Below are 72,089 nucleotides of genomic sequence, written 5' to 3' on the forward strand. Positions count from 1 at the left end.
ACTGTTACATTCCATTAGACTGCTATAGTTTGCTTAATTCACTTTTAAGGCATCTATGACAAAAATTGGCATTCTTTTCTTGTATATTTCTTTATTATGAAGATACTTAGTTTCCCAAAATGTGTTTTGGTTGAGTTTGACGATGAAGTAAATGGGGCATTGCATCCACAACTGATGATAAACTAAAACTATGACATGATGTTGGTGAGCTATATCAGGCATCCATCTCTTGTTCTAATATTAAAGGAATGGGCCGAAAGAGGGAAGCAATGATTGACTGAGGATAGCCAGCATCCCCATGATGGAGTATGATTGTAGAAAGATCTTTCCACATTGAAGAAAGCTCTCTTGACTTGCATTGGGTAACGATTGCATTCTCTCTTCACCTTTTTCTCCTATTCTCATATTCCATGCTTCGTTTCAGTAGGAGCATTAATACCAGGAACTTCCATTCGAATTGCATTTTTTAACGACATATGTAAGTTCTCTTATATGTATCTAATATTGAACTGACTCACTATGTTGTTCAAGTGTTGATATATCATCATACAGGAACCGGACCCTTAGAATGCCTTAGATGAGAAGCAACGATAGCTGGTGATTGCCAACACTAAGGATAGAAGCATCTATGAACAAGTAAGAAAGCTTACTTTTTGGTAAAATGTCTATTGATGAAATATCACGCTCTCTCCCAAAAAAAAAAAAAAACACTATGCACGCCAATGTGGCGATAACTGTGGATGTCTATCAGCTTGTGTTTTTATTAGGCTATGTATTCTTGGTTCCAAATTAACCTTCTATGAGCTATTTCTAATAAGACAAACTTTCATATGTCATTATACATCTGTCCAGACGTGTGAGTGGTGGGTTTTCCAGGACCTTGTTTCTACTTATTTCCTTGTCCAAAAAAAAAAAAAAAAAAACACACACACACTGCTGTCAATGTCCAAAATAGGTATACATATCTGTGTCAACGTTGCATTGTCGCAACATTGTTTTTTGGTTACATTGACTGCCCCTCTTTAAATCCTGGATTGTTTAAAATGTGTAAGATTTGTTCTAATGGAATGCTTAACTCTTTTTACTCTTTTAGGCTTGACTTCTTTCAGTGATTCAAGTAGTCCTTAAAATATATACGGGGATTAAGTACCTGAGAAAGTGCAAAAAGGTGACATGTTTATCTTATTTCCAACAAGCAACATAATTTCTTATCATTTATTTGTCCAATGAAATGCATTCATGAATCTCTTTATTCACATCGAGAACACTAGGTAATTCTTCTTTCTTTGTTTTCAAGATCTGTATGCCATATAGCTCGCATTGGGACAAAGACTAAAAAGATGATGATGATAATATATTTGTGAGCCTTTGCATGTCCATGTATTAGATTTTCTATATTCAAAATGGCACCTCGCATCATTCCTTCCCATCAAGGCTATATAGGATTTGGTTTTGATTTTATAGTACCTCAAACGGTAATATTAGTAGAAATATTTCTGAAATGTTTTGCAACATCTACAGTGACATCACTGGTAAAACAGCATTGGCTGTATCCTAAAATGAACTGGTAAAACAGATGGACAGCATGGAAAAAACATATACATCGCAGTGGGCCCCACAGAGTAAACTCTGTATGCTATAGTGACCATGAAATATGAGCAGTCAAAAGTATCTGGCATTGTCAAGGAAGGTGGACCACCATGTTGATGTTATGAAAGCAACAGCATTGGCTGCTTCTTTATGTTTTCCATGAGCTTTTTTTTATCCTTCTTTGTTGACTCCTTTTTCTGCCACTTGATTGAAAATAGCATATAGGCCATAATTTCATTACCTTCCATTACAGATTATCACTATTTTCAGTTGTAGGGCATTTCCAATGACAGAAGCATTTCTCCCTGCTTTTGTTAAAACAATGTTGGGGAAGTTGAATTCTCTACTTCAGCAGGAGTTTGAATTAGAATGTTAAAACAATGATACTTCTCCAAAATAACAGGTTTCAAGAATTATGGGTATTGGGAAGGGAAATATCAAATTGAAATAAATACTTTGGGGGCTTGATACTTTTAGTTCCAACTTGTATTGAGATCTTCATTGTCATCATCTTCCAATCATTTATATACATCTATGTCAGCACATCATATTTGAAGATCACATTGCCTTCTATTGTCAATTGTCCAACTGTTAAAGTGTCTTCTTGTTGGCAACACTGGGTTGATCTCATTCATTTCACTGAGCCTGTGTGGAAATTAGAACTTTTTAGGGTCCACTTAGGGACCATCCTCAGCCAGCTTTGAGTTTATTTAGCCTTGGATTTCAGATGAGCATGAATATACATCTTTTGATTCCTTGAAGGATATATCAATTTTATGCATCATTTTATTGGTTTTTGGTTCTTTATTTGCAATATTGAAGGATAATTTGTTTTTCACTTCATTCTGATGTAAGCTGCACACTCTTGCTGCGTTAGGACCCGAATTTGGTTCACCTCCTTCCTTCATGAGGAAGAAACTGGTCTCAATTTTGAGTGAGAGTGGCAGAACCTGTTCATTTATTGATGATGTTTCAATAGTGAGGCGATATGCTGCTAGATCATGCCATGCGTTCCCAGTTTCTTCTGGTGATGAAGCTCTTTCAAAGGCCAGAAAGGAGGTTGAGAATGAACTATGGCTGTCCTCTAAAAATAGAAATAAAAAATCTCCTCATATTAGTTTTGCATCGTAAGTAAAGGTTTTGATGTATTTATTTGCACTGTAGGTAAAGAATGACAAAGTAAGCTTCATTTGGACCCAATACTCAGAGTTGTACTCTTATTTCAAGAAGCAAGCAGGAGGACAGTGACAGATTGAATGGTCAAGTTGCTGAGATGATCTCATTGCTTACATGTCGTGAGAAGTGTGCAACAAAGAACCATGTACCGGTCATGGAGATACAGCTATCGTCCGAAGGTACATAACTTATGCCTACTCTATGGATTTACTAATCCAGGTTTCTTCTATATTATTTTTCAATTCTCTTTCTTTGGTTATTATTGATGCCATTCAGGTCCAAAAGTACAGCATCTTTTTTTATTCTTTGGTTTTCTCTTTTGTATCTATATATGCATATATGACTGTTTTCATGAAACCTGATTGCTGGACGTTTGAATCATGAAAGTTTCTGACTCTTTGTCATGCAGTCAAACATTAAGGTACTCTCATCACTTTCATTGTTTTTCGAATGTTATGATTTGAAGTTACATACAAGGGAAGTTTGGTGAGTATTGCCGAGATACTGATCACTGGTGATGATGCATCTTGACGTAGGGATGAACGTGATGAGGATAACTACTCCGAATCCACGGAGCTTCTCTGGACTCCTCATAGAGACTTCTCGAATCCACGAGGAAAGAAAGCAGAAAATAGAAATCAATTCTAATAAATTCGAAATTGATTAATTGATGAATAAAAACGAGTTCACAACCCTTTAAAGAGGGGTACCAAGCAATGAGAAAGAAATTAGAATCAAACTACAACTCAAACTCTTAGAATCCGCGACTTACTATAAATAGTAAACTTACTATTTATAGACGGTCGTGATATCTACTAGTGCGCAAGGTTTTCGGTCAAAAATAGTAAGTGTCCTATTTGGCTTCACCAAACTGTTCTCCTAATTATTCTAAGCTCTTTTCACGTTGGGCGCAACTCCTAAAGCCCGACGGATGAAGAGTTATAATCAAACTAAAACTTACTATTTATAGTAAAAACGAAATTAAAACAGGGAAACAACAGTCAATCCAGGGGTTTTTCGCAATTTCGGGCTGCGCAACTTGGCGTAGCGGGGTTGGTTGGCTTCAGTAGCTCGTTCTACCCCAAAATCATATATTTTACGTCAGATAACTCATTCCGGATTGCAAGATACGCCCGATTTAAGGTTCAATGGTCTGGATCACTTCTGTCGTCGACCGGGCCTTTTCTGATCCATCTTGGCCATGTAACTGTCCGTGACCCGCTCTACATCAGTCTCCTCCACTTCAAAAGAACTCGTCCTTGAGTTCTCGTCATGCTCTGGTTCATGATACTCGGTCAGGTCCACGACATTGAAAGTCTATGAGATTGCCATGTCATCTGGAAGATCAACAATATAAGCGTTGTCATTGATCTTTCGGATGATTGGGACGGGTCCAATCTTCTTATTTTTCAACTTATTATACGTCCTGGTCAGAAATCTCTCTTTGCGCAGATGGACCATAACGCGGTCGCCCACGAACACTTTTTGTTACCGATGCTTGTCCGCTTGTTCCTTGTACTTCTCGTTCGAGGCATGTAGCTTGGTCTGCACTTCTGCATGGATGCCCATGATCTTGTCTGCCATATGTTCTGCTGCAATGTTCGTGCCTGAATGCTTGGGTAGAGGGACCAAGTCAAGTGTGTGGCGAGACACTCGTCCGTAGATAATCTGGAACGGTGATCTCCTTGTCGAGCAGTTCATCATGTTGTTGAATGCAAACTCTGCTTGGGATAAGGACAAATCCTACTGCTTCGGTTTTTCTCCTAAAATACAACAAAGGAGGTTTCCCAATGTGCGATTCACAACTTCGGTGTGTCCATCAGTCTGTGGGTGGTAAGCACTGCTGAATTGAAGTCGTGTATCGAATCGATTCCATAAAGTTTACCAAAAGTGGCTTATAAACTTCGTATCACGATCGGAAGTAATGGTCTTGGGGACCCCGTGTAGCCGAACGACCTCCCTGAAAAATAAATTCGCCATGTGTGTTGCATCGAGGGTCTTCTTGTATGGGATAAAATGCGCTATCTTTGAGAAATGATCTACCACCACGAACACCGAATCCATGTCGCGTTGTGTTCGTAGGAGACCAAGCACGAAGTCCATTGATAAATCCTTCCAAGGACCGTCAGGCACAGGTAACGGGGTGTAGAGGCCCGTATTATGAGATTGTCCCTCAGAGGTCTGACAAACATGACAACGTTGTACGGCTTTTCCCACATCGCGTACTAACTGCTGCCAGTAATACCGCTCTTCCACAAGAGCTCACGTCTTATCTCGCCCTAGGTGTCCACCAAGGCCACCTCCATGTAACTCCTGAATAATCTGCTCCCTCAGAGAACTTTGGGGGATGCACAATCAATTCCCTTTGAAGAGAAAATCGTCCTGTATATGAAGGTCATTGGGGTGACCTTCTTGACACTTCATCCAAGAATCTTTGAAGTCCTCATCCTCGGCATACAGCTCCTTGAGACAGTCGAAGCCGACTACCTCGTTGCTCATTGTAACTAGTAGTGATGCACGATGGCTAAGTGCATCAGCCACCTTGTTCTGCTCCCCTGACTTGTGCTTCAGAACGAACGTGAATTCCTGTAAAAACGCAACCCATGTAGCATGCACATGATTCACGTTAGTCTGACTATTAATAAACTTTAATGCTTGACAGTGTATAAAACAAACTCTCTTTGAATCAGATAATGCTGCCAATGTCGCAGCGCCTGAACAACTGCGTACAACTCAAGCTCATAAGTCGACCACTTCTTTCGGGCTTCGCTGAGCTTCTCGCTGTAGAAGGCTACTGGCTTGCCTTCCTGTGATAATACTCTTCCAATTCCGACGTATGAAGCGTCATACTCAACCTCAAACAATTTATCAAGATTAGGAAGCACTAAGACCGGTGTTGTAGACAAACGATGCTTGATCTCATGAAAGCTCTTATCAGCTTTATCGGTCTACTAGAACGGTCATTTTTTCATGCAATCTGTTATAGGCGCGACTATGGTGCTAAAATCTCGCACAAATCAACGATAGAAATTCGCCAACCTGTGAAAACTCCTCACCTCATGAATGTTTGTCGGGATCGACCATTCCCTAATAGCTCGCACCTTTTCATCGTCCACACGAATGCCTGTGGACGTTACAACAAATCCTAGAAACAATAGGCTGTTAGTTAAAAAACTACACTTCTTCAAGTTGAGGTACAACTTGTTAAGTTGTAGGACCTGTAGCACCTGCTTGAGATGTTTCCTGTGCTCCGCCTCATCCTGGCTATATATCAATATGTTATCAAAATATACTACCACAAATCGGCCAGTGAACGGTTTTAGAACTTGATTCATCAAATGCATAAAAGTACTTGGTGCGTTCGATAGGCCGAAGGGCATGATCAGCCACTTATACAACCCTTCCTTGGTCTTGAATGCCATTTTCCACTCATCACCGGGTCGAATACGAATCTGATGGTACCCGCTCCTTAGATCTAGTTTAGAGAACAGCTTGGCCCCTTCTAACATATCGAGCATGTCGTCCAACCGTGGTATTGGGAACCGATATTTGATGGTGATTTTGTTGATTGCTCAGCTGTCGACACACATGCGCCCGCTTCCGTTTTTTTTGGCGTTAATAATGCTGGTACGGCACATGGGCTCATGCTCTCTCTCAAGAGATCCTTACAGATCAATTCCTCCACTTGCCCTTGAAGTATCTCACACTCCTTCAGACTCATCCGATAATGAGGGCGATTGGGCAAGCTAGCCCCATGGATGAGGTCTATGTGATGTTAGATGTCCCTCATGGGGGGCAATCCATCAGGTAAATTCTCAGGCCAGACTTCTTTAAATTCGTTTAGCAACAGTCTTAAACTTGGAGGGATGTTTGAGGGTTCCTCTTCCTCGCCATTCACTACTACGGCGTATACCTCGCCAGTTTCCTTGGATTCCTCCATGAAATCCCGAATGGTCAAGAGGGAACTCCCCTCCACTTTAGAGGCTTCAGGGTGGTTCTCTGGTGCCATAGGGGCAAGGATTATTTTTCGACTATCCTTGACGAATACGTAGACATTATCTCGTCCCCGATGGGTCGCATCACGGTCCGACTATCAAGGTCGACCGAGTAACATATGACAAGCTTCCATATCGATCACGTCACAAAGTATTTGATCCTTATAATTTTTGCCAATTGAAAACGAGATAGTGCATTGTTCAGTTACCTTAGTCTCATTCACCTTTTTTATCCAGCCAATTGAGTATGGGGAAGGATGTTTCATCGTTGGTAGCCGCAACTTGTCCACCATTACTCTCGAGACGATGTTTTCACTACTACCACTGTCTATGATCACATCACAGACCTTTCCATTGACGGTGCACCGAGTACGAAATATATTGTGTCGCTGTGGATGTAATTCCTTTCGTGGGACATACAGTAATCGCCTCACAACTAGAAATTCGCCACGATCCTCGCCCGTCACTTCATCACCACCTGCTATTTCTTCAGTGGTTTGTTCATGTTCATTAAAGCAATGGTCTTCTTCTATGGCCTCATCTTCAGTGCCCCCTTCGTTTATAGTCAAGTGTGCTGCGGGACGTTGAGGACAAGTGTTTGATAAGTGGCCTGGTTGGCCACAGCGGTAACAATTGTTTGACCTTGGCCGAGCATAAGGATTTGGAATCCTACTCGGACCCGCTGTTGTGGGTGCTGCACGTTGAGGTCTGGATGAGCCACTCCCCATATCACAGTTTGCGGTTGTAGGAAGTTGAGGTACTGGGTCTTTTCCTCGTGGCAGCACTGGATCCTGCGTGGGACCCATCATAGGGGGTCGAGTTGAAGGATATGGACGAGCAGGAGCTCTTGCAAGTTGTGTTTCTGCCCTACCTACCAATTGAACTACTTCATCCACGGTCCCGACTGGGTACATTTGAACTTAATCCTGAATTGTCAGTCGTAACCCACCTATAAATTGTACCACCTTCTATGACTCAGATTCTGATAGATCGTTTCGTGTAGCCAACCGCTGGAATTCTTCAGTGTAATCTTTGACAGTTTGATTTTCTTGTCTACAATTTTGATATTGCTGGAATAATATCTGCTCATAATCACTGGGGAGAAATCATGATCGAAGAAGACGTCTCATCCGTGGCCATGATGAGATGGGCGCCTTGTTCTGGCGGGCTCGTGAGAGTTGTAATTGTTCCCACCACGTAGAAGCACTAGATTTTAATTTAAACGCTACCAATTTTACACTTTTATGATCTGTCACGTCCATGTAATCAAAATATCTCTCTACTTCGGCTAGCCAATCGAGAAAATCTTCTATACGTAATAAACCGTTAAAACTAGGAAGTTCAGCCTTACCTTGATAGTCTCTTTCCGCACGATCTAGATGATCACCTCCATGGATTGGTCATCAAGTAAAACCCTCATTAAGGTCCTCGTCGCTGGAACTTAAATCATCTGGTGTAGCCGTACGGTTTGCCACTGGTAGTGCTCTACGAAAATCGGAGTTGTGTCGTACAACAACCATGGGCGGTGGAGCCACTATGGGTGGTGGAGCACCGCCTAGGGCTAGGAGCGGAAGTAGCTCATCCGTAAGACGGTTGAGAGTTGCCTGCCGCCCTTGCATGGTCAACAGACTCCAAGTGGAAAGCTTCCATTCTTTCCGAAAGATAATGAATCCCTGGATCACCGTCCACAGGATTTTGATTCATACCTTCGTTGTTTGCCATCGGTCCGAGGGGAATCCTCGCTCTGATACCAATTGACGTAGGGATGAACGTGATGAGGATAACTACTCCGAATCCATGGAGCTTCTCTGGACTCCTCACAGAGACTTCTCGAATCCACGAGGAAAGAAAGCAGAAAATAGAAATAAACTCTAATAAATTTGAAATTGATTAATTGATGAATAAAAATGAGTTCACAACCCTTTAAATAGGGGTACCAAGAAATGGGAAAGAAATTAGAATCAAACTACAACTCAAACTCTTAGAATCCGCGACTTACTATAAATAGTAAACTTACTATTTATAGACGGTCGTGATGTCTACTAGTGCGCAAGGTTTTCGGCCAAAAATAGTAAGTGTCCTATTTGGCTTCACCAAACCGTTCTCCTAATTATTCTAAGCTCTTTTCACGTTGGGCGCAACTCCTAAAGCCCGACGGATGAAGAGTTATAATCAAACTAAAACTTACTATTTATAGTAAAAACGAAATTAAAACAAGGAAATGACCGTCGATCCTGGGGTTTTTCACAATTCTGGGCTGCGCAACTTGGTGTAGCAGGGTTGGTTAGCTTCAGTAGCTCGTTCTACCCCAAAATCATATATTTTACGTCAGATAACTCATTCCGGATTGCAAGATACGCCCGATTTAAGGTTCGATGGTCTAGATCACTTCTGTCGTCGACCGGGCCTTTTCTGATCCATCTTGGCCATGTAACTGTCCGCGACCCGCTCTACATCACATCTCCTGTAGTTCACTTTTCTTTATTCTTTTTTGCTTTCCGTTTAATAAGTGACAAACAGAATGCTAATGAAGCACCTTCATGATCTCCAATACGTTTTGGTGTTGAGATAGATTATTCATAATGTGGCTTATACATGTTGTCCTGGCAGATTCGTTCAACATGCCCACATACATAGAATAATATGGTGGAACGTGGATACACCAGTAACACCACAACCTTCTTTTTTCTTTTTTCTTGTAGTGTGAACACCATTAAAAGATCTCTAAAAACGGATGAACAGGGTAGATTTCTCAAAAACATCTCTGTGGGCCCCACTCACCATCCTTGCGCAGGAACTCCTCGCGGAATGCCTTCGCAGGAAATCTGTGTCCCTCTATGTGTTAAGAGAACTGACTTCTAGGTTTGCTATCTTTAGCCAATTCTTATCTGTTCGAGTGCGTTTCTATTAACTTCTGTAGTCCTCATTAAATTTATCATTAATATCACTAATTAGATGTTTGTTTCTTCCACGAGCGTGTGGAAGCATGCTCATACACGCCGTCACACGTGCCAATATGAAACATGTGTAATTGATCAGATCTTTCCATCAGGTGGGCTACATAGTTTAGATATTTTATACTTAAAACAGGGCCATTTCACACCTCTGGTAGGCCACAGATTACAAAACAAATAGGCGTCTGGGAGAAATTGTTATAGCCATCGGATTACTTTCTACACTGTGGCCCACCTTTAATGTGAAACTGGATGATTTTTTAGGTACAAGATCTAGGATATATTTCCAACCATATATAAAACTCAGAAATTATACACGTGTTCTATATCGCACGTGTGCTTGAGTGTAGATGGGAAGGGCTCTCCACGCGTGTGGGATTAATTAGCAAACCCGTGCTTATCAGTATTTAAACCAAGATTAACTCGGTGTGTGAGCTACCCAAAAAATAAATAAATAGTGTTTTCATTGCAGCTCTCTTCTCAAGTGTCTAGGTTGACTCTACTACCCTATCTTTTTTCTTTTTTTTTTCCTACAAGGGAAATGATATTTCTACCCCCTAAAAATGAGGGTTCGCACAACAAAGAGTAGCCTGATTATCACAAAAGATAGATATGGCAGGAGTAGGTTTTGACTAATACGAGATTTCCAACAGTAGGTATCTTAGCCATTTACCTTCTTTACAAGCAGCGCCAAGTGCAATAAACTCACTTTCCATTGTAGAGTGAGATATGCACGTTTGTTTCTTAGATGCCCATGATATTGCTCCTCCTCTAAGAGTGAATATCCAGCTACTTATAGATTTAGATTCTATGCTATCTGTATTTTAGCTTGCATTGCTGTACCTTTCAAGTACAACGGGATATGATTTATAATGCAGTCCATAGTCTATGGTTCCTTTTAGATACTTTAAAACTCTCGAAATCGCATTCTAGTGTACTTGTCCTGGATTATTGGTATACTTGCTTAGCATTCCTACAGTGAATGCTATATCGGGTCTAGTGCAATTTATTACATACATTAAACTCCCAATAGCACTCGCATATTCTTGTTGTGTTTTACATCTACCAGTTTTTTTAACCAATTTAATACTTGGATCAAATGGGATTGAAACCGGTTTATCATCATAATGATTAAACTTATTTAACACTTTCTCTAGGTAATGAGATTGTGTTAAGGCTATTCCATCATTAAGATTATAAATCTTAATACCTAATATTACATCGGCTTTACCCATATCCTTCATGTCGAAGTTGGTACTTAGAAACTTTTTAGTTTCTTTCACACAGTCCTCATTTGGTCCAAATATTAGCATATCATCTACGTATAAGCAGATATTTATTTGATCTTTAATATATATGCACTTATTTGCTTGGTTTACTCCAAAACCATTAGATTATACTACTTGATCAAACTTCTCATACCATTGCTTAGGAGCTTGCTTGAGCCCATAGAGAGATTTGACCAGCTTACACACTTTCTTCTCTTGCCCGGGTTGAACAAACCTTTAGATTGTTCCATATAGATTTCCTCATCTAGATCACCATTTAAGAATGCCGTTTTGACATCCATTTGATGGATTACTGGGTGGTGAATTGCTGCAAGAGCAATTAAAGTCATAATGGTAGATATTCGAGCAACAGGAGCATATGTATTGAAAAAATCGATACCTTCCTTTTGTCTAAATCCTTTGGCTACCAATCGAGCTTTAAACTTATTTATGGTTCCATCAAGATTGAACTTTCTTTTAAAAATTCACTTACATCTGATAAGCTTTAAACCTGGTCGAAGATCGGCCAAACACTAAGTATTATTTGAGACTATGGAATCCATTTCATCGTCTATGGCTTCCCTCCAAAACTATGTAGCAGGAGATGAGAGAGCTTCACTAAGTGTTGATGGATCACTTTCAATACTTAGTGGTAGAGTAATCTCCTTTTGTATTTCATTTCTATCCCCTTTTATAAGGAACATATAGAAATCTGGGCCCAAAGATGTTTCTTTTCTTACCCTTTTCGATCTCCTTGGTTCATTTCCTTCTGAATGAGTGTTAGATTTATCATGAAAGTTGTTAGACTCTTCGTTCATTGATTCTATTATATTTTCATCAACCTGCATTTTTGTATGATTATTCATATAGTTTTTGTATACTGTATTTTCAAAAAATATAGCATCCCTAGACTCCATAATCATATTTTTGTCAGCAAAAGAAGTTTGTTCTAAAACCAGGAATCTATATAGGGGACTATGAATCCCATAACCCACAAAAGCACACCTGATTCCTTTAGGACCTAACTTTACTCTCTTAGAATCAATAATCTGGACTTCTGCTATACTTTCCCACACTTTGAAGTAATGAAGATATATAGTTTCTTCTTTTTCCATAATTCATATGGAGAGATATCCAACTTTTTGTGTGGGATAACATTTAGAATACGGTTTGCTATTAACAATGCTTCCCCCCACAAATTCATTGGTAATTCAGAATTTAATATCATACAGTTAATCATCTCAACTAATGTCCCATTTTTATATTCCGTTAGGCCATTTTGTTGAGGTGTGTAAGGTGCCGTAAATTCATGGATTATACCATTTGATTCACAGAAGTCGTTGAATTCATTAGAAGAGTACTCACCCCCTCTATCACTTCTGAGGGCTTTAATCTTTACATTCAACTGATTTTCCACTTCGGCCTTATAAAGCTTAAACTTTTCAAAGGCTTCATCTTTAGATTTTATCAAGTATATATAGGAAAATCTAGTGAAGTCATCGATAAATGTGATAAAATACCTTTTTTCTCCACGAGTTAATGTATTATTTAAATCACAAATATCGGAATGAATTAACTCCAAGGGTTGTGATTTTCTCATGCCAATCCCAAATGGTTTTCTGGTTATTTTAGAATAGGTACACACATTTGATTTCCCTTCTTGTTGAATTTCATATTTTGGTATAAGTCCTAGGATCATCATTCTTTTCATTGAATGATAATTAACATGACCTAGTCTAGCATGCCATAAAGATATAAAATCCACTATATAAACAGAAACATCATTATTATTATTAATATTCAGTTTAATCATACCATTACATGAATATCTTTTGCCAACAAACATACCATTCTTAGTGATAACCAGCTTATCAGACTCATTCACTATTTTGAATCCTCTCTTATTGAGAAGATCGCTTGACACTATATTTTTAGACATGTCAGGTACATGCAATACATTTGTTAGTGTCAGTCTTTTGCCTGATGTAAACTGAAGCTCGACTGTTCTTTTTTCAACAACGTTACTCATCTTTACTTCTTGTCCAGTTGTAATACCTTCATAGCTCTTGAAGATGTTTCGGTCCTGCGATATGTGAATGGTTGCACCAGTATTTAGCCACTATTCACCATCGGATATTACTGTGTTAGCTTCAGTAACCATTACAACAAGTTGGTCTTCTGCCATGTTAGCCTGAGCTTCCAGTTGTTTCTTCCTGTGTCGACATTCCTTTATGTAGTGTTCAGACTTATTGCAGAAGTGACACTTGCCCTTTTTCTTAAACTCTGTATCTTTTTTTGGGGGAATAGATTTGGAGTTTTGAGATTTTGACTTGTCATCTTCTACTATATTTGCTTTGAAATGATTTTTCGAAACACTTTCTTTCTCGTCTTGGTTTCTGAACTCTTCTTCTATACGAAGATGTCGTTGAAGCTCTTCAAAATTGTACTTCCTCTCATCATGTTTCAGTTTCTTTTTATAATCAAACCATGATGAGGGTAATTTTGCAATTACTACATCGACCAGGAATTCTTCAGGAAGATCTATACCACCAATCTTCAATTCATCAACCAAGTTCTGAAGTTCGGTTACTTGGGAGAGAATTAGCTGATCATTTTTAAACTTGAAGTGGCCATAATTGTCGATTAGAAATTTCTGAGTACTGATTTCTTTAATTTTATATTTTTGATCCAATTTTGTCCATAGATCTTTAGGAGAGGATATTTTACGGTACGAATTATAGATAGAATTAGCGAGGGCATTTATGATATGACCTTTGCATAGAAAATCATCCTCCTTCCTTTTCTTCCGTTCTTCCTTCACTTGATCTGAGTTGTCTTCTTTTGGCTCAGGTAGAGAAGACAGATCATCATTTAAAATGTATGATAACTTGAGAGTAGTCAGAAAGAAAAGCATCTTCTGCTACCGTCTTGAGAAAAATTGACCGTCGAAACGATCCAGTCGTATAAAGTCTTGGTTCATAACTTGAATGGAATGAATTGCCTCTATTGTGAAAAGATAATAAATCTGTCTTGAATGTTAGAAATTGAAAGTGTTTTTTGTACACAACGGAGGATAGAAGAAAATGATAACGAAACGATCACATTTATCGGGTTCAAGGCTCGACTTGAACAGTCAATTTCTCAAGACAGATTTGCTCCCCTTTTTCTGGAAGTTCCAGTAAGTGCAAACGAAGGAAATCTGTAAATTGTCTTCAGGATACAATGAACTCTCAATCTGATTTTCAACACGAAATTTTGCACATTTAAGTGTTGAACAGATCACTAGTTTTGACACCGATATGCCTTAAGACGTTAAGAAAAAACACAGCAAGAGATCAGATTGAAAGTAATTGCACAGAAGATGATATAATCTTAAAGATTAAGAGTTTTTTTTACTTCTGGATTATAGTATCCAGGATTTATATCAATTGAAAAGTTATGAATTTCTTCCTGAAGAGGTGCTAAAGTGTCTCTTCAAGAAATCCATACCCATTCACAGCAAATAATTGCCTTCCATGAAAGGACATGACTCTTTGTCTTATGACAGTTATTTCTGTACCCATTCAGACAGAAGCAGTTATCCAACAGGAAAAACTGTATCCACATAAGCGACACATGGCATAGAGTACTAAAAAGACTAAGACTCTCTGAGCTCCTTACGACGATGCGCACGTGCTAAGTGCGCCTAATAAAGCGCCAAAAAGCGCCCAAGCAGCGCGCACGGACGGTGCGAAATTGTCCTTGAGGAGATTTAAACTCTGGTTGCATAAACAAAAACCCATTCTCTTACCAACTGGCTATACACACTATTTATGTAAAGTTTAAATAATTAATATATTTATTTACTTTCTAAAAATAACTTTTATTTTTGAAATTTATTTTTATTCTAAAAAACACAACAATGAATAGATAGGTGCTTCCTAGCTACCAACTGCCATGAAGCCAGTTGATGGACAAACTGATGTCTACCACGCTCTTGTGAATCACGATTGTCTAACACAATGAAGCATAGTATCTCAATGAACAAACTGTGGTCTTAATGACCATCTTGCCACGAAGCAGCTAACCAGGCATTTAGCTTTGCACCTGATGAACTTCTTGCCACAAATAGGCAGTTGATCTCAACGAGTGCCTCACCACGAATAGATTATCATTAGTTATACATTATGCTCTCCTAATGAATTCCTTATTTCCTTTCCATTTTCTTTAAAGCTGACTATAATTACAATTTAATTATTAATTTCATCGGCTTCGGCTTAGTTTGGTTTTTCAAAATTTATATATTGTTTCATTGTTGAACAGTACAAGCTACCATGTGCTTAATTGAAAGTCCTTTATCCAAAGGCAAAAAGAAAAACTCATTAAAAAGATGAACCATCCTCTTTATAAATCACATGATATTGTGCAATTCGTGGCTAAATAGTCAGGCAATCTTCTTGGATTTAGTCATAGTTCCATTACTTTGGTGCCTAGGGTCACAAGGCGTTTGTTTCAAATTAAGCTGCTATTGATTCTGGCATGCCCAGCACACACATACACCATCTTACATTGGTGCAAATCTAACAGTATAAAGGGGCATTCTAGATGGTATAGCCATTCAAAATCATGGCCACCTTCTGAATGAGCAGGATTTATTTCAGTGTAAGAACATCTAAACTATCAAATGTGAATGTTAAATAGAGGTTTGCTAGAATACATCCATGTATTAAATATGCTAAATTAAAACTTTAGCCTTTGAATTGGTGATCCAGATCATTCATATCATAATTCTATCATTGTATGTGAAAAGACAACAAATAAATGCTCTCAATTTGATTATTTCAATCTTTTGATGATTTAGCTCTTTGGCTTTGAACATACACCGCAATCATAACCTTTGAGTTATCAAAGGACCAAAATGTTAAAATATTCAAACATCGGGCCATGCCTCATCCAAAGGGAGCCTATCAAATAAATCGTTTGGGTCATTGAAAAATACCATAAAAGAGTTCTGACTTTTCTTACCGCACTACATCTAAAATGCATCGGAGATAACCTAGGTTTAAATAATACGAAATTTACAAATTACTACATCATTAATTAGGTATTCATGTCAAGGTACCTTCTTTCAAGAGGATTTCAATTAGCTGCACTATTAATTTAATTCAAGTTTTATCATATGAGTACATTTGTTAGATTTCTTTAATGGAAGTTGGGTTCCACCAAGTAAGAGGCCGTGGCCCCCATTTTGATGTTTATATGGAATCCACACATTTTCAGTTAAAAAAAAAAGAACTTTACCTCATGTCCACTGTTGATTTTTTATGGGCCCACTTACATTGGGGATGAGAGATCCACTCTTGACAAGTAGACATATAATCCGATATTAGTTCTAGGGATAACAAAAAAGGCTTACATATGATTAAGGTGGGCCACACCAAAGTAAATAGTTAATAGAGACACATCCACCCTTGATTTTATAAGGCCCACCATAATGATTGTATGAAGTCCGGTCCAACCATTAAGTTTAAAATCAAAATTTATGAATAGGGTCCAAAAGTCAGACCTATCTGTGATTCGCGTGGGCTACACCAAGGGAAACAATGTGGAGGGTGAGCATTGCACTTCACATTATTTCCTAATTGTATGGTCCACCTCAATCATGGATGGGGCTCATTTTTGTGCCCTGATCTTAACAGAAGCGGATTGCGCACTGAGTAACTTAGTATGCTTAGCGTACTGAGTAAACTTTGTGGGTCCCACAGTCATTCATGCATTTTATCCAGTCCGTTCATACATTTTAGCAGATAATTTTAGGTCGTTAGCCCAAAAATGAAGCATATTCAAACCTCAAATGGACCACACCACCTGAAACAATGTGAATTGAACATCTACCATTGAAAATTTTGTCGGGGCCACGGAAGTTTTAGATCAATCTGATATTTGTGTTTTCACTTCAACCATGTCTTTGTGATATATATTATGAACAGGTTGGATGTCAAATAAACATCACTGTAAGCCATGGAAAGGTTTCAAGGGTGGAAATCATTATTCCCATGGTTTCCTGTGGTATGGTTCACTTGAGCTTTAGATATACCTCAATTTTAGGCTAAACCAATAAAATGATATGAAAAAACGGATGGACGGAGTGGATAAGACAAATACATTCACGGTGGGGCTAACTGAGTTTGCTCAGTACAATAAGATTGTACTGAGTAACTCAGTACGCAAGCCGAGTTCGATCCTAACATGGGATGATATAAGTGGTGGTCAAAGTAGATTTCATAAAAACTTCACGGTGGGATCCACTGAGCAACCGACCTCGTTCTTGGGCAGCCAACTTTTAAAAAAAAAAAATCCAACAGAATTAATAGGGTAGTTTATCGAAACTTTTTTGAAAATGGTACCTTAATATAACTACCTAACTAATGAGGCAGTAATTTGTAAAATTGCCTTAAATAATCCGTGCAAAGCTGTACTTGCTTGTTGGGCCTTTACTAGCTACATGCCCAAGTTCAGCCCATAGCCCATTGGGCCTTTGTTCGTCTCGGGTCCATCTCAAGCCCAGGCCATCGCCACCGTACATTGCATGCCGCCTTTGCCATATCTGTGTTAAGATAACTGACTTTTAGGTTTGCCATCTTTAGCCTATTCTTATCTGCTCAAGTACGTGTCCATTTGCTTCTGTAGTCTCATTAAAATTGCTCATTAATATTAATAATTACATGTTTATTTCTTCCACACGCGTGTGGATGCATGCTCATCCATATTCACACGTGCCAATATGGAACACCTGTGATAGATCAGATCTTTCCATCAAGTGGACTACACGTTTTAGATCCTTTATCCTAAAAATAAGGCCATTGACACCTCTGGTAGGCCACAGAGTACAAAATTAATAGGCGTCTGGGAGAAATTGTAGTCATCGGATTACTTTATAAACTGTGGCCTCAAGTAATCAAATGTTCCTATTTGACTCTAACCCACCTAAAAACCTAGTTCAGAAGAACTAATAGGTGTTGAAATTTGGTTTTTGAAAAAAGTTAAAATTTTGGAATTTTTTGTTTTACAGGTAAAACGATTTTGAAAATTTCAAATGAAAAAGTGCTGGTTTTGCTTTTGTCCCATATAAAAAATGAGAAAAAAAAATTTATAATTTATATGTAGAGGTGTGTATAATATTATTACTTAGAGTTTTGGAAATTGAGATGCTCGGGTTGTGTCGTACGCTTGGGCCAGTGCGTGGCCGGTGTGACGCTAGCTATTTGGCGCACTTTGCACTGAGCCTGGGTGTGAGTGATTTGATATGAGCATAGCGTAATCTTTACATGATTCTGGTGGAACAAAAATAATTAATTTTATTATTATTATTATTTTTTTTGGTATTTCCAACATATTTCCCAACAATGGGCACCAAACTTCCTCGGATTTGGGTCTGAGTCTGACCTGGACCTAAAAGGGATCGGACTTCATAAGTCCTAATTAGCCTGGGTATGGGTATGATAGGATCAAGTCTTGGTTAGCCTGGGTCCGGTGCCCATACATGTATGGCCCGTTGGATGGCCGTCATGTGAAGTCACTCATGATGACAGAAAAATGCCCCATCTTAGGCCAGCTCCTTGGATGGACAGTGAGAGAATCAACGGCCGTACTACGGTGGCAGTTCACAACCACTTTCTAAATGGTAGTGGCTCAGCAATTATTAAAATATAGCATACTAAGTATGGAAATCCAAGCGGTTAGATCATGGGCCCCACTGTGGATGGAGCTTAGGTTAAAGATCACATGAATCAAAGAATTTTATCCATCTTATTTTGCCCATTGAACTTGAGGGGTTGAGACCTTGACTTTCTGTTGGGTTTTGGACTGCGAAATTACACAGAGATGAATTTAGGATAACAATCCAAGAACACCAAGCAAACAGAAGAAAACACGAACATTTAGCGTGGAAAACCCGTTCGGAAAAAAACCATATGGATGGGCACTTTTTTAAGGGGCATCAATGAGTATCCTATATGGATGGGCACTAATGTTGTTCGTTTAAAAAATGGTTGTGAGGCCCATCATGTACTGGCCCAAAAATCGCTCAAATCCATCCATTGATCAAATACGCTACACAGAGATAAAGAAATAGAATGAAATCAATGGTCCATATACAAGATGCACGTTTTCCCTGATGGAGGATTTGGAAATAAAACATGAGCCTTTATGTCTACGGAGTGGATGTTACATGATCCCATGCATGGTGCCTTGATCCAATCACTCATTTTCATCTTCCTGAATACCTAAGGAATAACTTCTTGGCTGTGCAAACGAAAGGGAGCTATGCTTTTGGTTTTCCCCACCAAGTCGGAAATCAATTGGATTCATCATATGGTATTCTTAGCTCTCGATAGAATAGCATAACTTATGGAAATCTCCTTCTCTTCAAGGAAGGTGCGGAGACGTGCTAGGGTGTAATATATATCTATCCTAGTGCTACCAGATCTATATAAATCTTGGTCTCTAAGCCCGTGTTTATAATCTTCTCCTCGCTTTATTAATGGCGGCAGAACAAATAGGTACGGATTCTCTAGGTATTGTTCCTCTTTGTTCAAATTCTTATTCATGATTAATTTTGTCGATTGATACAATCAGTATTTTGAAAAAGTATATAATTCTTTTTTTTTTTTAAAATAATTTATTTCTCAGATTTTCCATTCCCCAACTAAAAGCTTATGCAAGTATTTTGAGAAAAATCCAGGGGATGAAAAGTACTAAAATAATCTTGAGCTAGGTTGGGCATGGAAAATACAAGAATTTTTTATGGTTGACATGGTAACTCTACAATTCAAACTTGAATTACTAATGAATCATGATTATTGGACAACAGCTTATTTATGTGCTAAACTGTTTTGAACGAATGGGCCTAGTGACTTGGTGAATCAAATGGTTGATGAGATGGTTCTCATGGTGGACCATTAGATGGGATTGTCCAATGATTAATCTAATAGTTAGATGTTTGATTTTATGTAGAGCGGGGCATGGGACGACTTGACTCACCTGACTCGACTCTCGTTCAACTTGTTTAGACCCGACTCGATCCGGATTGAATGGGTGAGTTGGTCCAAACCGAGTAGGCTTCTTCTAAATCAAACTCAAACCGAGTTGAGTTCAAGTTACCCAATAACTCAACCCGATACTCGATCCAGTTAGACTCGACTCAATTTGGAACCCGACTTGACTCGGATTCAAGTATATATACAATAAAAAAAATCCTAATTTCTAAGTATCTCTAATCTTACCTGCCACACCCGACCTCGACCTTGACCCAAACTCTCTCTCCCCCTCTCTCATCCTCCTCTTCCAAGTCCGGTAGCTACCTACCACCATCACCACCCTCCTCCTCCTCCTCTCTCTCTCTCTCCTCTTCCAAGGTCAGCAACCACCTGCCACCATCGCCACCCTCTCTCTCTCTCTCTCTCCATCCGATTTGGTGCCAACTCGATCCGACTTGGTACTTTTGACCGGTTTGGACTCGGTCTGGATTTGTCCAGGGTAAACTCGGATTCGGATTGGGTCAGAAATGTTAGACTTAGTACTAAGTTGGGTCGAGCTCGGGTCAGGCTTTTTTCAAAATCGGATCAATTTGGGTCGGCCCTAACTCGGTCCGACTTGACTCGATGCCCAACTCTAATTTTATGTATTGGTATACTAGTTACTGCAGAAGTTAATGTAGCCCAACCTAACCCAACGTCATCTAAGAAAAAATTGCATTCATAGCTCAAAAACTAAGAAAAAAAATTCTAATTCAACTCTGTCTAGCCATATCAAGTTGATTTGAAAAGCCAACTTTTATTTGACTGGACTATTTAAATTATTAAAAGAATATCTACACTAAATATTCAAAACAGTCTATGGTTGGGCTTTCAATAGGTAGCTGGACCGTTGGTACCTGATAGACACTACCTGATTTTCATGGGTTTGGGTCCCACTTACTGGACCTGTTTAGAAATTGAGTTGGATTTAGGTATCAACTTTTGGACCAATTAAGAAATCAGGTCAAGTCCGGGTATCAACTTTTGCACTGATTAAAAATCAGATGCAATCGGGTTTAAGTTGGGTCCGTGTCATGGAGCTTGTTAAAGTTGGGCTAGCTCGGGCCTACTTGGGTCTAATTAGTTTCTATAGAAATACGGTTTCCTGAACCACATAAGAGAATCCATTTACAATCATGTGTCTAAAAGGGGCATATGGATGTGAGATTTAATCCATCCCTTGGGTGGGCTCTACCATTTAAATGCACTTATTTAAATGAGGTAGATCAAAATCTTAGGTGGACCACACAATATATGGGAAACCAATAGTGATTGAATGTCCACCATTAAAAACCTCCTAGGGCCCACTGTAATGGTTATTTGACATCTAACCTGTTGATTAGGTAATACAGACTTGGATGAAGTTAAAAAATATATATCAGCTTGATCCAAAACTTTTGTGGCCCCAAGAAGTTTTTAATGGTGAGAGTTCAATCAACACTGTGTGGCCCACTTGAGATTTGGATCAACCTCATTTTTGGCCTCATACCATAAAATGATATCTAAGAATGGGTGGACGGAAATGGATGAAACATATACATCATTGTGGGGCCCACAGAGCACCAACCACTGGCCATCGGCTAGTGGCAGGGTGAGTAGGCCAATCCCTTTCCCAGATTGAATCCATAATAACTGAGCAACTTACGTAGTCCATGCAACAGATAACAGTGTGGGTCCCTTGCACACCTTCACCATCACCGTTGGTCGCACTGTCTTGGACCGTTGGATCCCTCCATTAGTGAAATACCGATACTGGGCCTTGTGCTCACAACATGGTGCCATTCTCCACTCCGGATTGGACCTTCAAGATGGCTACAAAGCAGCTGCCGCGGCGGTGGGACATGTTGTGGAGCTGGCAGATAAAATTCATTCTGCGACGCCAGACCTCCCTATCTCCACGTTTGATGGTTGGATCAATGATGCTGAGGATCTCGATAATGCCGGTATGGAAGTAGAATTCCTACAAGAACGCATCAAACAGTTGCGGGCCTTTGTGAGTGGGAAGCAGAGACAGCCGTTGATAGAGCAGCAAAAGGCTCGAAAACGTCATTCTGAGATCACGCGGGAGCTGGGGGATGTGGAAGGTCAAATCAGACTGTTGATGAGGAAGAAGGAAGAACTAGCCACTCAAAAGAAAGATGTGTTGGCATTGCTACGTGATCTGTGGCCTAGGGTTGATGCTTGCTGGGCTGCCTTTGCTGAGCTGGTGGCAGCCCCATGGTGAGAACCATGGTGGATGTCTGTCTATCCATCCAAACCCTCCAATATATAGCCTTGTATCTCTCTCTCTCTCTCTCTCTCTCTCTCTCTCTCTCTCTCTCTCTATATATATATATATATATATATATATATATACACACACACACACACACAAATGGTACATGTATCCTGTATTATCAAAATGAAAATGTGTACTTTCACCTGTTAAGTAAATCTGGTTGATTCCTTTTATAAGCTGATCCTCATGATGAGGCCCACCTATTGTATGGTTGGATGATGTGCATGAATTGCATGGTAAATAAAGTAGGGATGAATGCGATAAGGTAGATTACCATCTTCCACAAGGGGATAACTACTCTGAATCCACGAAGCTTCCCGGAGTCCTTACCATCACACTTCTCGAATCCATGAGGAAAAAAGCAAGAAAAATAGAAATAAATTCTAAAGAATTCATAATTTGATTGATGAATAAAATAAACGAGTTCACAACCCTTTAAATAGGTATACTAAGCAATGGAAGAAATTTCGGAATCAAAATACAACTAAAACTCCTAAAATTCGCAACTTACTATAAATTTTACTATTTATAGATGATCATAATATCTACTAGTGCGCAAGGTTTTCAGCCAAAAATAGCAAGTGTCCTATTTGACTTCACTACGTTGTTCTCCTAATCATTATTTGACTTCACTACATTGTTCTCCTAATCATTCTAAGTGCTTTTCACATTGGGCACAACTCCTAAAGCCCAACTCCTAAAGCTCAGAGTTATGATCAAACTAAAATTTAGTATTTATAGTAAAAATGGAATTAAATTAAGAAAACGACCATCTGATGGTATTTTGTAAATCTGGCTTGCGTAACCTGGCATGGCAGGGTTGGATGGCTAAAGTAGCTCATCCTACCCCAAAATCATATTTGGTACGTCGAATAACTCATTCTGAATTGCGAGATACGCCCGATTTAAGGTCTGACGGTCAGGTTAACTTCTGTCATTGACAGGGCCTTTTCTGATCCGTCTTGGCCATGAAACTGTCCGTGACCCGCTCTACTTCAGTAACTCATGGTCCAACAAAATGGACCTTGAGACCTCATTCTATATGAGGTTGATCAAAATGCAAAACTTTAATTAAAATGGTTAAAAATTTATGTGATGAAAAGGAAAGTCTTATATTAGCTCGCATGTGGTAATGGATTGCTTATCCCTTTAAGTCAACTAAGACCTAGTGGAGTCCATTTTAATTCAATGTTACGAGTCAAATTGAAAACATGCCCAATGGGATGAGTCTCATTTTTCTTGGTATGCTACTGGAGCAACTGCAGAACATGTCTGGCAATCCACCAAAATTCAGTCAAGCATTCCTCAACCCCTGACTCAGCTAAGTCATTACTTGGTTTTGGGCTGGGTTGTTGCATCTTCAATCCATACAAGGCAAAAGCAGATACTTGGGTCCTATTTGTATACTACCAAATAAGTAGCTTTTTTAACTTACCTAATGTTCAATTTTCTATTATCGTATTTCTTTCATACTTTCTTTACAGAGATATTGTACAAATATATAGGGAGATTAGCAACCCTATTCTTAGCTATACATAGATATTGTACAATCAATCAATGAGTTGTACAATCACGAATATAATCTTTCTGATTTTCTCTTAATTGACAACTCATTGATTGATTTGACGACAACTCATTAATTGATTTGACAACTCATTGATTGATTTGACGACAACTCATTAATTGATTTGACAACTCATGCCAACACTCCCCCTCAAGTGAAAGCATCCAAATCTTCAATGTGCAACTTATTGTTGAGGATCAAATATTGCATATTAAACCCCAGTTATTACCGGATTTTATGAGCATGATATTGTTAGCGCCTTCTTTTAAGCGTGTTTGTGTTGTAAGGTGAATTTATGAGCTTGGACTGCAAAAGGGTACTAAAAGCATAGATTTAATGCTCTGAAGACACCAAGGCAAGGGCTGGACACCAGGGGACCGAGATCAAAAAATTTACACGCCCAAGACCCGAGAAAATCGAGAAGCTGAAGCTTAAGTGGCCTCAAATTGATACAGAATGTAAGATCATAGGGTTCCCACCATCCGTTCAGCTCAAAACTTCATATATGGCTTGAAGACCCTAAATAAACCGTACACGTCAAATTTCAGTAGTTGGATCCCTGTGGAAGTGGTCCAACGGTCAGATAGCCCATGAATTACTGATCTGAGGTCCACCTGATATTCAGATATGCTTCAAACTTGGGCTCTATCCATTAAATGAGATGAGAAAAGGGACGAACAGATCAGATTTCCCACAAATATCAAGGTAGACCCCACTTCATGGGGTGGGTGTACATAGCGGGTGTACGCCCGCTGTGCACCGGACCAACCAAATGGATCAAAGTCGGTTTGACTGACCTTATTTCTTAAAACGGAAATCTCCGTTTTCTTTGTTCGCAACAGGGAGTTGCGGGTGATCTCAGTGGGCCACCATATGGACCCATCAGCTTAATCCGAACCGTCCATTCGAATCATATGAAGGTCCTGATCAAGATATGGTAGTTCTTGGTCTGAAGAATGCCAAAAAGAGGTTGCAAATGTGCTAGATGGCAGAATCTTCGCCGTAAGATCAAGCAGGTGGGCTGCGTCAACGGAAATCCAAAACCGACCATATCCGACCTGATTTTCGAGGAGAAATTGATGGACGGTGTGGATTTTGCTGGAAATTCCCATTATGGGCTTCACCTATCATTAGCGCACGAAACACGCAGATCCTGTTACAGCCCGTCCGAGACCCGGCGATCCGGGTCCGTTTACACTCATGGCCAGGATTGGTTCGACGATCTTGACCGTTAAAAATCTCTCTAAAGAAGGACCGACCAAGGCCAAGACGATTGAACGTCTTAGATTTTTGATTCATGACCGTAAATTCAATCGGATGCAAGTGATTTTTATGTTGCTATCGCACCAAACTGAGGGTGCGTAAATACTTCTAGCTGTCTCCACTGTCTGGATCTCTCCGCACCGACGTCTCTACGCACTCCTCTCCACCGCCCTTTCATAGCTGCTATAAAGAGAGAAGAGAGAGGGGCATTCAATCTATGGCTGAGAGAGATATTAGTTTAAGCCTTTTGTTTTTTTTTATATTGAATTTTGGAGTGTTTTATCCTCATCATGTTGGGCTGAACCTCTTAGCTAGGGCTAAGAGGTGCAGCTTGTGGCGTGATGAGGTTGATCCTACGGCTTGGATTCATGCTAGTTGAATTACTTTTAATGTTAGTTTGATTTTGAGGAATACCTTTAGTTTTTAATGGTTTGTTGTGACTTACATTACAATAGATCTGCGATGGCTTTGAGTATTTTCTTTTCATTATTGTGATTATACAGTTAGGAAGCCCTGTTGTTCACCATCGCTCCTTGGACATGGTTGGATGACGGAATCCTTCCTAACATTCATACGTCTCTCAGATTGACTGTAGATTGGTTTAATTTTATTGTTTACTTTGTCTCATGGGCATGGTCTTGTGATGGAATCTATTCTAATTTACATCTGTCTTAACTTTTGAAAACTAGATCAAAAGAAGTTTAGATTGATTTTCATTGTATATCTTCCAACTGGATAAAGATGGGACTCGAAGTCCAATTGAGTTCATGAATCAAGTGTAGATCTCCCTGGTCACTGCAAGTGGATCCTTGGCACCCTAGTTTCCTACCTTTAAATTTCACAAGTTTTAGTTTAATCATTCACCATTATTTCCTCACATTCTCTCGATTTAGATTTCATCTTATTCTAGTTCTAGTTCTACCTAGTTTCAGATAATGTACAGGTTTCAGTCCCTGTGGATTCGACCTCGGTCTCACCGAGATTATTATTATATCACAACCCTATACTTGGGGAGTGAACACTTGTTTAGTGAGTTATAGAAATCCTTATTTGATACGACCTTTGTAAGAATATCCGCCAGTTGGTCTTCGGACTTCACAAATGGAAATCGAATTATTTTAGCTTCGAGATTCTCTTTGATAAAGTGTCTGTCAACCTCCAAGTGTTTGGTACGATCTTGCTGGATCGGATTGTGAGCAATGGCGATAGTTGCCTTGTTATCATAAAAGAGGTCCATCTCGGATGTAGGAGCAAACCCAATTTCAGTTAGAAGTCTTTTGAGCCACAGGAGTTCACAAAGTTCTTTGGTCATTCCATGGAACTCTGCTTCAGCACTTGATAATGCCATCACTTTTTTGCTTCTTACTTCTCCATGTAACAAGATTCCCTCCAACAAACATGAAGTATCCTGAGGTGGATCTTCTGTCTGTGGTATTCCCTGCCCAATCTACGTCTGTATAACCATTAACTCTGAAATGGTTATTTTTCGAAAACAGAAGCCCTTTTCCTGAAGAGTATTTTAAGTATCGTAAAATCCGGATCACCGCCTCCATATGATCCTTACTAGGTTGATGCATGAATTGACTTACTACACTCATTGCGCATACAATATCTGGACGAGTATGGGAGAGGTAAATAAGTTTACCAACTAATCTCTGGTACCTTCCTTTGTCTGTTGGCATTTGGTTTGGATATTCTCCGAGCTTGTGGTTCTGAATGATTGGATTGTCTGCTGGCTTACAATCTAACATTCCAACCTCATATAAGTAAGTCTAATATATATTTTCATTGAGAAAGAAATATACCTCGCCTTGATCTAGCAATCTCTATTCCCAAGAAATATTTGAGTCCTCATAGATTTTTCATCTCGAACTCGGCCGCCAATTGTTTCTGATGCTTAGTGATTTCCTCCTTATCATCCCCTGTGATGATCATATCATCGACATATACAATTAAAGCTGTTACCTTGTCCCGTTGGTGCTTCAAAAATAATGTATGTTCTGAATTACTTTGGTGGAAGCCATATTTCTTCATTGCCAGACTGAACCTCCCAAACCATGCTCGAGGAGATTGTTTTAATCCATACAGTGCTCGCTGCAATTTGCACACAACTTCAGCTTTTGAAAATATTGTGTAGCCTGGAGGAGTATCTATGTAGACTTCCTCTTTAAGATCACCATGGAGAAATGCGTTCTTTACATCAAACGAGTGCAATGGCCAGTCCAAGTTGGCTGCGAGAGATAACAGTACCCTGATTGTATTTAACTTGGCTACCGGTGAAAAAGTTTCTTGATAATCTACACCATATGTCTGAGTGTATCCTTTTGCGACTAGCCTTGCCTTGTATTGTTTTATAGATCCTTCTGCCTTGTGTTTAACAGAGAAGACTCATTTGCACCCAACCGTTTTTTTTCCTTTGGGCAATGGAACCAAGGTCCATGTTTGATTATTTAGTAGTGCTCCCATTTCTTCCTCTATTGCCTGTGTCCACTTGGGATCAGCTAAAGCTTCCTAAACTGTAGTGGAAATATGACATGCAGATATCTCGTATAAGAATGTCTTGAGAGGTTCAGGTAGCTTTTCGGTGGAAAGATAGTTGACAATTGGATACCTCGACTTTCTTTCTTCAATGTCTGGAGAGTATCTGTTTGGTGACTTGCCATGGTTATGCCTGAAAGGTAAGGTATACCTAATAAACGTATCTATGTTATTCATAAATGAGGGTATAGTGAAATTGCTTACCTCAGGAATATTCTCAGGAGATGGGTCTGTAGGCACTGAGAGATGGGGGGATTCGGGTTCTTTTCCTGATGATGTGAGCTCAGTTGCCGAAGGCCTTTTAGATTCAGAGGATATGTCGAGCCCTGAAGATGTATTTGTCGATTCTTCACCAATCATTAGTGTGTCATTTTGATCTTTAAGCCAGTCAAAACTCAGCCAATTCAACTCTTCATATAGTGTCTCCCCCTGAAGAGAAGAAGTGGATGTCGAAGAAAAATAGAACGGTTCAGATTCCAGAAAGGTGACATCCATAGTCACATAGGTACACTTGGTAGCAGGATCATAGTAGCCGTAGCCTTTTTGATGTGTAGCATATCCCAAGAAGAGGCACCGAAGGGCACATGGGTCAAGTTTGGTGCGCTGGTTCTTAGGAAGGTACACATATGCCGCACACTCAAATATGCAAGGAAGGAGCATTAAGGCCGTAGGTAGAGAGACCAAGGCTGACAGAGATTGTAATGGGGTCTTAAAATTTACTAGTTTGGAAGGAAGGCGATTGATTAAATGTACGGCAGTGGTAATAGCATCGGGCCAATGTTGTGTGGGAACATAAGCGCCTAGAAGGAGAGCCCGGGCAGTCTCAAGAATATGCCGATTCTTCCGTTCAACGACTCCATTTTACTGAGGAGTCTGAGGACATGAGGTATCGTGAATAAGATCATGTTGTTGAAAATAGGAATGAAAGTGGTGATTAACATATTTACCATCATTGTCAGAGCGGAGAATCCGAATATGAGCGAAAACTGGGTGTGAACCATAACATGAAATGACTGAAAGATACGAAACACATCATCCTTATATTTCATTAAATATAGCTAGGTCATCTGGGTGCAATCATCAACAAATATCACAAACCACCGTACACTAGATATAGTAGATAAAGGAGAGGGTCCCCATACATTAGAATGAATTAAAGCAAAAGGTGTATCACTTTTATTCATACTTAATGGATAAATATCACGATGACTTTTGGCTAAAATACAAATATCACAGTGAAATTTAGAAGTCTCCACATTAGAGAATAAATTAGGAAATAAATGCCGTAAATACCTAAACGACAATGCCACAGCCAAATCTGTCGAGCCCTAGAACCAAGTGTAGAAGACATGTGATGCGCACGACCCAAAATGAAATCTTCCATGTAGTATAATCCCCCCCTCTTAGTACCACGCCCAATTATCTCCTTAGTGAGAATATCCTGAATAAGACAAAAATCGGAAAACATTAGCACCACACAATTTAGATCTGTAGTAACTTGGTTAACAGATAATAGTTTGTAAGATAAAGAGGGAACAAGCAGAGTGTTGGGTAAATGAAGAGAGGGTGATAGGGTTACAGATCCGGCTCCTGTGATAGGTGAGGTCACTTCATTAGCATTCACAATGCTGGTGCGCCTTGGAGGTGAGTGATGGGAGAAATCTATGGGATCAAATGTCATATGATCCGTGGCCCCAGAGTCAAGGAGCCAATCACTACTGTCCACATTATGACGAGACAGATATTACCTAGATCTGTAGGAGAGAAGTCCAATTTAGGTGAGGCAGTGGGTGGGATGAGAGAGAGATAAGGTTCGGTTGCTGCCACAGTAGCCTTTCTCGCACCTTCAGCCATACCGTCTCATTTTTTTCTAGCTTGAAGCTTGTGCCACTAATCGAGGTACCCATGCAGCTGGAAACAGTTTTCACGTGTATGCTTTGTATTGCCACAATGACAGCATTTGAGACCATCGGATGAGGTACGGGCTTTAGAGGAAGATTTCCCAGTATGCTGAGAAGTTGATCCAGACAGTCCAAGCTTTAAGCCTTTCAAAGCAAGCACCGCCCCTGGAAGTGGTTCGTGGTCGCCAGCGTTTATCACCACCTAGCGAAAAGCCTCCCTGCGGACATGGGCATATGCTTGCTCCATGGTGGGAAACGGGTGCATCTGCAATATGTCACTGCGAATATTATCTAACCTGTCATCAAGACCATCTAAGAATACATAAACCCGATCTTCTTGGAGAAGATTATTATAACTTTTAATATTGGCAGGGCACTTGTAAGACCCGTGTCCTAACTCGTACCGTTCCGTAGGCTTTCGCGGTCCTCCTGGTTGAATTTCGGCGACTCACGACGCGTAAATAGTAGTGGTGCGCGATCCTGAGTTGTACCCTGTATTTTAGAGTCGGTTCGACCCGAGACTTGTACCCTAGCGACCGTGTCGTCGCCGCGGTTCCGATGTCGCGTCTCGCGCGCCGAGGTGATACACAGGACAGAAGATGTGGGCCCGCATTCAGTTCGAGGAAAACACCGCGCTGTTGTAAACCCAAGAGAACATCACATCAATCCCATCAATCTCATCAGTCAATCATACATCACCTCACATGTCAAAGTACAACCCCATCCCCAAGCAACCCCCAAAGTCAAACTCTCTTACATAAAGTACACCCACCACATCACACACTCATCTCTCCCTCTCTCTTACATCACTCACCATCCCTCTCTCCCATCACTTCTCTCCCATCATCTCTCCCTCTCTCTTCTCATTCTCTCTCTCATTCTCCCAAGCAACTCTAACGTCCAAGCTCCCATGAGAGATCTAGTGTGGCCCATCTTCCTACCTTTCATCTCCACCATCCAAGTTCAATCTCAACCGTTGAAGTCTCTCCATTGGAGCTCTAGATCACACCAGTGGAAGGAAGAGTCCGAGATCTTGAGGTGGGTGAATCTTCACTATTTGTGGGTGATCTAACTGTTGATTTTTATTTGAGGCCCACATATGTGGACCCATCTTGATGTATGCATGAATAGGGAGGGCCCATAGTGGCGGGGTCCCTCCCCTCTCACGATTATCCCTCTTTTTTTTTTTTTTTTTCTTCTCTCTCTCTTTCTTTCCCTCTCCCTCTTGATGTGTGGCCCACCTGATGCATGTGATACATCCACGCCATCCATCATCGTGAAGCCCACCATGATGCGTGGGTTGCATCCAAACTGTCCAGATGGTGGGACCCATCTGCCTACTAACATCAGCAAGTTCAGTGGGTCCCACATGTTTGTTTGTGCTGGATCCCAGCCACCCACCTGTTGTTGGGCCATACAATGAGGTATTTATTTCATCCACACCGTCCAGGCCATCTGGACGGTGCTGGACAGGTTGGACAGTCCTGTGGACCCCACTCATGATATGTGTTTCATCCATGCTGCAGAGCAGCTGTGGGACCCACGCACATGTGGATCCACCTCGGCGAGCATTGAATCCGGGCCGTCCATCAGTTGTATGTCCAGCAGCATGCAGCTGCTGGACCGACAGCAAGATCTGTGGGCTCCATCCCACCGTCAGTTCGCCCAAGGCATCCAACCAATTGGATGTTGGATTTGCAACAATAAAAATAAAAATAGAGAAATAAAAATATAGCATTATATAAACTAAATAATATTATTATATATGTGTGTTATCTACGCGTCCATATGCCTGACGAGTGGGGCCCACCTTGTTTGTATTATGTTTGCACCGTTCAGACATTTGGACGGTGGACGGTGCTAGAATACCATGACTTATGTATTTCATCAATCCGTCCATCCGTGGTCCACCCCACACGTGTGAGTGGGACCCACATTGATGTATATGCACCGTCCAGATCTTTTGGATGGTGGCAACCCACCTTGTGTGTGCATACCTCGTCCAGGGATAGGGACTGGCCGTTTATATATATATATATATATATATATATATATATATATATATATATATATATATATAATATAATATAATATATGCACGTGAGTGGTGGGCCCCATGTGGGACCCACATAGATGTATTTGTTATATCCAAACTGTCTATCCGTTTGGAGACGGTGGGGCCCGCTGTTGTTCGACGACAGCACGTTATGTGACCCCACCATGATGTATGTGTTGTATCAAAACCGTACGTCCCTTACGGACCCCACCTTGATGCAATGTGCTTCATTCCAACCGTCCATCTGAAGGGTCCACCGTGATGTATGTTTTGCATTCCACGCCATCTATTTGGATGGGCTGTGGGGACCCCACCTAGCTGTTGTGTTCGACAGCAAGTCATGTAGGACTGATCACAGGTGTGTGATTCATACCAGCCGTCCATTTGAGGATGTGGACCAGCCGTGATGTATGTACTATATCTACGCTGTCCACTTGGATGAGGCACATGCAACATCGTGTCCATAGAGCACCATCTAGTAGTGAAGTGGGCCCATGCCATTTAGGGAGACAGATTGCATGCATGCATGTGACGATGGATGACTTGAATGTGTGGCATGTGTGTATGTGCACGTGTGATGCATGACTAGTTAGTACTTGTAATAGTTGTATGTATGCATACATGAATGATGAGTGTGTGATAAGGTGCATGACACCACGTTATGTGTTATACATGCATGGATGCAAGTAATACATGCATAAGTGGTGGGTTATATTAAATGCATATGTGACATATATGGGACCCACCTTGATATATGTATTCTGTATCTTGCCGTCCGTATGGCTTTATGTGGGCCCACCTCAGGTATGTATTTGCAACCACATCGTCCATCTGGACAGTGCGGAGAGGGCGCACCATGATGTATGTTTTCCTCCACGCGGCCCATCTTTTTTTCTAGTGTGGGGTGCACCGAGATGTATGTGTTTCATTTGAGCCGTCCACTTGTGCGGCCCACCACAATGTATGTTGTATCCATGCTGCATGTCCGTTTGGGGCAGGCCTGGATGAGGGAAGAGTGCAAATACCAATTTGATTCAAACTGTCGTGGGCCACCCACGTGGACCCACCATGCCGTATGTATTATATTTTTCCATGTTGGCCATCTGTGTTGAGCCCATTAGTAATATGTGGGGTCCCCATATCCTCCAGCAAACTCCACCATGGCCATGTGATGGGGGCCCACCTGTTTTGTATATGAGGCCCATTGATGCGGCTCATCCATGAGGCCCATCACGATGAATATTTGAGGCCCATGTGCAGGGCCCACCTGTGATGTATATTAGGCCCATGTGTAGGGCCCACCTATTGTGTATTTGAAGCCCATGGGTTGTGGTCCGTTGTGATGTATCTGAGGCCCATGGGACGTGGCCCATTGAGATGTATCTTCGGCCCACATGACGTGGCCCATTGAGATGTATTCAAGGCCCATGGGCGAGACCCGATATGATGTAATCAAGGCCCATGAGCAAGGCCCATGGGCAAGGCCTATTGCAATGTATTCGAGCTCCGTGGGTGTGGCCCATTGTGATACATTCGAGGCCCTTGTACGAAGCTTGATGTGATGTATGTGAGGCCCATAAGTGATGTATATTGGGCCATTGTGTGAGGCTATGGGCCCACTATATATTATATTTGGCTCTATGTGGGCCACTCCTTGGGAGCAATGTTGGTTAAATGGCCACATTAATGGGCAATGATGGTTTAATGTCCACGTTGTGACCTTCCCTAGCCCTTGTTCGGCCCATTCTCATCGAGGTCGATTATCGACGCCGATTTTGATTATCGAGGTCGATTATCGTGACCGATTGCCGATTCCGAGTATCAAGGCCGAATATCAATCGATTCCGATTGTCATGACTGTTTGCCGATTTTGATTGTCATGACCGGTTACCGATTCTGATTATCGATCGATTTTGATTGTCGTGAGCGATTGCCGATTGACTAGTAGGCCCAACTGTGATGAGTAGGCCCACTTGCTGCATGTGCAAGGCCACATGTGATGATATCGAGGCCGATTACCAATTCTGATTTATCGTGGCCGATTATCTATTATCGATTAAGGCCGATTACCGATTCTGATTTATCGTGGCCGATTGTCCATTATCGATCGAGGCCGATTACCGATTTTGATTTGTCTTGGCCGATTGCCGAATATCGATCGAGGCTAATTATCGATCGAGGCCGATTACCGATTCTGATTTATTATGGCTGATTGTCCATTATCGATCGAGGCCGATTACCGATTCTGATTTATTATGGCTGATTGTCCATTATCGATCGAGGCCAATTACCGATTCTGATTTATCGTGGCCGATTGTCCATTATCGATCGAGGCCGATTACCGATTCTGATTTGTCTTGGCCAATTGCCGAATATCGATCGAGGCCGATTATCGATCGAGGCCGATCACCGATTCTGATTTGTCGTGGCCGATTGTTGATTATCGATCGAGGCTGATTATCGATCGAGGCCGATTGTCGAGACCTATATGATGTATATGCGATCCGTAGTTGAGGCCCATTGTGATGCATTAGAGGGTCGGGCGATGGAGTCCATTGTGATGTATATGAGGCCCATGGGAGAGGCCCATCGTGATATGTATTAAGCTCTTGAGTAAGGCCCATGTGTCGTATATTTGGTCCTTATGTGAGGCCATGGGTCCACTATATGATAGGCTCTATGTGGGCCACTCCTTGGAGACAATGTTGGTTAAATGTCCACATTGTCGAGGCCGATTATCGATGCCGATTGTCGGTGCCGGTTATTGATGCCGATTATGAGTATGTGACTGCATAGCATCATGATACATGCCCATACGCATCATCTGCGTGTTTGTTATGAGATGTGGTTGACCATTGCATATTTCATTAGGCAGATTGTTATGAGACTCCCTGATAGGCAGATGTTATCTCACATGAGTGCACGGTATGCGCATGGTTGATGCATGACTGGATTGTATGACTCATGCATCTTGCATTGTGTGCCCTAGCGATATCAGGGCTGTGGCCTCCACAGGCATATCGTGGATGGCCAGACGGGACACCGAAAATCTGTTCTACATGGGGTGCTATAGATATCCTTGGGTGAAAGTCCCTAAACCCTCTTGGTTCCAGAGGTTGCTCCAACGTCTAGACCGAGTGGATGCATGAGCGCATGAGGGCCGTATACCGTTAGGCCGCGTCTCCCACTGTGTCGTGGTCGGTTGGAAGGGGGTACGGCCTTACCTGCCCGAGAGGAGGGGGCAATGCTAGGCTGAGTCTGACCAGCTCGAGGAATGGGTCCGCTATCGACGAGCCGGGCCCGATATTGGCAGGCAGATAGTGAGGTCTCTTCCACTCACCTTATTGCGCGCGATGGGGCGGCAATCTGGTTTGGAGTGTAATAGACCCCGGTGATGTCCCCAGAGAGTAACCGTACTGATATGTGGACTTATTAAGCAGAAATTGCATACTCATTTATTCATTAATTCACTATCCACTCGGGCTAGTTGTGCGCAACTATTTGTTACGTGTACCTTCGCATGGCCAGGATTTCGGTTGAGCGCGCGACTAACCTGAGATCAGGAGTTTACCACGTTGAGTCTGACTATCCAAATTTAGGTATGGGACTGGTTTGGATAGAAGTCCCTTGTGATGGACCCCGTAGCCTGCGATACTACGTACTATCATCCCGACTTCACACTCCAACACGGTCATTTCATTCGCACCGCATATTACATTGCATCCGTAGTACTTAGCATTTTTGTTTACTATGTTTCTGCACTTATATGGCCTAGACGGACTTAGCAGGATTTACATATTGCATTTGCACCCTTGACATTTGATATTTGGCTCTCTTTGACTCCTCATTTGAATAGTTGATCTGTATTGCGTACTCTGATATGGTATGACTAGTGGACTTACCAGTATAATTTTGCTTACTCTGATATTTTATCTTGTCAGTATTTCTATTTATTCCATTGTATGAATTATGGCATTATATTGCATCCTTAGCACTTTTCTTGTACACACACTTATACCACCCTCTAAGCTTTCTATAAGCTTATGCACGATAGATGCGTGCAGGTGATGTTAGGTTGCAGCAGTGTTGAGCTTGGAACGTGCAGCGGTCTTCTGGAGCTTGTTTTTTTTTATTGATGTATTTTCCTTTCAGCATTGTACTCAAATGATTATATTAGTGGATATGTGATGATGATGTTGTCTTTGTGAATTGGGTAATCTTGTGGTTATGCTTATTATGAGTTAAATGTACGTTGAAAAAAATCTCCTTGTAGGATCCCAGGATCGGAAATCTGGCGTATGGATGCTAGAGGCCGAGAATGGGGTACTACGGAGGCTGTCGGCTCTGGATTCAGCGATTGAGATTCCTGTGAATCCAATTTCTGGGTTTGGGGCGTGACAGCACTCCATCAGATTGGGATGTCGAAAATCAATCTCATGTCAGAGGCCTTGCAAATCGATGTAGTATTTTTCCAGGGAGCCACCTGCTTGGCGGAGATGTGAGACGCGCCGCTGGAGATCATAGACTTGAGAGGTATCGCCACCATCAAAATAGGTGGTAGTAACTGAATCCCAAACCATTTTTATCGTGAAAAATTGAATGAAATTGCCGATTAACGCCGGATCTATGGAGTTAATCAGCCATCCTTTGACAATGGCGTTGTTAGTACGTCATTTGCTGAAGGACAGATCGGTCGGAGATGACGGAGGTAACTCGCCATTGATGAGCCCAAATTGTCTTTGCCGGAGATGTACATCTCGACAACTTGGGACCATAAAGTATAATTAAACCATCCAACTTGATGCCAATTGGGACAGCCGCAGGTTCAGAAAGCACGATCGGGTCCTGAGCTTTGGACAGAGCTTCAGTTATTTTTATGGTGAATATTTCAGAGAGGAGCATATTATGGTCGATGGAGGAGTCACCGGACTTCATCGAGGTTTCGGTGTCTTCTATATGTGAAGGTGGCGGTGGAAGAAGGCTATGAACAATGGTTAGACGTAAACCAAGAGCCAGAAATCGACTGGCTTTGATACCATGTCAGATTTTCTATTATCGTATTTCTTTCATACTTTCTTTACAGAGATATTATACAAATATATAGGGAGATTAGCAACCTTATTCTTGGCTATACATAAATATTGTACAATCAATCAATGAGTTGTACAATCACGAATATAATCTTTTTGATTTTCTCTTAACTGACAACTCATTGATTGAATTGATGACAACTCATTGATTGATTTGACAACTCACACCAATACATAAGTATTTATTTATTTATTTATTTATTTATTAAAACGCACTCATACCCTACACACCCACACACTCACCCCATGGTGGGATTTCACCACCTAAGTTAATAAACTAGGTTTCTTAAATAAATTAGTTTGATTATTAAAGTTAAATAAGTAGCTTTTTAGACAAAAAGTAACTTATTTTTACCAATTATTTTGTTATTGCTTTTCAACTTTTAAGAGTAACTTTTTTTTTTTTCATTGTCATGGGTAATACAACAACTTGAAAAATTATTTAAAGGGAATATGTTCTTTGTGGTCATGAACCCCTTCTAAGTTCATGAAATTGAAAAATCATTCAATGAATGGATAGAGGATCTAGTGGGCACCACATGTTGATGCCCAATATCGAGGTGGCCCCATTGATGGATGATCTATATCAAAGGTCCGCCCCTAATGATGAACGGCCCATATCCAAGGTGAGCCCCACATGATGGCCAACTCACATTGAAGGTGGGGCCCACATGATGGCCAACTAAAGCTGGGCTCCACATGATGGGTAATTAATAATTGTGGGCCTCACATGATGGATGATCTATGTCAAGGTGGGCCCCACATGATGGACAATCTACATCAAAGGTCGACCTAATGATGAGTGGCCCATATCCAAGGTGGGTCTTGCGTGATGGACAACCCACATGGGAGGTGGGCCTACATGATGGATAGTCAACATCAAAGGTGGGCTCCACATGATGGGTAGTGGATCTTGAAGATGGGCCCCATATGATGGACAATAATATTGATGGTGCCCCACATGATGGATGACTAATATCAAAGGGTGGCCCTACTTACTGAACTGTGCACATTATACTGATTGAGTTTAGACTTGTAAACATTGAGCCATTGTCTATCTAGAAAAAGCTGTTTGTATTTGTGAAAGGTCACCACCACCATCGTCACAACCTTTCCCCAGATATTTATGGTCGTTCCTGACAGTCATTTCAATCAGTAGCCAAATTAAAATAGGTTGTTTCAATTTTGAAACTACCTAGGAAGTCTCACTCATTTATTGAAATATTGGAAATTTATTGATTTTAAGCCTTTTGTTTTTTCTTTTGCTTTATGCATAATCTAGCATTCCTTTGGTTTATCTTGTTTGTAAATGTATTGTGGTTGGATGCATTTTTCGTGCCAAAGTTCCATTAGGTTTATCTTTAGTTGTATAGTTCTATTGGTGTCATTTTATATTTGATATTTTATTTCTTTTATTTTTGCATGTCTTTGTTTTGAGAGATTATGAGTGTGCGGGGTGGGATTCGTCAGACTCCGTTCGCGCTCCAACAGATGAGTAAAGCAGGTTTTTCCTTGAACGCATTCTCGTACAATGGGTTGATACATTTACTTCCGCAATCCGGGTTTTCCCGGGAAGCAATGGTTGTTTACAAGAGAATGGTGTCAGAAGGAATTAAACCAAGCTTGAAGACTTACTCCGCACTCATGGTTGCATCAGGGAAGAGAAGGGATGTCGACACGGTAATGGGCCTTTTGGAAGAAATGGAGCATCTAGGGTTGAGACCGAATGTTTATTCATTTACCATATGCATTAGGATACTCGGGCGGGCCGGGAGGATCGATGATGCTTATGGCATTTTGAGGAGAATGGACAAATACGGTTGTAGCCCTGATGTTGTCACTTATATGGTTCTTCTAGATGTTCTTTGCAATGCAGGTCGGCTTGACGCCGCCAAGGATTTGTTTCGGAAGATGAAGTGCGGTAATCAAAAGCCAGATAGAGTGACATATATCACCTTGTTGAATAAGTTTGGCAATTTGGGCAATCTGGATGCAGTGAGGGAGTTTTGGAAGGAAATGGAAGCTGATGGTTATGTTGTCGACGTGGTTGCTTTTACGATACTTGTGGATGCCTTGTGCAAAGTAGGGAAGATCGACGAAGCATTTGGTACATTGGATGTGATGGGTCGTAGCGGTCTCCTGCCTAATCTACAGACTTACAATACTTTGATTTCAGGCCTTTTGAGGGTAAATAGTTTGGACAAAGCTCAAGATCACTTCGATTGTGTGGAGGTTCACGGTCCCAAACCGACTGCATATACATACATCCTTTTCATCGACCACTATGAGAAGTCTGGGGAGTCTGGTAGAGCACTTGAGATGTTCGAGAAGATGAAGAGTAAGGGGATTGTTCCGGATGTTGTTGATTGCAATGTATGTTTATATAGTCTTGCAGAATTGGGAAGGCTTGGGCAGGCAAAAGATGTTTTCCACGAATTGAAGAGTAGCGGCCTTTCTCCAGATGCCATTACATATAATATGATGATCAAGTGTCATAGTAAGGCGGGGAAGGTGGATGAAGCTATCAAGTTGTTCGATGAGATGATCGCAAGTGGGTGCGACCCAGATGAGATTACAATGAATTCCTTGATCGACACGCTTTACAAGGCAGATAAGGTCAATGAGGCATGGCAAGTGTTTCATAGAATGGAAGAGATGAAGCTTAGGCCGACTGTCGTTACTTACAACACATTATTGGCCGGATTGGGCAAAGAGGGAAGAAGCTTTCCTCTTCCAAGGATCGATCAGTTAGTGGATAGCACGGCAGGACATGAACTTCTTAGTTTTATGGATGCTTATTCTAGATACAATCAAATTGCAATGCATCAATTAGATAAATCTAAGACTACCTTTGTCACTGACAAAGGTTTTTACTGTTACTGTGTGATGTTATTTGGCCTAAAGAATGCAGGAGCAACCTACCAGCGGTTAGTGAACAAAATGTTCGCTCGACAAATCGGCCGAACCATGGAAGTATACATCGACGATATGCTTGTCAAAAGTATACGTGCGGCCGATCATATTGCTGATCTGGAAGAAATGTTCCTTATCCTTCGCATCTCTAGGGATGCCCAGAAGCCAAGTGATCACTCAAATAAGCAAGAAGGGGCTCACATGTAACTTTCCCTCACAATTAACCAGTACAAGGTATCCAACATGTAACTGAACTGATGTTGGGGCGGGAAAGTGGAAAGAAAGATGAAGAGGATCAATATACAGCTCTATCCAAATTGAAGATGGAGAGCACAAGGTTCTGTCTTTGGTAACAGCATGAGGCTATGTAAGGACAACAAGTACGGAGTTACTCTAAGGCAAGATGGTGATGAGTCAATGTATGGCCATGCCCCTTGCATGTGCCCAACTAGTTCTAGACCCTGTACTCGATAAAGCGAGACAAAAGAATAATGTGCAGTAGGCAATAAATGATCACAACTCCCTGGGCTGCATTCTAAATGGTAAGCACAGCTCCATTCCCAGGACATTGAGCACTGATAGATTAAGCTATCTTATAAAATAGTAAACCTGCCCATCTCCTTGGCAGTGAATGTAGGCTCTAAATATTTCACAGGCCTTTTAGAATGTCTTTTTCATTCATCTCCTTCTACTTCCTCAGAAGACGAATTATATTGGAAACCAGATAAGTCGTCCCGCTTCTCAGTCCGCTCTCTCTACAATTAGCTGCGCAAGCAAGAATCAGCGCCGCAATTCAATCACTCTTTCATTTGGAAATATGAGGCCCCTCCAAAAATTTTGGTGTTCGGATGGCTGGTTGGGAAAAAAAAAATTCTGACCATTGACAATCTGAAGAAGAAAGGTATGATCATCCCAAATATATGTCTTCTTGTTGGAATGTCTATTTCTAAATCTTGTTTGTCAGATGCTATGCTCATAGCTTACTATCTGATCAGTCGTCTTCTCACTAAAGTTCTTACTAGAAAGTCCCCCATTCAGTACTTTTTAAGACTTTTATCTAATCTCTGACATTCCCATGTGCATCTTTGGTTGTGTACGTCTATAACACTGACCCTCTTCGAAACAAATTATTAAATAGAGACGTCAAATGCATTTTCTTAGGATATTCGTCTTCACAAAAGGGGTATAAATGTCTTATTCCTCTCACTAAAAAGCGTTATGTCGCTATGAATATTAAATTTGTGGAAGATGCTCCCTACTTTTCTGATAGAAAGGAGGAGACATTCCATGGTTCTTCCTGTTCCTGTTCTTGAGTTTTATCAGATAGTGTCTATCTTCTGTACATGGCAATGATAAAAATAAGGTTGGTACTATTCTGCTAAGTGAAACTTGAAAGTATATGAACGAAGGAATATATGTAAACACTACTTCTCAAGATACCATGAAGCATGCTCCTTCGGCTATAGTTTATAGGTAATGATAGTGTTCCTACTCGATTGTCTATTTATGGTGATCCTTATTTAGAACCTTCTTCAGATTTACCTCGTACTGTCAGAAAAGCAAAAAGACAGTGTAACTCTCATCATATTTAGAGGTTTGTTTCCTATCATTCCTTTTCCCCTCAGCATCAGTCCTTTATTTAAGCTCTCCAGTGTTCTTTTTCCATAATTCTTAAAAATCTTAAGTAGGCTCTTATTTCTTCTCTGTGGCACTAAGCTATGGAGGAGGAGATAGTGGTTCTTAAAAGGAATCATGCATAGGAGATAATTGGGTTACCAGATGGGAAAAATTCTATAAGTTGTTGTTGAGTGTATGTTCTCAAGTACATTCTTGATGGAAGTGTAGCTCACTATAAAACCTGCCTTATAACAAAAGGTTTTATATAAACCTTTAATGTTGATTATTCTAAGACTTGTGCTCCTACTGTTCTTGCTTGTTTGGGATTTTTTTTTCCCATTTTTGGGGGCGGACAGATGTGTCGTGCTCAAATCACCATTCTGGCAACTACATGGTACCTATCCTTGTAAAAGAATATAACTCATCTATGATACATTTGTTTCTAGGGTTTCGATGTGCTGGCCCAAAACTCGGGTTCTTGGGCTAATCATGTGCTCCTCATGTGTAGACAAGAATAGATAGTTAAGAAAACTTAATTCATAGCACATTTGATGTATACATGTGTTTAATTAGACAAAAAACTAAATTCAGACTATAAACAAAAAATATTTAGGACTGCTACCTATGCAACACGTAGATCCACTTCCTAGAAAAAGATCTAGACATGTTAGTAACAAACAACTATTCATCAATATCATGTAATTGAAATGTTGCAAGCTCAGTGAATGATAAGAAATTCTTACTTGCACCATATTGGTAATTACACAAACTCCTCTTTCCACAGCCAAAGGTAGGAGTAAAGACATCCAATCTAAAATTACACAAGCATTGGAAAGCGGGACTGAAGAAACCAAAGGACATTTTGTTAGAGTGAAGATCCCACACATTTGTGGGCCCACATTAATGCACGTGTTTTATCCACGCCATACATCCATATGGGGAAAATAAAAGATGTCAAAATGTTTAGATTCAAGAGTGAGGTGTGTAAAAATCAGATGCCAATATGATTCAATTAACAAATATATACAAGTTATAACAAAAGCAAACAGAAAATGATCAATGGAGACAACAAGCATATAGACCAAATTTAACATTTCGAAACTCATAATGGCAAAGAAAATTGAGCTTCAAAGGTTTAAACAGATATTGCCTCCCAATTGTCTCGAGCTCCTTCTGGCATTTCCCATTCAAACTGTCAAATATTGTAATGAATAAATGGTCGACATGTCTAAGTTCTGCAGGTCCATGAATAGTTTCTCACCAATGCAAATATAAGTTATATAGCTACAAGATATTCACTACAAGAAGCCTAGCCTATGCTCCACCCTAACATTACTTGAGCCAAGGTTTAGCTACGATCCAATTCAATTGGCATGCAGAATTCTCAAAAACTAAGTCATGCATAAAAAAATAATAATAATAAAATAAAAAACAACCTGATAGGGCAAAGAACTCAAATTGCAAAGGCATGAAACAAAGATACCTCTAATTCAATCATGTGCCGAAAGGCATGAAACAAAGATACCTGTAATTCAATCATGTGCCCAAAGGCATGAAATAAATATACCTCTAATTTCTTGTAATGGTTGGAAGCATGCTTGCGAGAGTAAGCAATGTCAGTAGAGATCCAAGAGTGCCTTTAAAAAGAAATTAAAACAAGAACTTCACCTGTAGTGGCAACAGAACCAGTAAAATTGATTTTTGCTACACCTTCAATGGAGACAACTGCAGATGTTGAAGTAGAAGAACTTGCAAAAGAATCGCATAAAATAATTGCACAATCACAACAACATGGGTACATTCGGAAACTGAGTAGGCAATCCACAGCCAAGGCCATCAACCTCAAGAAGTAAACAAGTGGCTAAAGGAGTAGAATGGCAATAGAGTATCAATTACACAAGGGAAGCCACTTTATACCAGTTTTTTCCACAAATAAGAAAAAACAAAAAACAAGAAAGATTCCACCATGATTACACAAAAAATTCAAAACAAGGTGAACATTTGAAATTGCGAGTTGGAGACCAATAAGATTCACAAAGGCCATATATGAACCAAATAAGGGGAAAAAATAGTTGAAACTTCACAAATAGAAAATATCAGCGGACTTTCAGGGGCATAACCACAACAATGTCATGGAAAGAAAAATGTCCAAGACATTAAAATTGCCTAAGAAGGATAAAAACATATGGAATTGCACCAATAGCAGATTGCTGCAGTGAATATCTACAAGAGAAACAATTACAAAAATTATTTACCTTTATGAGGAAATGAAAACCAATTTCCTCACTCTTGGCTTTCCCAAAAAAGGGGAGTTGTCAAATCAAAGGAAATCAGTCTTTTTCTCCATTGAATCCCATTTGCCACCAATCCAAACATCCACTAGGACTTGACATGTTCTTCAAGCACATTTCCTTCCATCTTATCCTAAGTGGTGCCCATCCAAATGGAATCTCTCAGTTAGTCCAACAATGAAAATGAAATTTCTCAAAATGGCCCATAGAGATGAAAAGGACAGTCTTGAAAATGCAATCAGTTACTTGCTTAGTGCAGCAAAGTTCTGTCCTTTGTGCCCATCCAAATGGAATCTGGCCATGGCTAGACTTTGGGCAAGGCATCCACCAAATGTCTTTCTTTTAATCTAGAAAAGGGCCACTACCTATGATATTGAAAGCCAGTATTTGCAAGTGTGGTAGCTAGGCCAGTTTGGATAGCCCCCAATGAGCAATTTGGGTTGAGATGTGCCTGTTTGTGATATTTGGGGGTTACAGGTCAAGCTCAGGTCTGAAAGTAGAAATTACAAAGAGGAAGAACTTACCAGACTTGCTTCATCCTCGAACTCTTTTAAAAAGCCTTAAAATCCTTTAGAATATCTCTAAATGTCATTTACATTCGTATATATAGTTTTAGAAAGAATCCAAAACAAAATTGAAAAAAAATCATAGACAAAATCGAAAACAAATCCTACACTTTCGCAATTACATAAAAAATCTGCTCAGAATTTGGTTAGATTTAAGACATCAAATACAACACAACACTTTCCATAGCTTGAATGGATGGGTACGATTATTTGATTATTATGAACTATAGGCCACAATCAATCCACAATGGACTTTGCTATTAGATTGTTACCGACTGCCAAACGATGCTGAAACGAATCATGGAAGACCAATAAGAAGTGAGACCAATAAGAAGAAGTGAATTGCGTGGCCTGCCACACACCACCCACCTCGAGCGGTATAGTGTTGGCGTCATCAAATTCTGTGGGCCCTGTCATGATGTTTGTTTTATATCCACACCATCCATCCACTCTGTGAGATTATTTTTGATTGAATGCCTATCATTGAAAGTTTTGGATCAAGCTGATACTTATGTTTTTCCTTCACCCAGGTCTGTATGACATTATAAACAGGTTGTATGACAACTAAAATTTTGTGGTGGGCCTTTGGAAAGTTTCAACCGTGGAAGTCACTGTCCCACTGCTTTCTTTAGTGTGGTCCACTTAAGCTTTGGATCTACCTCATTTTTTTTAGCTTTGCTATAAAATGATCTTGAAAAATGGATGGACGGTGCAGATATAACACATAAATGGCCCACGTAACTTGGTGATCTACCGACACCCAAGTCGGTGGCGCTTCCATTTTAGGAATGCTCTTTTGGTTTTGTTTTTTTTATTCTTTTATAAAGCAATGGTTACTTTATTGAAAGGAGTGCTGAGATGAGATGGAAGCAAAGTACAGCTTAAAAAGATAAAACAGATTCTTTCAACCCTTGCATACAGGGTGCCCATTGGATTAGCGGAACACCTTAGTGGGTGTTACTCTAACCGTGAGGGGCCCACCTTGATGAATTTGTTGTATATCTATACCGTACATTTGTTTTTCTATCTTATATTTTGACGCAATCCCTAACTTTAGGAAGATCCAAATCTTATGTGTACCATATCATTAGAAAAAGTGACGAATGACCATTAAAAACTGTTTGTGGGCCATGAAAGTTTTGGATCTAGCCTATCTTTCCATTTCCATTCATCCAGGTCTTCTTGACATTATCAACAGGTTGGATGGAAAATAAACATCACTAAAATCTTATGATGGACCCTTTAGAATTTTGAAAGGTGAGGCACTCAAACATCACTATTTCCTGTAGTGTGGTCCACCTGGCATTTGGATCTGCTTAATTTTTGATAGTACATCCTAAAATTATCTGAATAAAAGGATGGACGGCATGGATATACAACATATCATCAATGTGGGCCCAACAGTAAGAGTAATACTCACTAAAGTGTTACCCCAGCAACACCTAATCCACTCCCCCACTGTATAGCGGAAACGGATTGGCTACTCCCCTGCCACCGGGGCCGTGATCTGTGGGTCCCAACATAATGTATATGTTTCATCCATTCCGTTTATCCATTTTTAAAGATCATTTTATGACTTGATCCCAAAAATGAGAGGGATATAAAACTTAGCTGAACCACACCAAAGGAAAACAATAGCGATTGGATATCCACCATTAAAATCCTTCTAAGGCCCACTGTACTGTTTATTTGACATCCAGTCTGTTGATTAGGTCATACATGCCCAGATGAAGGGAATAAAAAAATATCAGCTTGATCCAAAACTTTTATGGCACTCAAAAGGTTTTTAATGGTCAACACTCATTCAAAACTGTTTCCTGTAATGTGGTCCACTTGAGATTTCTATATATATTATTTTTCGTCTCTTATCATAAAATGATCTGTAAAAATATATGGACGGAATGGATGAAATACATACATCATGGTGGGGCCCACAGAGCACCGACCATCAGCCATTGGCTGGTGGCAGGGGGCTATCCAATCCATTCCCATACCCCTTTGCCCTAAAAAAACAAAAAGCCTGATCTGCCATTGTTATGTAGATTTCGAAAACATCTTTTATTCCTTTCTTCGTATGGAGTTCATCAAAGAAAGGTGTATATTACCAAGAACAATTCCGAGTTTATGGAGTTCATCAAAGACTCTTTCTCGTCCATCTAACCAACCAAAAGCATCCACAGGGTCTGCCACAAGCTCAGCAAAGGCATCCCAGCAAGCTTCAGTCCTAGGCCACAGATCAGGGAGCGATGTGACCACCTCCTGCTTAAGGGTGACCAGTTCTTCCTCATCAACCGTCCGATTTAGCCTTCCACATCCCGCAGCTCTTGCGTGATCGCACCATGACGCCACTGCACCTCATGCTGCTCCATCAACGGCTGTCCTTGCTTCGGACTCACAAAGGCCTGCAGCTGTTTGATGCGTTCTCATAGGAATGCCACATCAAGACCAGCAGCTTCAAGCTCCTCGGCGTCAGCGATCCAACCGTCGAACATACAGAAGGGTAGGTCCAGCTTTTTTGGCCCAGATGCTATCTGCCAGCCATTGCCGCGTATCATACAGCAGTGTTTGCCGGAGTATCAAAGTTCTATACAAGGTAGATTAATATGCAAAACTTTAGTTAATATGATGTTGGCTGTTGGTATTGATTTGGGGCCCACCCATCACAATTCGTGGGCCGTTCCAAGAGATCCATGTCTCCACCGTACAAGTGGCAGGATAATGAATAATCGAGTCCGTCCATCTACTTTCACGTACTTTAGATAGTGTTTCTAAATACATATATCTGATTATCTTATCCATCTGAAGGATGGATGGTCTTCAAGCGACCGTGTGTGAGTAGAAAATAGCCTGTGGCTAAATCACGGTGAGCCACAGTGTGAACTGACAGTGAGTGTACTAACAAGCTGACAGAAAAAAAATAACAATAATAAATCACGGTGAGCCCCTTAGAACCCCCAGGATAGGTGGGCTTAATACCAAATCCGGATTCATGGATAGAATGCTCAATTAAATTACAACTAGAACTCCCAAAAATCGTGATTTACTATAAATAGTAAACTAACGAACGTCATGATTCCTACTAGACATCAAGGGTTTTCTGCCAAAAATAGTAAGTGTCCTAATTGGCTTAACCATACTATTTTCTTAACTTTTGTAAGCATTTTTCTCATTGGAGGTGACTCATAAAGCCCAACCGATGAAGATTTATAAATAAACTAAAATTTATTATAAATAGTAAAAATGAAAATAAAACAGAAATTTAACCATCTAATGGAATCTTGCAAATTTGGTCTGCGCAACCCGGCATAGTTGGGTTGGGTTGCTAAAGTAGCTTCTCTACCCAAAATCATATATAGCACATTAGATAACGACTCATTCCAGTTAATACATAGGTTTTGAGGTTCTGGTGGTCTGGATCACTTTTGTCTACGATTGAGCCTTTTCTGGTGCATCTTGGCCATGAAATAGTTTGCGACCCGCTCTACATCAGGATACCACTAAATTATGGCCTTTTTTTTTTTAAATAAAAAAAAACTTAAAGAAGTTAATATGCTACTTGTTTTTTAGGGATCGTTGATGCGAAGGAGCTTGAAGCTGCCGGTCTGGATGAATGCATCAAACATCTGTGGGCCTTTGTGAGTGGGAAGAAGGGACAACCATTGATCGAGCAGCACAATGTGCGGTGGTCATTGTGCCATCACAGGGGAGCTGCGGGACGTGGAAGGGCATGCAAATCGAACGGTTGATGAGGAAGAAGGAAGAACTGGCCACGCTAAGCAGGTGGTGGTTGCATCACTACCTGATCTATGGCCCAGGGCTGAATCTTGCTGGGATGCCTTTGCTGAGCTGGTGGCAGTCTTATGGTGTGAATCTCGTGATATGTGGTTTCTTTTTCAATTTTTAGATCGAAGGTGTTTGTTGACTGGGCCATGTTAAGTGTTGATACCGTGGGACCCACTTCCCTAATCTTGTGGGATCCCTTTTCTTTTAGCTTCTCTTTAGTAAAAAAATTAGGTTGGTCCCATCATCTAGGTTACATGAGTACCTGATGTAGAGCGGGTCGCGGACAACTTCATGGCCAAGATGGATCAAAAAAGGTCCGGTCGGGACAGAAGTGATCCGGACCATCGGACCTTAGATCGAGCGTACCTCGCAATCCGGAATGAGTTACCAGACGTAAAATATATGATTTTGGGGGTAGAACGAGCTACTTTAGCCACCTAACCCTGCTATGCCGGGTTGCGCAAGTCAGATTTGCGAAATACCCCCCGATCGATAGCCGTTTCCCGTTTTAATTCTGTTTTTACTATAAATAGTAAGATTTCTCTTCCATCACTTGGTATTCCTACTTAAAAGGGTTGTGAACTCATTTATTTTCATTCATCAATTAATTTTAAATTTTATAGAATTTATTTTCTATTTTGCTTGCTCTCCCTCTCATGGATTCGAGAAGTCTCTGTGAGGAGTCCAGAGAAGTTTCGTGTTGGTGCTCGACCTCACGTCCTTCCCTGCGTCAGTACCAGAAATAGACTTGTTGAGAAAAGCTTGGCCTACGATGGATGGTTCATATTCAACAACGTGTGTGGCCCACCGGATGCAACAGGTCTTGTCATGTTGTGCAGACCTGATAAGTGGCTTGGATCTCAATGTTTTTGACATTTCTTTTATTCACTTTTGTGAAAGTCATGCATTCTCTTTATTCTTATTTTTAAAAGAGAAATTGGATGTAGAAAATGCATTTTTAAAATTTTTTTAATTTTTTAATTTTTTATTTATTTATTTATAAAGGGGCATCAACGAGTATGCCATATGGATGGGCACTAATGTTGTTCGTGGAAAAAATGGTTGTGAGGCCTACCATGTCCTGGCCCAAAAATCGTTCAAATCCATCCATTGATCAAATACGCTACACAGAGATAAAGAAGTAGAATGAAATCAATGGTCCATATACAAGATGCATGTTTTCCCTGATCGAGTATTTGGAAATGAAACATGAACCTTTATGTCTAGGGAGTGGATGTTACATGATCCCATACATGGCATCTTGATCCAATCACTTATTTTCATCTTCCTGAATACCTAAGGAATAACTTCTTGGCTGTGCAAACGAAAGGGAGCTATGCTTTTGGTTTTCCCCACCAAGTCGGAAATCAATTGGATTTATCATATGGTATTCTTAGCTCTCGATAGAATAGCATAACTTATGGAATCTCCTTCTCTTCAAGGAAGGTGGGGAGACGTGTTAGGGTGGAATATATATCTATCCTAGTGCTACCAGATCTATATAAATCTGGTCTCTAAGCCGGTGTTTATAATCTTCTCCTCCCTTTATCAATGGCAGAACAAATAGGAACGGATTCTCTAGGTATTGTTCCTCTTTGTTCAAATTCTTATTCATGATTAATTTTGTCGATTGATACAATCGGTATTTTGAAAAAGTATATAATTCTTTTTTTTTTAAATAATTTATTTCTCAGATTTTCCATTCCCCAACTAAAAGCTTATGCAAGTATTTTGAGAAAAATCCAGGCAATGAAAAGTACTAAAATAATCTTGAGCTAGGTTGGGCATGGAAAATACAAGAATTTTTTATGGTTGGCATGGTAACTCTACAATTCAAACTTGAATTACTAATGAATCATGATTATTGGACAATAGCTTATTTATGTAGTAAACTGTTGTGAACGAATGGGCCCAGTGACTTAGTGAATCAAATGGTTGATGAGATGGTTCTCGTGGTGGACCATTAGAGGGGATTGTCCAATGATTAATCTAATGGTTAGATGTATGATTTTATGTAGAGCTGGGCATGGGACGACTTGACTCGCCTGACTCGACTCGTTCAACTTGTTCAGACCCAACATGATCCAAATTGAATGGGGGAGTTAGTCCAAACCAAGTAGGCTTCTCCTAAACCGAACTCAAACCGAGTCGAGTTCGAGTTACCCAGTAACTCAACCCGATACTGGATCCGGTTAGACTCGACTTGGAACCCGACTTGACTCGGATTTGAGTATATATTTAATTAAAAAAAAAATCCTAATTTCTAAGTATCTCTAATCTTACCCGCCACACCCGACCCCGACCTTGACCCAAACTCTCTCTCCCTCTCTCATCCTCCTCGTCCAAGTCTGGTAGTCACCCACCACCATCACCACCCTCCTCCTCCTCTCTCTCTCTCTCTCTCTCTCTCTCTCTCTCTCTCTCTCTCTCTCTCTCTCTCTCTCTCTCTCTCTCTCTCTCTCTCTCTCCACTCCCTCCTTCCCTCGTCTCTCGATCTGATTCAGTGCCAACTCGACCTGACTCGATACTTTTGACTGGGTTGGACTCGGTTCGGATTAGTCCAGGGCAGACTTGGACTCGGATTGGGTCAAACATGCTGGACTCAGTGTCGAGTCAAGTCGAGTTTGGGTAAGGCCTGTTTCAAAATCGGATTGATTTGGGTCAGCCCTAACTCAGTCCAACTTGACTCGATGCCCAACTCTAATTTTACGTATTGGTATACTAGTTATAGGAGTTAATGTAGCCCAATCTAACCCATCTTCATCTAAGAAAAAATTGCATTCATAGCTCAAAAACTAAGAAAAAAAATTCTAACTCAACTCTATGTCTAGCCATATCAAGTTGACTTGAAAAGCCCAGTTTTATTTGACTGGACTATTTAATTTATTAAAAGAATATCTACACTAAATATTCAAAACAGTCTATGGTTGGACTTTCAATAGGTAGCTCGACCGTTGGTACCTGATATCACTACTACCCGATTTTCATGGGTTTGGGTCCCACTTATTGGATCTGTTAAGAAATTAAGTTGGATTTAGGTATCAACTTTTGGACCTATTAAGAAATCGGTCAAGTCTGGGTATCATATCCATAGAGAAATCAAGTTAGGTTCGGTATCACCTTTTGCACTGTTTAAAAATCATATGTAATCGGGTTTAAGTTGGGTCCAAGTCATGGAGCTAGTTAAAGTTGGGCTAGCTCCGGCCTACTTGGTTCTAATTAGTTTCTATAGAAATAAGTTTCCTGAACCACATGAGAGAATCTATTTATAATCATGTGTCTAAAAGGGGCATATGGGTGTGAGATTTAATCCATCCATTGGGTGGGCCCTACCATTTAAATGTACTTATTTAAATGAGGTAGATCAAAATCTCCGGTGGACCACACAATGGGAAAACAATAGTGATTGAATGTCCACCACTATTAAAAACCTCCTAGGGCCCACCATAATGGTTATTTGACATCTAACCCATTGATTAGGTAATACAGACTTGCATGAAGGGAATATATATATATATATGATCAGGTTGATCCAAAACTTTTGTGCTGCCAGGAAGTTTTTAATGGTGAGATATGGTGTTATATCTAAATCGTCCATCCATTTGATGTGCTCGTCGTAAGGTTTGAGACGAAAAAAAAAAAGACAGATCTAACCATCAATTAGACCACACGGAAAAAAGCAGTGGGGGATTGAACGTCTACCATTGAAACCCTTTTTGGGGTGACAGAAGTTTTGGATCAATATGAAATTTGTTTTTCCTCTTCATCCAGTTCTTTGTGACTTTATGAACATATTGGATGAAAAATAAACGTTACGGTGGGCCGTAAGAATTTTTTCAACTGTGAAAATCATTATCTCCGCTGCTATTTATGGATTGGTCCGGATGATCTTTGGATATGATTCATTTTTTGGATAATGCCTAAAATGATCTCTAACAATAGATGAACGGTGTAGATATAATAAATACATCACTGTGGGGACCATGTGACTTTGATCTCCTTTGAACCGTTCGTAAACTCGGAGGTTGAGGAGCGTCAGTGCTCGTCTTCGCACGACACGTACTACAGCAGCTATATAGCTGGTATGTGGTACACCAGCCAATCTGCTTCCAACCCAAGTAAGCAGGCTCTTCTGTAGCAATGCCAGGCTGATGGCAGCCCAGATCTGCTACGTAAGGAGAGCCAAAGTGGGCCCCACCAAGATCGAAATGATGCGAGTCGAAACGCACGCACCCGGGAAGAAAGAGGGAAAAAACGCCCACAACAGAGACGAACCTGTACCAACCCAGAAAGATGACAAATATGATGAAGAAGACGACGACGTAGACGATGATGACGTGGACGAAGGAGAAGATGATCACACGAGCGAAGGAGAAGATGACGACGAAGACGATGATGACGTGGACGAAGGAGAAGATGATCACACGAGCGAAGGAGAAGATGACGTGGACGAAGTAGAAGATGATCACGCGAGCGAAGCAGCAGATGATCACGCGAGCGAAGTAGAAGATGATCACACGGGCGAAGGAGAAGATGACGTGGACGAAGGAGAAGATGATCACGCGAGCGAAGTAGAAGATGATCACACGGGCGAAGGAGAAGATGACGTGGACGAAGGAGAAGATGATCACATGGGCGAAGGAGAAGATGATCACACGGGCGAAGGAGAAGATGACGTGGATGAAGGAGAAGATGATCAGATGGGCGAAAGAGAAGATGAAGATGTTCAGAATCCATCACTGCTGCAATGCGTTAATGATTATGAGCAGACAACATCCGATCCGTTGAAAGAAGGTGAGTTCTTGATACACTGTACATTTAAATTAGTTATTTACTTTTGCTGGACGCGAATCATCTACAACACCTGTTTTACTCAGCTCCGTAGGGTCCGCCATGTTGTATTTGTTAATCCACTCCGTCCATCAGGTAGGAACTCTTAATTGAACCGTACATGTAAAAGATCAGCCTGATAAAAACTTCCATAGGCCACAACAATGGAAGTTTACATGATCTGGCCCACCTTATTTTGGGATCGGGCTGATTTTCTGTATCTGGGATTCATCTTATAGTGACCCCATGGTGAATGGTTGGCATCCTGTTCCCATTGTTACCCAACGTGTGGCCCACCTAAGTTGTGGACGTGGATGACTTTTACACATTTAGATAGGCGTTTGGTTCATACCTTACTTTAGATAAATTATAGTTTATCTTGATTTCCATTTATTAGCCTATTATGCATGTTTGGCAAACAACATGTTTATTAGTAAAAAAAAAAAAAACAGTAAAAAAACATATTGGCTTCCAATTTCATAAGTATCTATCCCTCTCGTCTGTTTGGTCATCCATCATGTGGGGCCAGCCTTCGACATGTACAGTTCAGTTGTGTGAGTTCCACTGTTGATGTGGGTTGTCCATTATGCGGGGTCCACCTTTGATGTGGGCCATTCATCATTAGGATCCAACCTTTAATGTGCACCAATATTATTTGATGTTGGTAATCCATCATGTGGGGCCCACCTTCAATAAGCCCACCTTTGATGTGGACCATCCATCATGTGGGCCTTTCCTTCAATGTGGGCCATCCATCATGTGGGGATCACCTTGGATATGGGCCACTCATCATTAGGGCCGACCTTTGATAAGAACGGTTCATCATGTGGGGCTCACTTTGATGTGGATCATCCATCATGTGAGGTTCACCATTATTACTTGCTCGTCATGTGGAGCCCACCTTTGATGTGGATTATCCATCACGTGGATACCACCTTCAATGTGGGTTGCCTATCATGCTAAGCTCACCTTAGATGTGAGCCATTCACCATTAGGGGCCAAATTTTGTTTTGCATCGTTCATCAATTGGGGCCACCTTGATTTGGGCCATCCATCACATGGGGCCAGCTTCAATGTCCATTGGTCATTATGTAGATCTCACCTTTTAGGTGGACAGTCCACCTGTGGGCTCCACCTTTGAAGTGGGTTCGTCCATCATATCTCCATATTTTGAATGTGGACTATTTATCATTAGGGATTGACCTTCTATGTGGACCATGTATTATATGAGGCCCAGCCTTGATATGGACTGTCTATTGTGTGGGTCCCATTTAAGTGTGGACAGTCTATAATGTGTGCCCTCGGTTGACATGTTTAGTAGTAGAAAAGTAAAACGTTTAAAAGTTTAGAGCCTACTTTTGCAATCACGTTTTCCCAACTAACTTATTAATCCAAAAAGATAATCAACGACTTAGCCCTTACTATAAATAAAACTGCAATAATCATAAGTTTTTGTTTTGTTTTCTAATAACATTTGACTCTATATTTTCTTGTTTTGGCAATCATCCATAAAATCATAATAATGACATTTTTATTATTTTAACATCAAATCACTACATAACAAGGACCTGGAGTCATAGATAGACCTTGGTGGATAGAGTGGATTCGCATACACAACGTAGTGGCCCCAACAGAGATTCGGTATTTTAGGCTGCAGTGCGTAAAACAGACGTTGGAAATTGGTGGCCCACCTGATTTAAGCCACAATATCATGTTTCATCTAATTGCTGTTGGTTACCTTATAATGTTATTTCATGCACCAGATCACTACGTGGGTCCCTTGGAAACCTTCACCATCACCGTCCAAGGCACTTGCTTGGACCCTTTCATCCCTACATCAACGAAAGCCCGATACTGGGCCTTATGCTCGAGCCGTGGTGCCATCCTCCACTCCAGATTGCACCTTCATTACATCCCCAAAGCTGCCGCGGCGGCGGTAGTAAGTGTCGTTGAGTTGGCAGACAGCATCTGGGCCGCAACACCGGACCTCCCCATCTCAACTTTCGACGGTTGGATTGCCGATGCTAAGGAGCTTGAAGCTGCCGGTCTTGATGTTTCATTTCTGCGGGAACGCATCGAACAGCTGCGGGCGTTTGTGAGTGGGAAGCAAGGACAGCCGTTGATTGAGCAACATGAGGTACGGCGGCGTTATGGTGCAATCACGAGGGAGCTGCGGGATATGGAAGGCCAGATCGGACGGTTGATGAAGAAGAAGGAAGAACTGGGCAGGGTTAGGTAGGAGGTGGCTGCATTGCTGCCTGATCTGTGGCCCAGGGCTGAAGCTTGTTGGGATGCGTTTGCTGAGCTGGTGGCAGCCTCGTGGTGAAAATCTCGTGATATGTGGTTTCTTTTTGGATTTTTGGATCAACGGTGTCTGTTGACCGGGCCATGCTAAGTGTTTGATAGTGTGGGGTCCACTACCCTGATCATGTGAGTGGGTTCCTTTTCTTTAGCTTCTGTTTGGTTAAAAAAATAAATAAATGAGGTTCGTTGCATCATCTGGTGGAAAAAGATTGACTGACGGGTCTATGGTCCACATTCGACATACGTGTGTGGCCCACCAGATGCAAGACCTGCATGGTTATAGTCATGGCGTGAGTACATGATGAGTGGCTTGGATCGCACATGTTGCTATTCTTTATTCACTTTTGTGAAAGTCATTCACTCCCTTGTCTTTATTTTTAGTTTTGAAAGGAATTGCTAAGTACAAACATGGGCCTACATCGATGAGAATACTTTTTAAAAACTTTAAATATTGCTCTTGAATGCTTTTAATGATGCTCAGTAATATACTAGGAAGTCGAATTTATAAGTAGGGAACACCAATTTCCGTATCAAATATATGTAATTTCATAAAATAGACTTTTCCAGTACGATTTCAAGATTCTTCACTTCAAATTTTTAATTTTCTTCATTCTTCACTTGGATTTCTTGGATCTTTGGCATATGAATTCTTCAATCTTGGTATCCTAAGATCCATCCCTTACCTTGTTAATTCTTGAGCATCAGATACATGCTTTTTAATACCATTTTTCAATCCAAGTACTTGAATTCACCTTGCACACATACATGAGTAAAATAGAATATTAAGCTGATTTATTTTTATAAAACTAAGATATAAATGGAGAAAATTATGCAATATTTGAGTCTCAACACACCCCCCAATCAATATTTTGCTAGTTCCGAGCAAAATAAGTGAAGAAAAATAAAAATTAATTTTACAAACAAAATTAAAACGAAAAAAATTCTAACTACACCACTTTCGTAGATAATTTCAATTACATTTAGTATATGCAATAAACCTTTAAACCCCTAGGTTGACCTTAGTGGACGAGTTATAATCTCGTGAGGGTTTCCAGAAATGTTACCCACAACTGGTGATGATGAGCGCGACCATGACTTTGTATTATTTGTGGAACCTAATGTTGTGTAACAATTTGATTGAGTTAAACTTTAAATAGACCGTTGTTAACTGATTTGTTGGTATTGTGGCTTTCATGATTGATTGTTTTATGAGTGGATTGAATAAATATTTTAAAAAAATAAAAAATTTTAGTCTCAATTTGTAATTGAGGCTTGAATTTAGCCTCGGTTGTTGATAACCAAGACTGAAATTCCTGTGGCTAAAGACTTTAGCCTCGGTTGTTGAGAACTGAAGTTAAAAATAGATTTATCTTCGATTGGAGGCAATTGAGGCTAAAATTTGAATTTAGTCTCAGTTGAAAACAATGAAAGCTAAAATTTGATTTAGCCTCATTTTGAAAAAATGAAGTTAAAAAAGTTTTTAGCTTCACTTGAAGAACTGAGGCTATAAAAGTTATTTTAGTCTCGATTGCGAAAACTGAGGCTAAAGCCTTTAGCCACAAAGGTTTCAACCTCGGTTTGGATAACTGAGGCAAAACTGGAGTTAAAGGCTTAAGCCTCAGTTTTTAACTTTTTTAGCCTCAATTTTGAACCAAGGCTAAAACCCCCTTTTCTTGTAGTGTAGCTTTGCTATAAAATGAACTTGAAAAATGGGTGGACGGTGAACATATAAAACATAAATGGCCTACGTAACTTGGTGATCTACCCACCACCCACGTCGGTGGCGCTTCCATTTTAGGATTGCTCTTTTTGTTTTTTTATTATTCTTTTATAAAGCGATGGTTATTTTATTAAAAGGAGTGCTGAGATGGGAGCAAAGTACAGCTAAAAAAAAGATAAAAACAGATTCTTTCAACCCTTGAATACAGGGTGCCCATTGGATCAGCGGTAACACCTTAGTGGGTGTTACTCTAACCGTGAGGGGCCCACCTTGATGAATTTGTTATATAACTATACTGTACATTTGTTTTTATATCTTATATTTTAGCCGCAATCCCTAACTTTAGGAAGATCCAAATCTTATGTGTACCATGTCATTAGAAAAAGTGATGAATGACCATTAAAACCTGTTCGTGGGCCATGAAAGTTTTGGATCAAGCCTATCTTTCTATTTTCCATTCATCCTGGTCTTCTTGACATTATCAACAGGTTGGATGGAAAATAAAAATCACTAAAATCTTATGATGGACCCTTTAGAATTTTTAAGGGTGAGGCACTCAAACACCACTATTTTCTGTAGTGTGGTCCACCTGACATTTGGATCTACTTAATTTTTGATAGTTCATCCTTAAATTACCTGGATAAAAGGATGGACGGCATGGATATACAACATATCATCAATGTGGGCCCAACAGTATGAGTAATACTCAAAGTGTTACCCCAGTAACACCTAATCCACTCCCCCACTGTATAGCGGAAACGGATTGGCAACTCCCCTGCCACCGGCCCGGTGATCTGTGGCCCCCAGCATAATGTATATGTTTCATCCATTCCGTTCATCCATTTTCAAAAATCATTTTCTGGTTTGATTACAAAAATAAGAGGAATATAAATCTTAGGTGGACCACACCACAGGAAAACAATAGCAATTGGATATCCACCATTAAAATCCTTTTAAGGCCCACTGTACTGTTTATTTGACATCCAATCTGTTGATTAGGTCATACATGCCCAGATGAAGGGAAAAAATGATCAGCTTGATCCAAAACTTTTATGGCCCTCAAAAGGTTTTTAATGGTCGACGCTCATTCAAAACTTTTCCTGTAATGTGGTCCACTTGAGATTGGTATACATTATTTTTGGTTTTGCACCATAAAATGATCTGTAAAAATAGATGGACGGAATGGATGAAATACATACATCATGGTGGGGCCCACAGAGCACCGACCATCAGCCATTGGCTAGTGGCAGGGGGCCTAGCCAATCCGTTCCCATACTCCTTTGCCCTAAAAAAAACAAAAAGCCTGATCTGCCATATTATATAGATTTTGAAAACATCTTTTATTCCTTTCTTCCTATGGAGTTCATCAAAGACAGGTAGATATTACCAAGTACAATTCCGAGTTTATGGAGTTCATCAAAGACCCTTTCTCGTCCATCTAACCAACCAAAAGCATCCACCAGGGGCTGCCACCAGCTCAGCAAAGGCATCCCAGCAAGCTTCATTCCTGGGCCACAGATCAGGGAGCGATGTGACCACCTCCTGCTTAAGGGTGACCAGTTCTTCCTCATCAACCGTCCGATTTAGCCTTCCACATCCCGCAGCTCTTGCGTGATCGCACCATGACGCCACTGCACCTCATGCTGCTCCATCAACGGCTGTCCTTGCTTCCCACTCACAAAGACCTGCAGCTGTTTGATGCGTTCCCATAGGAATGCCACATGATCAAGACCAGCAGCTTCAAGCTCGGTGTCAGCGATCCAACCGTCGAACAGACAGATGCTATCTGCCAGCCATTGCCGTGTATCATACAACAGTGTTTGCTGGAGTATCAAAGTTTCACTCTTGCATATATGTAAGTAGAGGTGGGCATCGAGTCGAGTCGGACTGGATTGGGTCCAACTCGACTCAATCCGATTTTTCAAGAACTTGACCCGAACTCGATCCGATCCGGGAGCAAGTCCAGCAGGGCTGACTCGATCCGATCCAAATCCTTGCTAGCCTGACCCGAATTGAGTTTGACTCGGTCTGGGAAAACGAATCGAGTATTTGGTCCAATCGGAAATGATTCTATCATTGATGTATCTGCAATTCAATATGGATGGATATATCCCACATATACATGTCTCTCTCCCACTAATTTTTCCCGCGCGATTGGGAATACTGGAACGGTCGATATTCATTCTTCTTTTTTTTTCATCCTATCTCCTCCCTTTTTGAATGAAACCAGAGGAATGTCTCATTATGATCTGAATTGCATTCTTATCTTATCCTTTCCTTAGGACCGATCCGCTCTAATCTAATAGAATTTAGAATTAATAGAATCTGCTATAACTAATATGGATATAGTTATATATAATTATTTCAAATCGGATTAAGTTGAGTATAGGGAGAGAGAGGGAGAGAAAGGAGGAGAGAAAGAAGGAGATGTGGAAAACCGAGAGAGAAAGAAGGAGAGAAAGGAGGAGAGAAGGAAGGAGAGGAGGGAAATCGTGAGAGAAAGGTGGAGAGATGGGTGGGTGCAGCGCCTCCTTTGAGTAGAGAAAGAGGGGTTAGGGTTCATTCGGATTTCGAATCGGATCGGTCCGAATTGACCACGATTCGAAGTCGATCCGATGTACGATTGGATCTCAGTGATCCTACTCGATCCACACCGATCCAGGCCTTCGGTTCGGTTCGGATCGGGTCGGATTCTGCCCAGCTCTATATATAAGCATATATTCTAATATGCAAAACTTTAGTTAATATGATGTTGGTTGTTGGTATTGATTCGGGCCCCACCTGGCACAAATTGTGGGCCGTTCCAAGAGATCCCACCGTACAAGTAGCAGGATAATGAATAATTGGATCTGTCCATCTACTTGCACATACTTTAGATAGTGTTTCTAAATACACATATATCTGATTATCTTATCCATCTCAACTGTGAATACCAAAAATATTGAATAGCATGACGTGGCTAAACCATGGTGAGGCATACGAAAAATATGAAAGAGCTTAATTAGTACCAAATCTAGATCCATGGATAGAAGGCTCGATTAAATTACAACTAAAACTCCCAAAAATTGTGATTTACTATAAATGGTAAACTAACGACCGTCATGATTCCTACTAGACAGACATCATGGGGTTTTCGGCCAAAAATAGTAAGTGTCCTAATTGACTTAACCATTCTATTTTCTTAACTTTTCTAAGCATTTTTCTCGTTGGAGGCAACTCATAAAGCCCACTGGCTAAAAATTTAGTAAAAACGATAAGAAAACAGAAATTTAACCATCATCTAATGGAATCTTGCAAATTTGGTCTGCGCAACCCAGTGTAGCGGGGTTGGGTTGCTAAAGTAGCTTCTCTACCGAAAATCATATATAGCACATTGGATAACTCATTCCAGTTTGCGAGATACGCCAGTTTTAAGGTTCTGATGGTCTGGATCACTTCCGCCTCCGATCGAGCCTTTTCTAGTCCATCTTGGCCATGAAACAGTCTGCAACCTGCTCTACATCAGGATACCACTAAATAATTGTCTTCTTCTTCTTCTTCTTCTTCTTCTTTCTAATAACTTAAGAAGTTAATATGCTACTTGTTTTTTTAGAGGTCGTTGATGCCAAGGAGCTTGAAGCTGCCGGTCTGGATGAATGCATCAAACAGTTGTGGGCCTTTGTGAGTGGGAAGAAGGGACAGCCATTGATCGAGCAGCACAATGTGCGGTGGTCATTGTGCGATCACACGGGAGCTGCGGGATGTGGAAGGGCATGCAAATCGAACGGTTGATGAGGAAGAAGGAAGAACTGGCCACGCTTAAGCAGGAGGTGGTTGCATCACTGCTTGATCTGTGGCCCAGGGCTGAATCTTGCTGGGATGCCTTTGCTCAGCTGGTGGCAATCTTATGGTGTGAATCTCGTGATATGTGGTTTCTTTTTCAATTTTTAGATCAAAGGTGTTTGTTGACTGGGCCATGCTAAGTGTTGATACAATGGAACCCACTTCCCTGATCTTGTGGGATCCTTTTTCTCTCAGCTTCTCTTTAGTAAAAAAATCAGGTTGGTCCCATCATCTAGGTCACATGAGTACCTGATGTAGAGTGGGTTGCGGACAACTTCATGGCCAAGATGGATCAGAAAGGGCCCGGTTGCGATAGAAGTGATCCGGACTGTCGAACCTTACATCGGGCGTATCTCACAATCCGAAATGAGTTACCGGACGTAAAATATATGATTTTGGGGTAGAACGAGCTACTTTAGCAACACCCAACCCTGCTATGCTGGTTTGTGCAAGATGGATTTGCGAAATACCCCCGGATCGACAGTCATTTCCCCATTTTAACTTCCTTTGCTTGGTATCCCTATTTGAAGAGTTGTGAACTCATTTATTTTCATTCATCAATTAATTTCGCATTTTATAGAATTTATTTTCTATTTTACTTACTTTCCTTCTCGTGGATTCGAGAAGTCTATGTGAGGAGTCCAGAGAAGTTCCGTAGATTCGGAATAGTTATCCTCTTGAGGAAGACGGTGCTCGACCTCACGTCCTTCCCTACGTCAGTACCAGAAATAGACTTGTCGAGAAAAGCTTGGCCTACGATGGATGGTTCATATTCAACAATGTGTGTGGCCCACCAGATGCAACAGGTCTTGTCATGTTGTGCAGACCTGATGAGCGGCTTGGATCTCAATGTTTTTGACATTTCTTTTATTCACTTTTGTGAAAGTCATGCATTCTCTTTATTCTGAATTTTTTTAAAGGGAAATTGGATGTAGAAAATGCGTTTTTTTAAGGGGCATCAACGAGTATCCCATATGGATGGGCACTAATGTTGTTCGTGGAAAAAATGGTTGTGAGGCCCACCATGTCCTGGCCCAAAAATCGCTCAAATCCATCCATTGATCAAATACGCTACACAGAGATAAAGAAGTAGAATGAAATCAATGGTCCATATACAAGATGCATGTTTTCCCTGATCGAGGATTTGGAAATGAAACATGAACCTTTATGTCTACGGAGTGGATGTTACATGATCCCATACATGGCGTCTTGATCCAATCACTTATTTTCATCTTCCTGAATACCTAAGGAATAACTTCTTGGCTGTGCAAACGAAAGGTGGCTATGCTTTTGGTTTTCCCCACCAAGTCGGAAATCAATTGGATTTATCATATGGTATTCTTAGCTCTCGATAGAATAGCATAACTTATGGAATCTCCTTCTCTTCAAGGAAGGTGCGGAGACGTGTTAGGGTGGAATATATATCTATCCTAGTGCTACCAGATCTATATAAATCTTGGTCTCTAAGTCCGTGTTTATAATCTTCTCCTCGCTTTATCAATGGCAAAACAAATAGGTACGGACTCTCTAGGTATTGTTCCTCTTTGTTCAAATTCTTATTCATGATTAATTTTGTCGATTGATACAATCAGTATTTTGAAAAAAGTATATAATTCCTTTTTCTTATTTTTTTTATTTTCTTTAAATAATTTATTTCTCAGGTTTTCCATTCCCCAACTAAAAGCTTGAGCAAGTATTTTGAGAGAATCAAAAATGCTAAAATAATCTTGAGTTAGGTTGGGCATGAAAAATATAAGAATTTTTTTATGGTTGGCATGGTAACTCTACAATTCAAACTAGAATTACCAATGAATCATGATTATTGGACAATAGCTTATTTATGTACGTAGTAAACTGTTGTGAACGAATGGGCCCAGCGACTTAGTGAATCAAATGGTTGATGAGATGGTTCTTGTGGTGGACCATTAGATGGGATTGTCCAATGATTAATCTAATGGTTAGATGTCTGATTTTATGTAGAGTTGGGCATGGGACAACTTGACTCGCTTGACTCGACTCGTCCAACTCGTTCAGACCCAACTCGATCCGAATTGAATGGGTGAGTCTGTCCGAACTGAGTAGGCTTTGCCTAAACTGAACTCAAACTGAGTCGAGTTTGAGTTACCCATTAACTCAGCCCGATACTCGATCCGGTTAGACTCGACTCGATTCAGAACCGGACTTGACTCGGATTTGAGTATATATATAATAATAATATATAAAAAAAATCCTAATTTCTAAGTATCTCTAATCTTACCCGCTACACCCGACCCCGACCTTGACCCAAACTCTCTCTCCCTCTCTCATCCTCCTCTCCCAAGTCTGGTAGCCACCCACCACCATCACCACCCTCCTCCTCCTCCTCCTCCTCCTCCTCCTCTCTCTCTCTCTCTCTCTCTCTCTCTCTCTCTCTCTCTCTCTCTCTCTCTCGATCCGATTCAGTGCCAACTCGACCCGACCCGATATTTTTAATTGGGTTGGACTCGGTCTGGATTAGTCCAGGGTAGATTCGGACTCAGATTGGGTCAGACATGTTGGACTCAGTATCGAGTCGGGTCGAGTTTGGGTCAGGCCTATTTCAAAATTGGATCGATTCGGGTAAGCCCTAACTCAGTCCGACTTGACTCGATGCCCAGCTCTAATTTTACGTATTGGTATATATACTAGTTACAGAAGTTAATGTAGCCCAATCTAACCCAACTTCATCTAAGAAAAAAACTCGCATTCATAGCTAAGAACTAAGAAAAAATTCTAACTCAACTCTATGTCTAGCCATATCAAGTTGACTTGAAAAGCCAACTTTTATTTGACTGGACTATTTAATTTATTAAAAGAATATCTACACTAAATATTCAAAACAGTCTATGGTTGGGCTTTCAATAGGTAGCTGGACCGTTGGTACCTGATAGACACTACCCGATTTTCATGGGTTTGGGTCCCACTTATTGGATCCGTTAAGAAATGGAGTTGGATTTTGGTATCAACTTTTGGGCCTATTAAGAAATCGGGTCAAGTCTGGGTATCATATCTATAAAGAAATCAAGTTGGGTTTGGTATCACCTTTTGCACTGATTAAAAATCAGATGCAATCGGGTTTAAGTTGGGTCCATGTCATGGAGCTTGTTAAAGTTGGGCTAGCTCGGGCCTACTTGGGTCTAATTAGTTTCAATAGAAATACGGTTTCCTGAACCACATAAGAGAATCCATTTACAATCATGTGTCTAAAAGGGGCATATGGGTGTGAGATTTAATCCATCCCTTGGGTGGGCCCTACCATTTAAATGCACTTATTTAAATGAGGTAGATCAAAATCTTAGGTGGACCACACAATATATGGGAAAACAACAGTGATTGATTGTCCACCATTAAAAACCTCCTAGGACCCACTGTAATGGTTATTTGACATCTAACCTGTTGATTAGGTAATACAGACTTGGATGAAGTTAAAAAATATATATCAGCTTGATCCAAAACTTTTGTGGCCCCAAAAAGTTTTTAATGGTGAGGGTTCAATCAACATTGTGTGGCCCACTTGGGATTTGGATCAACCTCATTTTTGGGCTCATACCATAAAATGATATGTAAGAATGGGTGGACGGAAATGGATGAAACACATACATCATCGTGGGCCCCACAGAGCACTAACCACTAACGATTGGCTAGTGGCAGGGTGAGTAGCCAAACCCTTTCCCACATTGAATCCATAATAACTGAGCAACTTACGTAGTCCATGCAACAGATAACGATGTGGGTCCCTTGGACACCTTCACCATCACCGTTGGTCGCACTGCTTTGGACCGTTGGATCTCTCCATTAGTGAAATACCGATACTGGGCCTTGTGCTCACAACATGGTGCCATTCTCCACTCCAGATTGGACCTTCAAGATGGCTACAAAGTAGCTGCAGCGGCAGTGGGACGTGTTGTGGACCTGGCAGATAACATTCATTCTGCGACGCCAGACCTCCCGATCTCCACGTTTGATGGTTGGATCATTGATGCCGAAGATCTTGATAATGCCGGTATGGAAGTGGAATTCCTGCAAGAACGCATCAAACAGTTGCGGGCCTTTGTGAGTGGGAAGCAGAGACAGCCGTTGATAGAGCAGCAAAAGGCTCGAAAACGTCATTCTGAGATCACGCGGGAGCTGGGGGATGTGGAAGGTCAAATCAGACGGTTGATGAGGAAGAAGGAAGAGCTGGCCACTCAAAAGAAAGATGTGTTGGCATCGCTACGTGATCTGTGGCCTAGGGTTGATGCTTGCTGGGCTGCCTTTGCTGAGCTGGTGGCAGCCCCATGGTGAACTATGGTGGATGTCTGTCTATCCATCTAAACCCTCCAATATATAGCCTTGTATCTCTCTCTCTCTCTCTCTCTCTCTCTCTCTCTCTCTCTCTCTCTATATATATATATATATATATAAACACACACACACACACACAAAAATGGTACATGTATCCTGTATTATCAAAATGAAAATGTGTACTTTCACCTGATAAGTAGATGTGGTTGATTTTTTTTTTTTCATAAGGTGATCCTCATGATGAGGCCCACCTATTGTATGGTTGGATGATGTGCACGCATTGCATGGTGACTTACGCAGGGATGAACGTGATGAGGTAGATCACCATCTTCCACAAGGGGGTAACTACTCTAAATCCATGGAGGTTCTTTAGACTCCTTACCATCACACTTCTCGAATACAACGAGGAAAAAAGCAAGAAACATAGAAATAAATTCCAAAGAATTCATAATTTGATTGATAAATGAAATAAACGACTTCAAGGCCCTTTAAATAAGGATACTAAGCAATGGAAAAAATTTCGGAATCAAAATACAACTAAAACTCGTAGAATTCGCAACTTACTATAAATTTTACTATTTATAGACAATCATGATGTCTACTAGTGTGCAAGGTTTTTAGCCAAAAATAGTAAGTGTCCTATTTGGCTTCACTATATTGTTCTCCTAATCATTCTAAGCACTTTTCACATTGGGCACAACTCCTAAAGCCCAACAGATGAAGAGTTATAATCAAACTAAAACTTACCATTTATAGTAAAAATGAAAATAAATTAGGGAAGCGACCGTCTGATGGTATTTTGTAAATTCGGCTTGCACAGCCTGGCATAGCAGGGTTGGATGGCTAAAGTAGCTCGTCCTACCCCAAAATCATAATGGTACGTTGAATAACTCATTCTGGATTGCGAGATATGCCCGATTTAAGGTCTGATGGTCCAATTAACTTCTGTCGTTGACCGGGCTTTTCTGTTCTATCTTGGCTATGAAACTGTCCGTGACTCACTCTACACCAGTAACTCATGGTCCAAAAAAATGGACTTGAGACCTCATTCTATATGAGGTTGATCAAAATGAAAATTTTTAATTAAAACGGTCAAAAATTTATGTGGTGAAAAAGAAAGTATTTAGCTCATATGTGGTAATGGATTGCTTATCCATCTGAGTCAACTTAGACCCAGTGGAGTCCATTCTAATTCAATGTTACGAGTCAAATTGAAAACATGCCCAATGGGATGAGTCTCGACTTTCTTGGTATGCTGCTGGAGCAACTACAGAACATGTTGGGCAATCTGCAAAAATTCGGTCAAGCATTCCTCAACCCCTAACTCAGCTGAGTCATTACTTGGTTCTGGGCCGGGTTGTTGCGTCTTGAATCCATTCATGGCAAAAAAGTAGATACTTAGGGCCTGTTTGTATACTACCAAATAAGTAGCTTTTTAAAATAAAATTTAAAAAAAAAAAAAAAAAAACTTAACTAAGTTTTGATTTATTTAAATGCACTCACACCCTACACACCCACACACTCACCCCAAGGTGGGATTTCACCACCTAAGTTAATAAGCTAGGTTTCTTAAATAAGTTAGTTTGATTATTAAAGTTAAATAAGTAGTTTTTTAGACAAAAAGTTGTATTTTGTTTCAAAATATATTTAAAAAAAATTTGGTTTTCAAATTTTTAGTTTCTCTCAAAAATTTGAAAAGTTTTGGTGCTTTTGAGTTGTGGGTTTTGTCCCATATCGGATTTGACAAAGAAAACTATCTTGTATATAAGATAGTCTTTTTGCCTTGGACTTGAGCCCCTTTCAGCATGTGAATTTGGTTCTTAGGGAGAGGGGAGCTATGCCAATAGCTCTAATATATGCCATTGACCACACACGCGCGCGTTGAGCCGAGCCGAGTCCATGTTCGAGTCTGAGTTCATGTCCGTGTGCGTGTGCGCGTGTGCGACGCGACGGGCTGAGCTGGGTGTGGACGTGAGTGCGAGTGTAGTGTGAGTGTACTCGCGTGAGTGTGTGTGTATGGTTACTTGGGGGACTTTATTTGCGAGAGTGTACTCGCACTTACGCTTTTCTGTTTTAAATCAGAGAGATGCATCCGTTCCGGTTGGTCGCACCTATTGGGTTTAAACCCAACGGACTTAACCTTTTGTAAAGGGTGCCTATGCACCACTTCAGAGTCTATATAAGGACTACCGATTCCAGTTTCAAAAATACGAAAAATATTATCTCTTATAAAACTCTCTCTAATACGGTTTTACGAATTTTAATTGCTGAGTTCATCGCTGAGTTAAGTCAGCACTTTCGGATTAAACTGCAAGTGGTTCGAACCCGCGTACAGTGAGTGCACTGTTGGGACCGGGTTATAATCATTGTATCCTGGAGGTCGATTGCTCTGGAAACCTGTTGCACTTGGGACGCTGTCCAAGGGGAGCAAATTCGATTTCAAGCCGAGTGACTTGGTCACGCCTTGACTCAATTCAATAAATTCATTTAATAACTCTAATCTATGCCATTGACCACACACGCACGCGCATGAGCCGAGTCGAGTCGTGTCGTGCCGAGCCGAGCCGAACCGAGTCGAGCCGAGTTCGAGTCCGTGTGCATGTGCGTGTGCGGGTGTGCGACGCAACAGGATAGGACGGGTTGGGTCAGGCGTGAGCGTGGGCGTGGGAGCGGGTGTGGGTGCGGTGTGAGTGTACTCGCATGAGTGTGTATATATGGTTACTCGCGAGACTTTATTTACGAGAGTTTACTCGTTTTAAACTAGAGAGATACATCCATTCCGGTTGGTCGCGCATGTTGGATTTAAACTTAACGGACCTAACCTTTTGTAAAGGGTGCTTATGCACCACTTCGGAGTCTATATAAGGACTACTAATTCCAGTTTCAAAGATAATAAAAATATTATCTCTCTTATAAAACTCTCTGATACGGTTTTACGAAATTTAATTGCTGAGTTTATCTCTGAGTTAACTCAGCACTTTCGGATTAAACTGTAAGTGGTTCGAGCCCGTGTACAGTGAGTGCACCGCTGGGACCGGGTCATAGTCGTTGTATCCTGGAGGTCGATTGCTCTAGAAACCTGTTGCACTTGGGACGTTGTCCAAGTGGAGTAAATTCAATTTTAAACTGAGTGACTCAGTCACGCCTCGACTCAATTCAATAAATCATATTTCTCAAATCTTTTTTTTTTTTAATTCTCAATTTTCTATAGTCTATTTAATTCAACCAAATATACCAACAATCTTGAAATCAAAATTTGTTGAATTACGTAAACTATGGCTACAGTAACAGTAAATGTTTCTGCTAAGTTAGCCAAAATAAAACCGTTCGCTAGACATTTCTTTAAACTATGGAAACAGAAACTGATGTTCGCATTGGCCACTCTTAAAGTTTCATACATACTATCTGAATCATTTACTATACATCCAGCAAATCAAACCGAAGTAGCAGATAAAAATAATTATAAAAACTACATTCTAAATTCTTTATCCAACGAATTATACGACATGTATGCTTCTTATGAATCTGCTAAAGACATATGAACTGTTTTAGAAAAGAAGTACATATTGGAAGATGCAGGTGCTAAGAAACATACAATTATGAAATGACAGACGATAAACCTGTCACTAATCAGATTCACGATTTTCAAAGTCTAGTTCACGAACTATCAACAGAAGGAATTAAGTTGGATGAAGTGTTTCTGTCAGGAGCGCTAATAGAAAAGCTACCACCCTCCTGAAAATAATATAAGAATAAAATAGAACATAAAAAGAACGTTATTTATTTGAAAATCACTATCATACATATACGAATAAAAGAAACTAATAGAATTAGGGAAAAAAAAATAGAAATGAGATAGATTTAAAGGTAAAACTTGTGGAATCAAGTCAGGCAATATAATAAGAAAATTGGCAATTATCATAACCGTGACAAACTTGGACATTACGCAAATGAATACAGGTTCAAAAACAATAATGCAGATAATCAATTCAAGAAAAAAGAAAACAATTACAATTGTGAAAAGCCTGAGCATCATGTTAAAATCTGCAGGCTTAAGAAAAACAAATATAGGCCACAGGCTAATCTTACAAATACAGAAAATGAGTCTGACATGATAGTAGTTGTGGTGTCAGAAATCTTTCTTATAAACAACTTAGAGAAAGTACTAGGCACGTGTGCAAGGATCATAAGATGTTTACCTCCTATCAAGCATCAAGAAATGATGAACAAGTGTTCATAGGTAATGTCAGAACTTCTCTAGTTATAAGAAAATTGAAAGTACTTCTGAAACTCACTTTTGGGAAGACTCTGATGTTAAATGATGTCTTACATGTACATGACATTAGAAGAAAGTTGGTCTCTGGTTCGCTCCTCAATAAGGCTGATGTCAAGTTAGTATTTAATTCAGATAAACTTGTAATGACTAAGAATGGAACTTTTGTTGGTAAAGGATACTGTAGTGATAGTTTATTCATTGTAAATGTATCCAATGATAATAATAAGAAGACATCCAGTTCTGTTTATATCGTTGAACCTTTTTATCTATGACATAGTAGATTAGGTCATGTGAATGTAGTATCTTTAAAGAAAATGAAAAGATTAGGTTTATTACCTAATATATCTAATGAGGAATTCGATAAATGTGAAATATGTGTAGAATCAAAATTCATTAGAAAACCTTTTAAACGAATAGAAAGATCATCTGTTCTATTAGAATTGATACATGACTTAGGTGATTTTAAAAATCATATGTTTAGAGGTGGAAAAAGATATTATATAACTTTTGTATATGACCACTCTAGGTTCACTAGAGTCAATCCGTTAAGAAACAAAGATGAAGCTTTAGATGCTTTTTCTAAATACAAAATTGAAGTTGAAAATCACTTAAATATAAAAATTATAAGACTTAGAACAGATAGAGGAGGTGAATATGAATTTTCTCAATTTAGAGAATTATGTGAAAAGAATGGAATAGTTCACGAAACTACAGCTCCTTATACACCAGAACAGAATGGAATAGCAGAATGTAAGAATAGAACTCTAAAAGAGATGATGAATGCTATGTTACATAGTTCAGGTCGTAGGTAAAAAGGACTTTTACCAACGAAAATGATTTTCGTTGGTAAAAGTTTACTTTTACCTACGAAATCCTAATTTCGTAGGGAAAAGTCTACTTTTACCGATGAAAATTGTAATTTCGTAGGTAAAAGTAAACTTTTAGCAACGTAACTTTTCATTGGTAATGGTTATTTTTATTTTTTGAAAAAAAAAATACGAAAAATTTTCTTTTACCAACGAAAATCAATTTTCGTAGGTAAGTGTTATTCCCGACGGACATAAACCGTCGGCAAAAATCTGGTATGATCTAATTACCGACTAAATATATCTTCATTGGTAAAAGTGTTTTTCCCGACGGACATGACACGTCGGCACAAATCTGGTACATTGTTAGAACCGATGAAATAGTTTCATTGGCAATTGTGTTTTTACCGACGGACATCAATCGTCGGCAAAAATCCTATACAATTTTATAATCAACGCAAAGCAGTAGTCGTTGGTAAGTGTTTTCCCGACGGACTTGAAGCGTCGAAAAAAATCTGGTAGGATGTAAATACCGACAGACAGGCATCGGTAAAAATATGTTTTCCGACGGATATCAACCGTCGGAATAAATCCCATACATTCGTAGCCCAAAGCATGACCGTTTTACCGACGAACTAAACCCGCCAGGGACCAAAGATTCCTGCCTTGGCCGAAAGTATGACAGTTATGCCGACGAACTAAAACCGTCGGAAAAAGGTTCCTACCATGGCATGATTGTTTTGCCGACGAACTTAAACCATCGGGAAAAGGTTCCCGCCACAGTTTTGCCGACGAACTAAAACCGTCGGAAAAAGGTTCCGCCAAAATATGTCAGTTTTTTCCAACGAACTAAAACCGTCGGGAAAAGGTTCCCACGTCGGTAAAAATAAATATTTAAATTTTTTCCGACGGCAGATAACCGTCGCTAATGTTTTTACCGACAAACAGAAGCCATTGGTAATAATCCTTTGTTTTTATTTTATATATATAGAAATGCTCACACACACTAGTTGGACATTGCATTTTCGTCCAACTAGTTGATGAATTCAAGGACCAATTAATGCTATTTAATATTAAGAAAAGTTATTTTTAAGAGGAAAAGTAGACACCAGTGGTGGCCCCACTTTAGTGTTAAAGTGAAATCCACCCCAACCATCCGGTGAGTCACCCGGTGTTAGAACCATGGGTTAAAAAATCAGCATCATCTATGGTTCAAATGGACCACATGATTGAAAACAATGTACAAGTAAAACTCACTCTCCAAACTATTTTCATTGGTTTGGCCCACCTGAATCACGTATGCCCCTAATTTTTGGATATTAGGCATAGATTTTTAGTGTGTCATCTTAATGGTTGAAGTGGATTTATTAACATTAGTTGATATCCAAAATAGGTAATGGATTTCAAGAGAAAATGGGATGAATTAGGAAGCTGCACACATGTAATATATTTATGCATGCAGTAAATGTAAATGAAATCTAGTCCATTAATTAGGTAGGAGTTCTTTTAAACGTGTGAAGGACATAAATTATTATTTTTAATGATTAATGGTATGATATCTATTTACAAAAAAATGGAGCTATTAGAAATTCATTTTAGCCGTATACATTTAACTTGTATTTGTGGCTTCATTGATGATGATCGTTTATTAAATTTTAATAGATAAAATATAATTAATAGGCCTTATTTAATGGACAGGCCAGATCTTTGACATATAATTTCTATCATACTTATGTAAAACTTGATATTACGGATCTCACATGTGGTATATTACTTGGGATAGAAAGTAATTTTTTGCTATTAAATGCACAGCTAGTTGGACCAATTTGATTTGTCCAACTAGTTGTGTGTGAGCATTACTCATATATATAGTTTTTATATCATATGAGTGGAAATTTTTTTGTTTTTTTATAATTAAAAAGTAATATTTAAATGATTTGTAATATCATATGAAAAAGAATATTGAGAAGTTTAAAATTTTAACAATGTTTGAGAAAATTTTTGAAAATAAAATGATGCTTTTGAAGAAAAGAAAATTGGCATTTTGAAATTATTGAGAAAATGTTTTGAAAATTTGAAAATAAAAATTCAGAATTTGTATTAAATTTTTTTTTTTGAAATAATTTATAA

The 72,089-nt window shown here is 40.2% G+C and overlaps 2 protein-coding genes across 2 annotated transcripts; both read left to right on the forward strand.

Moving 5' to 3' along the window:
- The first annotated feature begins 19,504 nt into the window (after nt 1-19,504).
- On the forward strand, nt 19,505-22,357 carry LOC131217301 (uncharacterized). Its single transcript, XM_058212214.1, has 2 exons — nt 19,505-19,538; nt 21,701-22,357. The coding sequence occupies exons 1-2, from the start codon at nt 19,505-19,507 to the stop codon at nt 22,261-22,263; spliced, it is 597 nt and encodes a 198-aa protein (XP_058068197.1). The 3' UTR covers nt 22,264-22,357.
- Nucleotides 22,358-38,172: 15,815 nt separating this feature from the next.
- LOC131217302 (pentatricopeptide repeat-containing protein At4g31850, chloroplastic-like) lies at nt 38,173-39,849 on the forward strand. The gene is made up of 2 exons (XM_058212216.1): nt 38,173-39,511; nt 39,641-39,849. Exons 1-2 carry the CDS (start codon nt 38,173-38,175, stop codon nt 39,847-39,849), a joined length of 1,548 nt encoding a protein of 515 aa, XP_058068199.1.
- The last annotated feature ends 32,240 nt before the right edge of the window (nt 39,850-72,089 follow it).

Source organism: Magnolia sinica, chromosome 10, assembly GCF_029962835.1.
Source record: "Magnolia sinica isolate HGM2019 chromosome 10, MsV1, whole genome shotgun sequence".
Taxonomy (NCBI): domain Eukaryota; kingdom Viridiplantae; phylum Streptophyta; class Magnoliopsida; order Magnoliales; family Magnoliaceae; genus Magnolia; species Magnolia sinica.

What these genes read in the sequence shown, in the direction of transcription:
- LOC131217301 (XM_058212214.1), top strand. Translation starts at nt 19,505, where the DNA reads ATGGCGGCAGAACAAATAGGTACGGATTCTCTAG. An exon ending in AATAGGTACGGATTCTCTAG is followed by an intron (nt 19,539 to 21,700) that starts GTATTGTTCCTC and finishes TCCATGCAACAG; the next exon opens with ATAACAGTGTGGGTCCCTTG.
- LOC131217302 (XM_058212216.1), top strand. Translation starts at nt 38,173, where the DNA reads ATGAGTGTGCGGGGTGGGATTCGTCAGACTCCGTTCGCGCTCCAACAG. An exon ending in GGCAGGACATGAACTTCTTA is followed by an intron (nt 39,512 to 39,640) that starts GTTTTATGGATG and finishes TAAAGAATGCAG; the next exon opens with GAGCAACCTACCAGCGGTTA.